Below are 60,948 nucleotides of genomic sequence, written 5' to 3' on the forward strand. Positions count from 1 at the left end.
TATGGGAAAATAAGTGTCGTCAAAATGGTTCTATACTACTAACGCATACAATCGCAATTTTTCAACAAACACAGTTTTGCGTTGCACAGAGGATCGCACAGATATTTACCTGGCAAATTAATTATTTCTAACACATAATGAAATTGGATTATCCTAATCATTTACATTCGTATATCATCGAAATTTAAATTCTATGCTCGTTTTTTATCGAGTTTTCACATTTAAATACAAAAAAATGTACGTATTTTTCAAAATAAAATCATACATAGATTCGGTTTTAGATTGACTCGTTTTCGATTTTCCTATTATAACATCCTATTTTTATTTAAGCGCATAGAGATATTTAAGTAACAACAATTTTTTCATTTTAATGGATATTTAAAATGGAATTTGGCTATCGTAATTTCATGATTTATTTTACGATGCACATACACAGGTATATATAGAATTGCGGTCACTGATTCCGAGAAAACATCCAATAATAGAGATGGTTATATTTATGTAGGTATTTAAAAGACTCTTTTGCAGGAACAAAACAAAAATAAGAAAACATCGCTTTATTTCAAGATATTCTAATAAAAAATCTAAAAATGTTATCATTTACAAGGGAATATTTTTTATACAATGAAATAGTAAAAAACTCATACTTTATTTTATTGTATTTTACTTTATTTGGGATTTTTACAGCTATTACATAAACAAAATAAGTAGAAAAATATTAACAATACTTAAGCCAATTTAAAAAATCCACTGTAAGTCTAATGACAACGTAATTGTATGTGTGTGACGTTTGTATTCATGTGTATGTTAATGTATGTATGCGTAAATGAGTGAGGGAGAGGGTGCGTGTGTGTGGGTGCGTAAGTTAAAAAAAATAATTGTTTAAAACTTATAAATATATTAAAAATGGTACAAGAAAGAGCTTGGTAAAAAGTTTGAAACCTTTTTGTTAAAATTTAATCAAGAAATGTTATAAATTGTATTTTTTAAAAGTATGTTATATTTCAAAACCGTATTCTGAAAAATTTGATAAACTTGTACAACAATCATTCATGCAAAAGAAAACAGTAGGCTTTTCTGTCACAATTTCGCTTAAACTTAATCACTCAATACCGAGAACCTGTACGATGTTTGCTCGGAGACACTTTTAGTAATATAGCTTCAAGAGTGCTTAACGTCTTGGATGAACATATTAACTTCTCCAAAACAATGTCCATTAGGGTGGGCCGATATTTTTTCCCCTGAAATTTGTAATAAAAGGGGTCTAAAAAGTTGCCTTTTGAATTACTCAGAATGCAAAAAATATTTTTTAAATATTCGATACTACTTTTGGCCCCCAATCAGATCTTGAAGTTTTCGAAAAAGTCATTTTTTTAAGTAAGAAAATCAGTCCAATTAAATTTTATAATGTGCATTAAACCTTATTAAATAAACATCTAAGGGCGTGAGTTGCATTTTGTTCTGAAATAAATAGGTAGCATTGTTTTGATGAGCCATTGTTTTCGTCAATATTAGCCAGGCGCTCAACGGAATCAGTTCCGCGGAGTGTAAGCTTTTTGCATTTCGGTAGTTTTAAAACATGTTCGAATTTGTAATGTGATTAAATTTTATGTTTACTAACAAAAAATAATTTTACACTTTAGATAATTAACAAAATATTCAGACAGTTATAAACTTCAAACCTCAGTTAAGGGCCAAAAGTAATATGGAATATTTTTTTAAATAATTTTTACGTTCAATGTGATCCAAAATGCAACTTTTTAGACGGCTTTCACTTTGATGTCTAAAAAAATAAAAAAACTTCATACGTCATCGGCCCACTCTAATGCCTATGTTAAAGATGAACATCCATAACTAGAAGGGAAGATTCCAATGGATGAGATTGTTCCGGGAATAAATTTATTGTGTCGATGCTGTCTTCATTATTGCCCTAATATGTAAATTTTGAACAAACTTAGTAGTGATGCTTAATAATTTATAAATATGTATTTGAACTATTTCTAATTGTGAAATAAAATTATTTAGTAATTTGTTAACTTATTGTACCATATCAATGTCTTACTATTATTATTTTGTTGAAACAAAATTAATTACTAAATTTAATTAAGAAACTATATAAGAATTAAATTACCATTTTTGATACATGATCATAACTTTCCTTTTTGTGATTTTTTGAGATAGTAAAAAATAGCGATAATACCTTAGAGTATATACATTTTATACTCTAAGGATGATACCCTATTGAGGACCGTGTTTTAAAAACTCGTCATTCGCTTGAAACCTAATTTTCAGGAGAGGGTTTTTTGTGAATCGCGTCAAATCGCGTGAACAATCTTTGTTTTTAAAAAAATACAGCTTAGAACTTAATCTGAAGATAATCTAATTGTGGGTTTATAACTTAATTTTGTATTTTATTAGCACCCAATATAAATTATTGAAATTAGGGATTAATTAATGTACACAATAAAATATCCTTTTTTCAAAACACGATGTTTTTTCGAATAAGAATTTATTTTTGCCCATTTTCAGCAGGATTTGGTGAGTTATTTTTTCAAACAATCGATGCGTCTTAATACTGGCTTTAAATAGATGAAAAAACAAAACGCCATGTGGGGTGAAAATTGTGTTTTAAAAAAATAATCCTCATATTATACTCGTACCTCTGACATAACAAATCCATCACCATTTTATTAATTTCAGCTTTACAATAATCCATAATCGATATCACTTTAAACGTTTTGAGGACAAATGGTTGGTTCCTATTTTCTATATGTGTATACCTTCCTTAGGGTGAATTAAAACAACAACTGTCAAAACTGGTCGCTCTAAACTTTCGCTTATCTCTATAAGCGTTCTGTTAATAATCTACTAGAGGGAAAATACTTCCGTCCTAGAACGTACATTAGTATTTCATACAAGTCAAGTAGGAAATCGATGTAGTTATGACATGTAAATTCATAACAAATAGCCAATGGACGAATCAATGTTTACTTACCACGATATTTATGACCGTCGCAGTTCATGTCAACCTTAGCCATTATTTGAGTTGAGTTTAGTCTGAAATATTATTAACATCTATATAGTCGATGTTTCTTGTATGAAAAGCATTTAAAACGTGAATCCGCGTTTGTTTGTTTGTTTTAATTTTGTAAGTACATAGATTATATTATACTCGTATAATAATTTATATCTGTATGTGAGTGGTAAACTACGGTAACTCCAAATATGATGAAATTGAGTTATTACATGGTAAATAAAATTCATTTCTATTTTTTTAAATATTTTATTTTTATTGTAAAGCCACGCCAAATTTGAGGTTAAGGACAGTTAAAAAACATACAGGACTCCCAAATATTTTTGAAATGTGTATTTTCGTAATGTGTATCGATACATTTTATTTATTATATATACGGCCAAAGCCAACTACAACAGTTACATGAAGATACAAATATACAAGAAACTGAACAAAAAGTACATCAAACTATATAGCAAAGACAAACAGGGAACTCAAATAATGGTATACGATAAATTCATTAAAACGATCAACATATAAGACCTCGAACTAAACCGTGCCAATCCATCTTCATCCCACACTGTTTTAGTAGCAAAGAGATCTATCCCAAAGAATTCCAAGTTATGTGACGAATTGACTAATCGACACATTCTGGGCATTGGGGCATAAAAATAAAAGTTGCTCTTAGAAGATTTAATAAATAGCAGATGTTGACTTTTGGTGACATGGTTGGGAACGTGAAAATATTTTTTTATAGCATCAAGTATTTTGAAAATGCATATAAGGTCGTCGTTTCTCAGTCGTTTTTTTCTTTCGTTTCTCCAATGAGACAGATTAAAAGATTGTTCTATTTCAAAATAGGCATAATTACCCCTTTGCAATCCGATTTTAGAAAACAAATTTACTTTAAAGCTTCTCATTGAAAAGTACAAGATGTTTAAAGTATGAAAACAACTGATTTGTCTCTCCTATGGTGGTATTCTGAATCTTCTCTACCCCTAGAGAGTGCTAAATTTTGGGATTTTTATTTTTTTAATGCGACGAGACTTTTCTTCATGTAATGGCCACACTGATGATTAAACGTCAAATGATTTATAAAAATGTTAAAAAATTATTTCACCAACATCCTAAACAACGCCTGAAAATATTTTGAAAAATAATATGCTTCTTGAACCAGTTTATTTAAACAACAATATTTTGTTTAAATTTGTTGCAACAGAGAGGGAAAACATTTTTGAGAAGAGAATATAGAAGTCTAGGCATTTACAGGGCGTATGACCTGTCATTGGCTGGTTTAAGTGGACATTTCACTCACTGTGTAACATTCATCAATCTGTCCATGTTTAAACATCCACATTTCCTCTACTCTTCCACCTGTTGACTTTTGTGAAGTAAAAGAACTGAAACTTTTATCATGTGGGTGAGATTCATCCGGCTGAACCAATTCACCTACTAGGCAACGCCTGAAAACAATTTTCCAATTTTTATACTTCTTCTTTTACCAGGTAGTTAATTCAACAATGTTTTAGTATGTCCAAATGCTTACAGACTGGCTGGATTTCTTACCTAGGGACTTATTCATTCTTGAATTTGTTGCAACAAAGGGGGAAAAAAGTTTAAGAAGAGAATATAGAAGTCTAGCATTTACAGGGGTTATGACCTGTCATTGACTGTTGCAACAAATTTAATAATGAAAACCTCCCCGGGGATAATCCCAATACTTTGAGTCGTAGAATTATTTGTAGTTTCCATTCTCTGAAATGTTCTCCATCTCTGTTGTAATATGTTAATCTTCCCTTGCCCAAAATACTTTTTTTATCACTATCGTTATGTAGTGACATATTACAAAAAGTAATTCATCATAACTAATACAGGACTTTATTTATTTTTATTTTATTTTATTAATAGAAACGGCAAATCTGCCTTTTCCAAAAAAAATATAATACTAACATACTTGACTTAATATTTTTTTTTCTTTTCAAAAACATAAATTTCCTTTAACTCAAGATTTATAAAAAAATTAAACCTAAAAATTATAAAAGATTTATAAAAAAAATAATCTAAAAATTATTAAACATATTCAGTAGAAAGTTTCAATAATTTAAGAGTAAATGTAAAAAACAAATTTAATAACAAAATATTTTAAAGTAATTTAACAAGAAAATTTACTTTTCATTTAAAAAAAAAACAAGTACAGTTTCATATAGCTGGGAAAAGTGAAAAAAAAGTGGTATATATTATGAAATGTGTAAATAAATAAATATAATTACCATTAACCATCCATTTCTTTTATATATTAAAAATGTAAAGTACCAAAGCATTTTTTGTCTACGACGGGAATGTCACAAGATTCGTTTCAGGAAATAAATAAGACTGGCAAAGTGTATCAACGGTATACAATATAAATTTAATCCATTTAAATTTCATTTGATTTATTCTGTGCGTTTTTTATTTTTATTTTCTTTTAATTAGGAAACATACAGTACAATTGCATTGTTTTATAGAAGGTATACAAAATAAACTTAACTCTAATGGACCAGTAGAGTTTCCATATTATATAACATGCTAAGGTTATCGAATAACATTTTTTTTTCAAATACAAAGGGAAAAAAACATAACTGAAAGTAGTTTGAAAATTAAAATCAAAGTAAAAAAGTTATGTTAAATGTATCTAGTTAGTATTTACACAAATGAAAATAGTATTCAAATAAAAAAATTAACTTACTAATTAAAAAGTATGAATTGAAATAAATAAGAATTAAAAAACATACTAAAAAAAACGAGTCGGTGGCTAGCGTTGCGGACTAACGGATCAGAGGTCCGAGGTTCGAGCCCCACTCTATACCAACTTGATTTCCATTTTCTAATAGTGAGTTATTTACAACTCGTTGAAAATGGCCACCAAAATTGAAATATTTGGGCAAATTATAAAAGCGCAAAAAGGAAAAATATATTTTACCTACATATTTTTTTAGGAATTCAAAAGAGGATAGATGAGAAGCAACTATAAAAGTTATAAAAGGCAACAAATTTAAGTTAATTTTAAAAACGTCTTTCAAAATAATTAATTTTGTGTATATTACAAAATATGTTATATTTTTATTAAAATTGACGATCCAATTTAAATCGAAAAATTGATCAAATAAAAATACAGAGTATATAGAGTAAAGGGAAGCTATCCTCTCTCAACCGTCTTTCGGTTATACGAAATATATCGGTATCCTATGTTTTTAAGTAGTTTAACCACGGGGAAAAGATAATAAAGAGGAAATGAGAAAAACAGAAAAAGTCAAATTTTATCAATATTTTTTAGATTTAATGATTCTCTGTGGCCATATGCTGTAACTAATTCGTTTCGTAAATTCATTTGAATCGTATGAGAGAGAACGAGAGCGAAACATGGTTTTGATTACGTTAGAATGAGATGGATATACGAGTATGAAGAACGAACGAACTTACGAAACGAAATTGTGATAGAATAAGCCTGCTGTTCATAACTTTTTCGTGAAAGTAAATTTTCCATGTCCCTCAAATGAATCAATTAGTTATTATGATTTTTTCTTGTCGTCATTTTTGGGTATTATTTTCACTTTTTCTATATAAAAAAGGTTAACGAAATACATTTCAGTGATTTATTTTGACCATTTATATTGGATTCTGCATCACCCACACTAAAAACAACAAATGTCAGAAATTTCACTAACCGTTTTTTTTTCATATTTAACCAAAAAACCGTGTGTCGTTTTTATAATTTTAGAGATCTATATAGTGCTTTTAAGAAATATCTATGATTTAAATTACTTATTTAATCGGCATTTACTTTGTGAAATAACATGATTATTCTTCTTATTTTTCTTCTTCCTCCTCCTGGCTGTATGTCAGTGGCGAATGGTGATTTTATTTACAGGTGAGCTATAAAAAAATATCATATATTTGTACCTACATAGAAGGTATATAATATAATGTAAGTAATATATACTATAAATTGATATTTATCTGTGGTTCTGTGCGATACAACAACTCTCATCCATGTAATCAACTCGAACGATGTAACTTCGTGATATATTATATTATAAAGATATATTATCCATTACTTTAATATATAATTCATTAAAAATAAATAAAAAATACCACTATGAATTCAGTCGATATTATGTATTCAATTGAAATGTCAACTGGCTGAATTGTTCAAGTAATTAATAGTGCTGAAAACGGCTACGTGGAGCGCTATTTGTCCTGCAATATGACGCATGAAAGTAATTATGGTTTTATGTCAAAATTACCATCTCATAGAAAAAAATCCTTAAGAAACAATGTTTGAAATACTGTTTTCCAAATCAAGAATCTTCAAATAATTTGTGTAATTTGCAAGTTTAATCTAGGAGAAAAAACCCGCACTGGGGTTAATACATTCAAAATATAGTATACTTATTTGTATGAAAAAATAAGCTGGAATAATCGGCTAGTTTCTTGGCTCACCACAGGCGCTGGGCGCGCTTTATTAAAATTTATATTTATATTAGGATAAAAATACAAACGGTGGGAATGATTTAAAATAAATGTTAATTTTTTATTTGTTTTTCTGTAAATAAAGTTACAATAAAACATTTTTATGGTTAGTCAAATATGATGGTAAGCTGTGCATAATCGCTTCTATACACGGTTCGCCCCTGCTGTATGTCCCATTTACTTGGAGTCAGCCCTCCTGGTCCCCAGTCTACACGTCTGACTAGGAGATTTGTTGCTTGGTTTTTGTTTTACGGCCGGCCGATTGCCACCTGACGCCGCGCCTAGACAGTGACCCCTTTTGCAAACTAAAACTTAGCAATAAATAACTTATAATCGCCAATAAGAGCCAAGAGAGTAATATGAAAATACTGTCGCATTCTCAGACATTAATGTTAAATGAAATTATTGAATAGAGTACCTACCGACTTATAAATTAAAGATAATATTTTTATTAAAATATTTTACACTCATGCATCTATAAATTTGTATAAACCACTTTTGAGTTATATGTCGACCGGTTTCGAGGTTACGTTCTCATAATCAGGACTTAAACCAACTTAGAATTACTCGCGTTGCTATTTATATTTTAAAATATTGAAAGAAAGGAACATAAAAAAGGGAGTCCTGATGATGAGGAAGTAACCTCGAAACGGGTTGACTAATAATAAATTGGTTTATACAAATTAATAAATAAATAAGTTTAAAATTTAAATATTTTAGATTAAATGATAATGAAAAAAAAAAAATGATTTATACCGGAAGCAATAAGAAATTAATGAAAAGAGAAAAGTCAGAAATAAGACAAAATAATTTGGCAAATTAATAAATAATATGTTGTATGTATATTCTAATAATATTTAAATAATATGTTTTTTAAGCAAAGAGGGAAAACATTTTGAGAAGGGAATGTAGTAAGTAAGTCTAGACATTTACAGGGTTTATGACCTGTCATTGGCTGTTTTAAGTGTCTGGTTAACAATTCTGCCCGTGTTTAAACATCCACATTTCTTTTTATCCATCCGTTGACTTTCGTGGTGTAAAAGAGTTGAGAGATTCTCTATGCCAACCAATTCTGAGTAAATGCATAGTTTTTTATAGTTGGAATATTATTTATTTTTAACTTTTTTTTATGTTTGTAACACTAACTTTGTGGTTAATAATTATAATTAAATAAATAAAACAACTTTCTTTTTAACTAACATTTTTTTTCCTGATTATCTGATAGAAAATAATCATAACTTCAATAAAGACACTGGATTAAAAGTACTTCATGTTGAAAACAAAATATTCAAAATATTCAAATTAGACAACTTAGAAACTTAAAAAGGCGATTCATAATAAGAAAAAAATAATTAATAACCAAATAAACAATATTTTTTCTAGTGCACTCCTGTCTAGCTTTGAAAATAATCATATAAAATTCCTATCATTTTAGGAAAAAATATGAGACTTGATATATTGGCTCCACGTGTAGTATTTAGTAAACATGATAAAAATTAAATAAGAAAGAATTCATTAGTTACGTAACCTTGACGAAGAATCTTGTTTGCTTTAAAACCGGTCGGTGGAAAAAAAAATGGTTGAAAACAAAGTTGTATCATTTATTTTTTTATTTTATTTATGGAATATACTTCAATAAAATAAGTTATTCGGCAGCATATAATAAAATGGCGGTAACTATTATAAATTAACAATAATAAAATGAACGTTTATTGTGTGTAGGTCAGACAAGATAGTAAGGGCGGTGCAAATCGGAATGCAAGTTCCGTCATCACGATATTCGAACTCTTCAACATTAGCCTTGGACATTGATAGTAAGTATTATATACAAAATACTTTAGATAGTATGTGTATTTTATATAATAGTTATATGCCTATGGGCCAGTGAAGTAGCTAGATCCACAACAAAAGAACATTGTTAAAACAGTGTATTTTTTGCTGTTGAATTTTTAAAATAAATACCCATATATATCATGTAAACCTCTTTTTACGTGGTCTCGAAACAGCACGGTGTAAAAAAACAATTAAAAAATCATTAACATGAATTTAACAATGGGTAATAGTCACTGAATAGATAGTAATAGTAATATAATCATTCTTTTTGTTTTTGGAATGCCCTACATCGCTTTTTTACTTACTGAGCGTATAATGTGCCATGCTTTTGTAATTCTTTTTAAATGACAAATAATGAAGATTATTATTACATTATTATTATTTTTTTAAATATTGTTTTTTAAATCCCGAGTTGATGCACTGAAACCTCTCTAGCATTGTTATTTTTTTACACAATACTGTGTGGGATATATCCCACGTGGAAAAAGAGGTTGCAGCGTAATTATATGTACTATATTATATAATTATATGTCTGCCTGTTGCCTGTTGCCTGTTGCCTGCTAGTATATTCGGCCCTTCGGGCCTTAGTTGATTAATAGGAATCTCGGGCACTATAAAATTTCACCCATTGGGGAAATGAAATTGACAGACAACAAAAAAGTTATGCTGCATCTTATGTTTTGTATCTCCACAGGATAAATGAAATGATTTTCTAATAGTGAGTTATTTATGGCCCCCGGAATTTAAATATTAGTGTAAATCATAAAAACATAAACTTTTCTTTTTTAAAAAATAATAATTAGTCACTCAGAATGATGCTAACAAAACCACATAAAATTAACATATATTATATATTAAATATACCGGCGGCCTCCGTGGTGTAGTGGTTAAGACGCATGACTAACGCACGGTAGGTTCCGGGTTCGATTCCCGGTGAGGACTCAAAAATTAAATGGGATTTCTCTCAAACCTGAGTGTGCAGTGTGCAAAAAAATATACCTTTTAAATTTATCGAAATTCTACTGATTATAAAACATTTCCATTTTTTCCTTAGATTTTTTTTTACCATTTATTCGTCCCCAAAATAAGCAATCTACTTTTAAGTGAACAAACCAAATACTCACTTTTTTCTGTTTGCTCAAAAAACTACTTTTTCTGCCATCTGTTTATTGTTTAATATTACACCACAATAGGTCAGGAGGCCCAACTACACTGGTGAATTATAGCACAGAATACCCAGGCTTGAGAAAAATCACATTTTGAACTTTTGTGTTCTCACCGGGAATCAAACCCAAAACCTTCCGTGCGTGAGTCAAGCGTCTTAACCACTACACCACGGAGGCCTCTTATTTTATTTATAATACGCCTTTATATATCATTATGAATACCTACTACTTATCCTTCGGTCTTACATAATAGTTGATGTCGTGAGTCAATAATGAAACTATTTTAACGTAGGTATCTTCCGTTAATTTATTTCTCTATTTCATTATAATCAAACTTAAATTACGTAAATTATTGTAATCTCTTTATCATTTAGACCAAACAATCGAAACATAACACTTACAAAGTTACTTTTACTAACCACAGTTTACAGAAAACAAACGTCAAACTAACGGAAAGTAAACTTCGATTTTATAACCTAAAAATATTTTACGTTTACCTCGAACCAGTTCGGTGATGAAAGAGAGAGCGCTCTACAAAACAATTAAGGACGCATGTGTATTCCCTTTACAAAACGACGAACGTGTTCTACCATCGCATAATTGACATTGTACTGAACAACGAAAGAACATAGGTTGGATTTATGAATATATTTTTTTAATTATTTCATTTATCAATAGGCAGGTAAAAACACTAAACAGTACATCGTGAGTTCGACTAATCTCCATTCGATTTCTTTTAGCAAAATTTTTACTCCCGAGTAGAAACTAAATAGATGGAACCAAACTGGAAAATAATACATGTGTCCACCCACCTTAATTTCACCGGAGCGAGTGAATTTGCGCGATACGTGTGAAACAGGCCCGTACACGACAGACGCAATCAGTCATTTTTGGAATAATAATATATAAGATATGTATATATATCTGTACCTCAGAGGCAGACGGATGCAAATCCAAACGTCAAATGTTCAACAATAGACAAAAATCTACCTTCTCTAAGTGATTTCTAATAATTCAGAATATTCATTTGTATGTTCAGCTTCTTAATACATTGTTTTTTTCATTATAAGACTTACATTTTTTCAAGATCAATGGACATGATCATAAACTGGATACGAAAATCGAAAATGTCATTTCATTAAATTTTGGATTTGCATCCGTCTGCCTCTGAGATACAGATATATATATGCATATAAATGTCGGCCTCGTGGTGTAGTGTTCAGCGCGTTTGCCTACCATGCAAGAGATCTCGGGTTCGATTCCCGACATGGTTGATATGAAATATTTATTTAAAAAGGTCTTTTTACACTAGAATATTTAATAGTCCCTGGACTGGTACCTGAAGCGTAAGACCGATCATCTTACATTCATGTAACCAAAAATATCAAGATACACTGCGATTTATGTACCAATGCAGTGCCCTTAGCACCATCGGGTGCGGAAAGGGATGATGATGATGACATATATATGTTTTTAATTATTTTTCTTATTTTTATGTTTTGTCTTTTAAATTTAAGCCCGATTCTATTTACATTAATTTCTAATTTGTTCACGTTAGTGACACACAAGGACCTGGTGGCAAGTCCAGAGTAAACTATCAGTATTTTTGTTTATTTGTGTTTTAGTGATTTGTGCTGAAAAGAGGTTTTTAATTAAACTTTTATTTCTATAACATTATTTTTTAATATTTTTAAATAGTTAAAAAAATATATTTATTAATAACATAATAGATACTTAATACTAGACTAAAAATTATTCCGATCTTATAATTAACATCATAAATATTTTTTTTAAATAAATTTTAAGGGAATAATTATGATGGTGATGTCATAAATAAGGTTATATTATTCAATAATAGAATTTGGAAAACCGTAAATGAAATGTTTGTACCAATTAACCTTTGTAATTTTAAAATAAAATGAAAAAGATATATTGTATTTACCCATCAATACTCACCCACGACGACAATGCCTGCATGCTGTCGCTGATTTCCCTTTTGAATTTATGATTATTCAAGTTAAATAAATCACTCGCATTAGCTCCAATAATATTATTATACCAGTTGCTAATTCTATGTATGCACGAACTTTTCGCTGCATTATTGTTTACATTGGTGCAGTAATAATTTGGTGTGACGGGTACGTTTAAAAGGTACATGGAAATTATTTAACAAAGTGAATTAGGGCAGTCAGTAATGCCATTTAAAAGCTTAAATAGAAAAATAAGGTCAGCAATATGTCGTCTATTATCCAAAGAGTTTATTTTGAAAAAATGTACTATCGCCTAATTATAATTATTGAATTCGTATATATTTCTGTACGATAGACATTTTAATATGTATGCTGATGATGCTGTTCTGTTAGCAAGCAGCAAGGCTGATTTGCAGCAAATAGTCTCTAGAATGTATGATGTATTCCTGGAGAGCGAATTGGCGATGAACGAAAGTAAGTCAAAAGTGATGGTATTTGAAAGGGATAGTGAGGTTACTGACTGCATAATAAATGTAAACAACGAATGTCTCGAGCAAGTAGAAGAATTTGTGTATCTGGGAAGCATGTTTTCAAGAGATGGAAGAGTAGAAAAAGATGTTGAAAGAAGAGTGGATGCGGGCAACAAAATGAACGGCGCACTAAGCGCAGTAATTGCTAATAAAAATATGTCAATCAAAGCTAAACTGGCAGTGCACAACGGAGTTTTAGTCCCAACACTAATGTATGGAAGTGAAGCATGGAACTGGCAGAGGAAGGATGAAAGCCGAGTGAACGCGGTTGAAATGCGATCTCTTAGACGAATGTGTGGGAAATCAATGTATGACAGGGTTACGAATGATGAAATCAGGCGAGAGTGTAAATCTGAGTCAAGTATAATTGATAAGATTAAGAAAGGGTCTCTGAGATGGTTTGGTCACGTAGAACGAATGGACGACGAAAGAATGGTAAAACAGGTATATATGGCGAAAATGAACGGCAACGTGAGACGAGGACGACCAAGGAAGACGTGGCATGATCAGATAAACCAAAATCTTAAGTCTAGTCATGTCAAAAGCAGACAGAACCGAAGGGCATGTATGACAAGATGTATGAATGTGGAAGAGGTTAGAATTGTATGCTAGGATAGACGTGCGTGGCGGTCCATTCTCTCTGCCTACCCCTACGGGGAAAGGTACTAAAATACTACTACTAGTTTTCAAAACCTAGTTTTGTCGATAAAACAGGTAGGCAAAAGTAGATTTCTGTGCTAAGGACCATGTAGGTAAAGCAGATTTAAAGTAGTATTGGTCGGTTAAAACAGGTAACACCCAAAGAGCAAAGGTGCGAGATTAAGTATTTGTCGAAAAAGGGGTTAACCCCGACAGAAATCCATGCCGATTTAACAGCGACATTAAAGGACCTTGCTGTATCGTATGACATAGTTAAGAGATGGTGTCGCGAGTTTAAGTGTGGGAGAGAATCCTGTGAAGATGAACATGCCGGAGGTCCTGAAATACAGGTTACTACTGAAGAAAACATCCAAAAAGTACACAATTTAATTTTGCAAGATCGAAGGATTACTTTGCGTCATATTGTCGAAGAAACAGGCTTTTCGTATCACTCAGTCCAAAATATAACATCTAATATTTTGGAGGTGAAAAAAATTACTGCAAGATGGGTCCCCCGAATGCTTTTGCCAGTTCAGAAGCGCGCTAGAATGGACTTTTGTCGACAATTTTTGGACACCTTTCGAAAGGATAAAAAATCTTTTTGTGATCGATATATCACTATGAATGAAACATGGGTTCATCACTACGATCCTGAGACCAAACTGCAAAGTAAAGAGTGGCGGCATCTCGGTTCCCCACCTCCTCGCAAATTTAAAGTTGTCCCTGGGAAACTTGTGCAAAAAAATGAAGATCATGTGCGAAAGGACCGCCGTGTGACGCTTGACGACCTTCACGAATACTTTCCAGGCATATCTCAAAGTCTCCTTGGTGAAATTGTGTCGGAAAAACATAGTCACAAGAAGTTGTGTGCGAGGTGGTTGTCCAGAATGCTCACACCGGAGCACCTTCAAAATCGGGTGATCACAGTGCGTGAATTTTCGGATCGCTTTGCACAGAAAGGAGAAGCTTTTCTAGACTCTATAGTGATGAAGAATGAGACGTGTGTTTGTCACTATACTCCAAAATTCAAAAGACAATCACTTCAGTGGCGTATTCATCTTCACCATCCACCAATAAGTTCAAAACGACCCATTCGGCCGGAAAACTCATGGCATCAGTTTTCTGGGACTGTAAGGGGGGTTCTTTTGGTTGATTTTATGCCTAAAGGGACAACCATTAATGCAGAACTTTACTGCAACACCTTAAAAAAACCATACAAAACCGCAGACCCGGGAGGAAGCTTCCTGCATGACAGCGCCAGGCCCCACACCGCGCGGGTTACACGGGGACATCGTTTGGATAGGATATTGTCACCCCCTCCCCACCCTATTTGCCCGACTTGGCGCCTTCAGACTATCACCGTTTTTTTTTTTTTTTTTTTTATTATTTATTTATTGGGGATATCAACAGTAATACATGTAATAAAAATAAAACAAATAACATATACAGAGAATAAAACCAATGACAGATATCCACAGAAATACATTAAATACACGTACAATACATACTAGTGTGTTTGTGTGAGTGTAAGTAAGTGAGAGGGTGGGTGTGTGGGTGTTATATTGGAAAGAGGGTGTCAGGTATCAAAAATATAAATATATATAAAATATTAAGAATTAGAGATAAAATTTAATAAAATAAAATAAAACTTTATTATTGAAACTAAGTATAAGACAAAAAAGTATGTTTTAAGACGCGCATTTTAAATGTTATTTTTTTACAAACAAATGGATTAATAAGGGGAAAGTTCAAATTATATTCACTAGCAAAACGTATAAGTGGAGAGTTCTGGGCATAGTTCGTACGAACTGCTGGCACATGAAATAGAGAGCTCGACGTGTGACGGGTGCGGTAGCCGGGGACATTTAATGATAACTCCGACAAAAGAGCCGGACTATCAAGGCGTCCACTGAGTATGTCATGAAGCACCCCCATGTCCAACAGTAGACGGCGATCTTCTAAAGTAAGCAAGTGGTGTTTTTTGCAGGAAGACATATAATTGAGATCGGTATACCTGCATCTCCAGTTAAGATGTCTAAGAAATGTCCATTGAATTTTCTCAAACTTTTCTTTATGTGTGACATATTTTCACCTTACCCTATCACTATCACTGTTCGTTAAAGAGGCACTTGTGAACTTCTGGAAATCTGTAGATAAAGTCAGGACACAGCAAAATATACAGACGCGATCAACGGGAAGGATTAATTACCTTAGCCCTACCACTCACTCAAAGCTAGCTCAAAGAAACTTTACCTCCCTCAATTTTTTTAAAAATAAACTTCCTGCAGCCATAAAGAACTCCACAAGTGCCAATGTATTTAAGAAAAACAATTGAAATTGGTCGCTGCACATCAATAGGGACGAGGTTGTCAATTTTTTTGAAGTTCGATATTAGCAATTAGCAAAAATTGTAAATTTTTAAGATATTTTTATGTTTTTTTATTATGTATTTTTGTACAATTTAATTTGGTACTCACTCTTGTTTGACCTATTATTTATTACTCCTAGTTCTAACTATAGTATAGAGTGAGTTTCTAGAAACCATATCGCATTATAAATTCAATTATGTTTATATATATATATATACATATACATATTCTTTTTCTATTGAATTCAATCATACTATTATTTTGTATCTGTGATTATGTATACATCTAAATTTGCAAAATTTTATGTTTTTATATTTATATCTGATTATCTTTTTTACACAATATTCTTTGAAATTTTATTATTTTTTACTTACACCTTGTTTTTCTGGATTGTTATTCTATTGCATCACATGTTATTATAATTCAATCTAATTCATTTTACGACGTATTGTTTATTGTTAATTATTATGGCTTGACACGGACACTTGAGCCTATTAAAAAGCCTTAATAAGTTCATTAATATTTAAACAAGTGTAATTTAAAATGAATAAATAAACAATTTTTCACTAAACTCAAAGCGATTTTTGATGGGAAACGTTTTTCCAATGATCAAGGGGTCAAAGAAGCAGCGAAGAAACAGCTGGTGGCAGGTTTCTATGACAGTGGCAAACAAAAACTAGTAAGACTGGCTGACTAGAAACATGTCTCGATCTCGACGGTGATTATGTTGAAAAATAGTTTAGTATAATTGTGAATTATCCTGTGAATTTTAATTCAATACAAACATTTTTCAGTAACTTTATTTTGTGGATGACCCTCATAGTTTCATATATTTCATAAAAACTGTATACCTACATTTTCTTGTCAGTTGGAACTTGTTTTCGAACAACTTGAATAAAATTAAATATTAAAAGCGGGTACACGTGCAAAACACTGAACTGTTATTATCGTCACGTATTAGGTGTACCTACATTTCATATGTTCTATTTAAGTCGGTTACAAGTTACAACCCCGAGGACCGCAGAACAGCGGTGCGCATAATCGTTTTTCAGGAAGAACATTCGATTACACGTTTCTCACTCTTCAATGGTTATTTCACAACCGATTGTTAAATGATGTCAATGTGAATTTCCTACATAGTTTAAGCGGTTTAAGCTTAGGTATATACATCTATACGTCTGGGTTTAAGAGTGTCTCCATTGTTCTTATTCTGCTTTATCTGTACTATATCGGTGCATTTCAAAAGTAAGAATTGACAACGATATACGAAGGAAGGCAACTGTAAGATAGAAACATAACATCAGTAAATAAAAAATAACAGTAATGATGAGAAAATCATTTATACTAAAATATAAATGTTGGGAATTACGTCAAATAAGAAACAAACCAACAAACCATCACGCCGTTTCCCCGTAGGGATAGGCAGAGAAGATAGAACGCCATACCACTCTGTCTTCGCATACAGACCTTACTTCCTTTACATTCATACATCTTCTCATGCACGCACGCTGATTATTCCTACTCTTGACATGTTCATCTTCAAGTATTTGATGGACTTGATCGTGCCATGTCTTCTCGGTCTTCCTCGTTTTCTGCATCCATCAACATTCGCAACGTAGATCCTTTTAGCCGTTCTTTCACTGTCCATTCGCTCTACATGTCCAAACCAGCGCAGCGCCCCTTTCTTGATTCTGTCGATAATGCATGTCTCAGTCTTACATAGTTCACGGATCTCGACATTTGTGCACCTATCATACATCGTTTTACCACACATTCGGCTGAGGGATCGCATTTCGATAGCATTTAACCTACTTTCATCATTATTTTTTCAATTCCATACTTCGCTCCCATACATTAGAGTTGGCACCAGAACTCCATTGTGAACTGCTAGTTTAGCCTCCTGCGATAAACATTTGTTTGCTAAAGTAGATTTCAGTGCACCGTTCACCCTGTACCCGGCACTCACTCCCTTTCAATATATTTCTCGATCTTTCCATCCCTAGTAAACATACTTCCCAGATACACAAATTCTTTACCTCGTTCAGAATATCTCCGTTCACATTGATCTCATATTTAGTCATATTTTCATCCCTTCTAAGAACTTTAACATTTGATTTATGAATATTCATAAGCAAATCGCTTTTCTTGCATACATTGTAGACTTTTGTTACCAAGAATTGCAGGTCTTCTTAGCTGCTAGCAAGAAGCACGGCATCATCCGCATACAGAAGACAATTAACAGTTATACCACTCATTTTTGCTCCCATTATTACATCTTTCAGTTCCTTCATACAGTTATCGATGTACATGTTGAACAAGCATGGTGACATTACACATCCCTGTTTGACTCCTTTAGAAATGTTTAACCACGATGTGAATGACCCATTCACCTTCACATATTTTTACAGGACCTCGACTCACATGTTTTATACGTGTATGATTCATATCATTAATTGTAGTGCTTTCACACTTATAGATTACGCAGACAGGGTATAGTCTAAGCTTATAACCGAGTTGCACAGCTTGAACCCGCGCTGTGCCAGCGGGTACCCTGCAAGACATCGGACCCTCCCATGTGTGGTAGACATTTGACGACGTGTAATTTATAAACAAATACGTTTATTTCTATTTTTTTATATCTTTAGCTTTTTAATACTTTTTTTCTATTGAATATGTTCTGTAACTTGAATGATAAAAATTAAACTTTTATTTTATTGGTTGGTTGGAAGAAATTTCCATTTGGCAATAAGCCCGCCAATGTACAAATAACATTATTTACAAAATGTGAAATAAATAAAATATCTTTAAAACATTAAATATTATTTAACATGACATAAAAATCTCCATTTTATGTAAAATAAATTTGTTTTATTTTTTAAGTTCAAAGTTTATTGATTAAATTACTCTTATTAAATGACCCTTTACTTATCTACTCTGTTTTGTCAATCAATGTTTCCGCGTGTAAAAAAAATTTTAGGTAAATTAGCAAATTGCTTTTTTATTTTAATATAATTATCTTACATTTGTGTTATGATTATATTTTTCACGATCTGGCAACATTATGCGCCGACTTCTCACATGCGCGCGGTGAAAGTGGGGTAAAGAGGGGGTTTTTGGACACAGTCAGATGCATTCGAATATGATTCTACGCTCCTTCTGGACTATTCTTAATTCTATGGATGCACATTATTGATGTTTATGTTGATGGTGATGGGAAGGAATGCAGACGCTTGGAAGAGGGCTTTATCCAGCAGTGGAAAGAACGAGGCTGAAGAAGAAGAAGAAGATTATTGATGTATATTTTTTCACTGATTTTTTTTTTATTAGTGATGAAAAATAAGTATCCTATTTTACTTCGCACCTCTCCGGCTATCCGGTTGCTCCAAAAACAAACAAACAAACGCTCTCGCATTTATAATATTAGTATGTAAGTATGGATAAAGCAATTACAAAAATATCAATGCAAAAGATCTTAGAACTCGAGAGAACTTAGAGTCAGGTGCCATAAGATGCACCCGAATACAGCCGAATGTAATTCGACATACCCCGACCGTAGGCTCGGCTGAGAGTTTTGGCCAATTTTTGTCCGCAACCGAAACCGTGGCCGAAACTCGTTTAATTGGCTGAAACTGGTCGAAACCGAAACTTCGGTCGGTCACTAGTAAACTGACTCCAGTATTTTTTGTGGTAATTGCTGATTTGACTTGATTAAACATAAGTGATAACACAGAGTATTAAAAAAATAAAGCATAATTACATAGCAATGAAATACATATTAATAGTAAAAATAGTAAACAAAAAAATCCCACAAAGGTATGGTCTGTGGGTATCCAAGAAAATGTTAATGAATTTTTGCTCCCATAATAAATAATGGACAGTTATAATATTTTTGTGTAGTCTTATAAGAAAGAAAAAATATAATATTCTGTAAAAAATAATATGGTGTTTTTTTTATAGTAATTAAAAAAGGAAATTAAAAATATTTAAAAAAATACAAAAATATTCCTTATTATTAAAGGACAACAAAATATATATATTTTTATATATAATATATCTTGATGCAATCGTTATATATTATGTATCCTTCGAACCCGATACTAAACAAATATTTATTTGTCTAGGCAAATATTTCATTGCCGGTTATCGATTATTTCATGACGAACAGTTGATGCACATCACTAGGAAAATTTAGTGGTCAGTATTCAGTCGCTAGAGGGTGGCTAGAGGCGCGCGTTAGGTGATTCTTCAGCAGATATTTTCCCGAAGTGCTAATCCCTTCTCAAGGGAAAACAAATGTCTACTATTGCTCCGCCTTTGGAATTGGCTGATAGGAACATTTCTGACGACCGAATAGACATAATCATCGAAGAAGGTTTAGCAATCAGTTCCTTAATTAATTCAAATATAATGATTTTTTTCCAATTTAAAATATCCGGCCGATACCAAATTTATCAATTTAAATACTAATTGGGATTGTTATTAATAAGAATAACTTATTCAGCTCCATTTTCGTAATATAATATAGTGCGCTTTACAAAGTGATTCTATAAATAATTCTATACATAAATGAATTCAATTTCAACTTAAAATTTGTTATTTATTTGTATTTAATTTTAAAAATTTAGTATTCAATACTAAACATGTACTACATTTCAAAACAGGACATACGAGAGCATTACAAGTACCCCTGTATTTTTGTGTCCAGGCGGATGATGAATACGGTTCTGTGTGAATAGAACCAGAACCCGGGACGAGAGTTTTTGACTCGATGGCTGCTCTCAGGCAAAAATCCTGAATAGACAATCGTAGTGGTTGCCCGTTCGCCTACCATTCTTGAAGTCCTGGGATCGATTCCTGGCAGGATGGAGGTGAAATATTGATTTCAAAGCTTTTTAAACTGCAATATTTTTTTGCTCCCGGCCTGTCACCTGAAGCGTACAACTGATCACCGTACCTTCATGTGACAGATGATCGAACTTAGTTGCATTTGGTCCACTGATGCAGTACCCTACGCACCACTGGGTGCGGAAAGAGATATGATGATGACGATCGCGAAAATTTACGCCCTTTATTAATGCATCTTTTATTTCCAGCTGATACAATGGACGATTCTAAACTATGTGGAAAAATCTTGACTGGTTTTTCGTGTTTACTGGTTTTCTTAACCATGCCGTTTTCCCTATTCGTATGTCTCAAAGTAAGTATTTTAAATTGCGATATTTATTTCCTACGTACTATGCTGATTGGATATTGCTATTTTATTATGCAAATGATAATTGCGACAAGCGATACCATAACACATACCGTACACTATGCCTGAAAATCATAAATTCATTCATGTTCATTCGTTTCATTGAAGTTGAGCACATTGAATAACCTGAAAAAATAAAAGAAAAAAAAACATCGAAATATTTTTAATTAATTTGAAAAAAACTACTAAGTAATGTTTTATGTTAGTTCTTAAGATGTTATGAACTACTTAAATAAAGCATAAATAAATAAATTATGGGTACACGGCAAGAACGGGCTCACAATTAACGAATGTTACAAGAGAGCCAAAATAAGAATAAAAACCTTAATTGGAGGAATCTGGATTCATGTATTTCATAAAATAGATTTCAATACATGTAATATAAATTAACAAATTCCAAAAGGGGCGGAGAACATTTTTGAGAAGGGAATATGGAAGTCAAGGCATTTACAGGGCGTATGACCTGTCATTGGCTGGTTGAAGTTTTTTAATTCGAGAGAAGTAGTGACGTCGTTCAAAAGAGTTTGTTTTATTATTTTTTTCACATATTTTCAAGAAACTTTGCCGTATAATATGAGGCTCTATTTTTTACAGCGCGTAAGAAAACATTTTTTATATCCAATTTCCTTTAGGGCTGAACTTCTTTATAAGAGCATTTTTAAATTACGCGCATATGTATTTTAATTATTTGGCGACAAATCTGGTATTTTATCTATAATATTTTAAATATATTGCGAACTATGAAAGTTACATAGTCTTATTTAAGACAATCATAAAAATCCACACGATGTTTTTACTGTCTTTTTATTTGAGATTGTTACATATATAACAGAAGGCAAACGCACTAACTAGTACACTATGAGGCTAATTAAACTCCACTCGATTTCTTATTGCATGATTTTTACTAAGGTTATTTTTTTACTAAGAAACTTCAAGAAGTAGTGAAAAAAAAACAAAAAATTATACAACGAAAATCAACCTACCCAATTTTTTCCGTGTCGTGTGGATTTGTATGACTGGTGTGAAATTAGCCATAGATGTAACAGCGTTTTATTTTATAATATCTTCTTCCTAGGGTACTTGGAGACCTTATCTTTATATAAATGTTTGCATCTCTTGGTTATTTCAACAATGATGAAGAACTTGTTTAAAAGGGGTAATAGAAGTTTAAATAAGTATAAAAGGCTCATGCCTAACGTTGGCAGGTTTAAATTATGATTTAACGCATTGTATAACATTTGCTATTCTACTTATATTCGAACATCCATATTTATTGAATTCTTCCACCTGATAATCAATACAGTTCTGTGTAAAATAGAATCAGTACCCTGATCGAGCTATTGTGACTCGATGGCTAATTTCAGGCAAAAATTCTGATTGGAGAAATCGAGTGGAGGTAGGTACGCCTCATAGTGTAGTGGTTGGTGAATTCACTGCCACGCTTGAGGTCCCAGGTTCGATACCTGTCAAAGCCGAATTTTAGTTTTTTTAAACAGTTTTGCACTGCGACATTTAACTGTCCCTGGATTGGCTAATGTGCGTAAAATTTATCATCGGATCATCATGAAAAATTAAGTGTACTGATGCGGAGCTTTCATAGGCCCTCTTTACACATGCCACGCCAATCCACCCGGCCCGGTAATTTTACTAGGTTCACGTAACACGTTGTGTATGCGTTTGTAGGATGAACGCGGTAATATTACCGGGCCGGATGGATTTGCGTGGCATGTGTGAAAAGGGCCACACTGTACCGTAGCTTAGTGCAGTGTTTTTCAACCTTTTTCAATAAGCGACCCCTTAGCGAGTTATGAAAATTCTGGCGATCCCCCAGGACCCTATTGCAAGTGAAGTGAACCTACTGAAAAACTCTATAAGTTTTTTGCATTTAAAAAAAATAACTAAACCGATTAGAAATTTTCAATTAACATGTGTTTTGTATGTACATAAAGTACCAGGAAAAAATATTTTTAGGTTATACTGTTTGCAGGAATGTAATATTAGCAACAAGTTTACTTCACATTTATAAAGTCAGGTAGTTCACTTCACCTGTGCCTCGATTATGAACGCTATCTTCATCTGTATATATCGAGACGGTATACTGTATCATACCTCGGTATGTTCTACCTACTCGTCACATCGACATCATATGATCGAAACAAGTTAATGGAATGACCGCAAACAATTAGTCCGCGTTCCTTACGTCATTTACATTTAAAATAGATCTCATTTTTAGTTTAAATAGGCTTCTGTAATAAAAAATGCACACTTCAAAGCGATTATAATCTCCAATAAATCCCAATTCAAGCAAAAAATGCTCGCTTGAACATGAATTTTGCATGACTTTTGGAAATCACCTGGACGGTACGCTTAACGATCGTCTGTATGTATCTACCGATCGACTACAAAGCCAGCTCCTATAACGTCTCGATACATACACTCGAAAAGATAGTAAAACAGATGGAAAAAATATAATAACTAAAAAATTTTTTTAGAGTAGAACTTTCTGACGCATATAATCTATGTCTGACGCCTAGATACTCTTATTTGTTAATAGGACAGAACCTAGCGCTATTATTTTCACATCTAGGCGTTCGTTTTATTAAAGTGATAGTTATGTCGGAATTTAATTCGACTTCAAAACTTACTTATTTCTCTCTCATATTTTGAATAGGTTTTTAAGAAAAAAAGTGCCAACCTCAAAACAATTAAAAAATTTAATAAATCATGATTAAAGGAAAAATTGCTAGGTGGAACAACATTTTTGACACTTTTAATACGTAGATAAACGTATCGAGGGGTTCTAGACCCGTCGGTATAAAATGATGAACTTACATCAATACTTGATGGTGGTATCGGTACTATACCTTTGTAGTCGGTCAGGAGACATTTATCTTCAACTATGACGTCATACTGAAGCTATGTCATTTTAGATCGTAGATATGTGTACCGTGACGTACGCTTCACCTTGATTCATATCGATGTACCTACCCAAAACTTGAAGGGGGGGGGGTCGGTAGTATATCTTTATAATCGCTAGAGGGAATTTATCTTCAACTATACCGTCAAGGTGAAGGTATGACCTCTTTATCTTCCCATCATAGTCGAGGCCCTGGTAAAGCAAGATTTGAAATTATTAGCGGCATTTGCATCATCTTACCCATGTGAACTGACGTTCTCTTCAATAGAAGACATAAAACTTCAAATAGGAATCGATTTACATAAAATAATTTGGTTATTTGGGTCTCAAAAATAAAACCACGATAATACAACTTGTTAAAAAAAAAGGCACAGCCGTCTCAATGAAATTATTGTGTATTTATTGAAGAGTAAAAAGCGCATAATGACTAACCGTATACGCGGTACGTGCGAGTTAAAGGGGCCATAGTGAATTCATCACTCGATGTCGATCGATATTCTCCGAAAGACACAACTGTATAGCGAGACATTTCAAGACTTTAATGTTAATGTTAATGTGTGATTTGACAGGTGGTGCAAGAATACGAGAGGGCGGTTATATTCCGCCTAGGAAGGTTGTTGCCTGGAGGTGCCAAGGGACCAGGTAAACTTTTCCCCCGCATATTCTGTTCCACTTAAACACAAACATACGTTATTTCAGATACTCACTTTCAGATAAAGAAGCAAAAATATACATTTCTACATATTTTATGTTTTAAATAGGTATTTTATCATAGAGCACAATTATATTTTTTTATGTCCCGACTTGTTAGAAAATTCCGTGTTAAGTCGGGACTCTTCTATATATAAATCAAAAACATTTATAAACATATTAAACAATAAACAAAATAATCAAAACAATATACAAAATAATAATAGAAAAATATAAATAGTAAAAATTTACACATGTCAAAAAATGGAATGTAGAAAAATTATATAATAATACATGGCAACATGTTATCAATAATTTATAGTAATTTTACAATTCAATTGGGTAATTAATTGATAGTAAAAATAAATACAAAATAATACAATAAAGTAATAATAGTAACACACATCTACACACAGGGTGTTCATCAAACCTTGTCACATCCGAAACCACGATGATCAGTATCAGCAAGAAGACATATTGGCACATTAAAATATTTTTTTAGAACGAAAAAAAATTTTAAAAAATAAAATATCAAAAAAAGCAAATGGTTTCCTGCTTCTGCGGGGGAGTAGCAAGGAGGGGGGGAGGGGGGAGTCTGATACAGCGCCGCGCTCTTCTCACTTCTCCCCTGCAGAAGTAAGCAACCATTTGTTTTTTTTTTTTTTTTTTTTTTTTTAATTTTTTTGTTTCAAATATTTTTTTAATATGCTAATATGTCTTCTTACCCATACTGATCATCGTGGTTTCGGATGTGACTGGGTTTTAAGAATACCCTGTATATGGTGGTATATGTAATTTAATAAACATAATAATGAATTATTTCATGTCTTTCTCGCTTACTCGTTTTTTGCATCCATCAACATTCGCGCCGTAAATCCTTTCACGCTGTCCGTTCGCTCTACATTTCCAAACCAACGCAACACTCCTTTCTTGATTTTGTCGATAATGCTTGTCTCAGCCTTATGTCATAATGCACGGATCTCGACATTTGTGTACTTTTCATACTGGTCTGTTAGGGAGATCTGGCGCGTTACACATTTAGGTATTAAGGTTTTCAGGTTAATTCAAAACACTAGTATATAAATGTACTTTCTCATTTACCTAATCTACTCATGTAGACGCGCTGTTTTTTTTCTTCTTCCATAAATATGCTATTATCTTTCAATTACATCAATATTATTACTTTGTTTATTTTTTAACCCGTTGCGCCTTTGAAATCGGGCATGTTTTTCATAAAAATGTTCAGGAGAAACAAAAAACATCACAGATTTTAATAAAATTATCGGAGAACATTTTTTTTGTGATTACTCAATTGTAGTACGTTTATGAAAAAAAATATGTTTTCATTTTAATTGTGGTAAAAAATATTTTTTTGGCAGAAAAAACGTGTTTAGTAAAATAAAATTAATGCATAAAGCCGGATTCCATGGCGCATCGACGATATTTCTGAAAACTTCTTTTATTTTTTATTTATTTTCTTTTATTTAGGAACATACAGTACAGTTACAAAGTTTAATATTTTACACAATTAAACTCAACTCTAATGGACCAATGAAGTTTTCATATTATAAAGCAATTATACGAGTATGTAAGGTTAATTATGAAAGTATAAAAAAGAGAAGGAAAAAGACAAACATAAATGAAAGTTGTTTAAAAATTAAAATTCAAGTAAAAAAAATATATTTTAAAGTTTGTAGTTTGTAGTGAGTATTTACAAATGGAAACAATATTAAAAGTTAAGAAAATTTGTAAGAGTAATTAAAAATTAAGAATTAAAATAAAGAATAAAAAACATGCTCAGATGTAAAAATAAAATAAAATAGTAAAAAAAATTTTTTTTTTTTAAAAAAAGGAAAAACATAAATATACACATATTTATTTTAAGGGATTCAAAGAAACGATGAGAAGAATCTTTAAGTGAAATATAAGACGATAAATTTAAGTCAATTTAAAAAACATCTTCAAAATTAATGGCACATTAAAGTAAGAGCAGCAATATATTGATTTTATATACATATATAATATAAGTAATTAAAAGTAGTTTAAAAGTATAAAAACATGCCAATGCAGCAGAGAAAAAAGAAAGAATAAAGAAAGAATAACAAGTACAGCAAGTAATCTTTAAAATTTGAAAAAGCAATATAAGCAGAAAATTTTAAACCAAGAGAAGTCGATAAAATTTCATTAAAGCGATTTTAGTAGTAGTACAAATTTCAAAAGAGAAATTTGATTTATAATAATAATATTAATGTATGTAATTTGAGTGACATAAGAGAAAAAGGGACCAACGGGAGTTTTATTCAAAAAGAAAATAGTACTGGCCCAACTGAGTCGCTCATGTGGCGAAAAACCGTTCTATGATTATTGACCAGAAAGTTAGCTACATATTACAACACAACTGGTCGTAGGTACTTGGGTTGAAAATTATTGCCCAGCGCTTACCGAAACCATCTGTTACACGTTTGTTGTTAAACTAAAAACCAAATTAAAACCAAACCAATTTTTTTTAACGCTTTTGTTCTATGCAATAGAGCTTAAGGGTTTCTCTAAAGAATTATTACTCTTTGTTGGTTGTAAACTTTTATTATAAAAACATATTTACACATACATAATATTATGATACCCATATTGTAAGTTTGCCAAATACCTATTTTCCAACTATTATTATGGGTTTTTTCACCCATTTAAATGAATAAAATTACATAAAACAAAATATAAAAAACAGTGTTGGTAATAGGTAAGTACAGCGGACTTATCGTTTAATTTAAACTGCATTAATTTTTATCATGATGAACACAAAACAGGCGCCGTAGCGCAGTTGGTTAGACGGCTAACTGTGAGACTGGCGTCGTGGGTTCGATTCCCGCCAGTTGCAAGAAAGAAATCCAAGAACGATTTTTTTGGGGTGTTGGTTGTGGTGTATTTTTCATTGCTTCTTTCCATATCCTCTCTTTTTTACCTGAAGCCAAACCTTTGAAATAGAGGCTGAGCGAGTTATTCCTTTTTTAATAAAAAAATAATTTAAAAATGTACCTACTCGTATAAAAATAAATAAATATATTACGTTTTCTTAGTTATTTTTTTTTATATATACAACCTTCTAATCCAGCGGAGATTAAAAAAATAGCAAATTTTGTTGAATTTAAATATCAACTATTTTAATCAACATGCTGTACATTTAAAATGCACGTGTGTGAGTTTTGCGAATGCGCCATCACTTAATAATCGACCTATACATGGTTTTACAATACCTTCCATTCGTATTTCAACACCATTCGGCCTACTTTCATCTTCGTTATTCCGATTCCATACTTCGCTCCCGTACATAAGGGTGGGAACCGGGACTCCATTGTTAACTGTAACTATGCCATAGAAAATTTCATTCCGTGTCCGGACAGATTAAGAATACAGTTCCGTGTGTGAAATAGAATCAGAATCCTGGATGAGTGGTTTCGGCTCGACGACTCCTCTCAGATAAAAATCCTGAAAAACGAAATCCAGTAGAGATAAGTCCGCCTCCTAATGGTTGGCGCGTTCGCCTACCATGTTTGAGTTCTCAGGTTCGATTTCTAGTGGACGAGAAATATTCGTTTTAAAGGTGCCGGCCCAACACTGCAATATTTCATGATTCGTGGACTGCACCTGGGCCCCGATTACAATGGGAAGTTAACGGAGTTATCTTCGACTGTCTTTAAAGAAAAACCAATATTTGTGTACGAAAATGAATATATTTGCATGCACATTTAAAGTATCTTGTCGGTGACCTATAATTGAACATGTTTAGAAGAAAAAAATGTATGCATATTCTGCTTTTCATGCAGAAAACTTAATTATACTTTGTAGATAAAATTAAGTTTTCTGTATGAAAAAATATTATGTTTACATTTTTTTGTCTAAACATGTTCAATTACCGGTTACCGACGAAGTTACTTTGAATTTTCTTACAAATATACACACTTTCGTACATAATACTATATTATATCGATGAAGATAGCGGCCCTGAAGCGAAAAACTGATAGCATTACCCTCCACGTAAGAAAAATGATCAAGATACGCTGCAATTGCAGTTCCAATCCAGTTCCCTGTGCACCACTTAGTGCGGATAAGGAAATGATGAATTATGCCATCGAATATTAATTTAATTAATAATTTATGACTGATGGAATATGACGTAGGTACTGGGTACGTAAAACGATATGGGTACCTGTTTGGTTTGAATACAAAAGTATTAAATGTATGGTTTTCTTTTTTCAAATTTGCGTGAATGGTTTATACTAACGACGGCTATTGGGGGAATTCAATAATGACCCACGACAAGCAAACACGTGTCAATAGTCAATAGTCTTACGGCCCGCAGTGCTTCGCGTAGAACTAAAGCTAGAGCTGAGCAAAAGTATTTTTAATATACGAGGGTGAATCAAATATAAACCGGAATTATTTTTTAATGGTTTATTGAAAAAGTATAGAAATACAAACACTGGAAGTTACATAATTTCCTGATTTTAAAACGCAATTTTCTCAACGGATCGGTAATTTCTTTATCCCGTTATCGTAAATTGTCGGCCTCGTGGTCGGCGCGTTTGCCTACCACGCAAAAAGGTCGCGGGTTCGATTTCCGACCTAGTTGACATGAAATATTTGAACCTGACTATGGGGAGAGTGTTCCTAGTGTAGCCCAGGACAATTCTGCCCTCACTCGGCAAAAACTTGAAGAGTTGTCATGGAACAGGATAACGTTTCCTATCAGAAAGTCGCGCCTTTTCCGACGATTTTCCTGTTTAGTCTCGGATAGCAGCTGGCTGCAGTACTCATCATTTACACTTCGACGCTTGAGAAGCAATTTTAGTTACTGTTAACCGTCGGTCGTCCTCAAGAAGTCGCCTAACAGCGCGAATGTTCTCGTCTGTCACGCTGGTCTCGGTCCACGGTGTGACTTTCATTTTCGGCAGTTTCTCGCCCTTTCGAAAATCGCTTGTATATTCTTACACTTGTATATTCTTAAGTGTCTCCTCCCCGAGCTGTGCCTCAAATCTCCTCAACATTTCGGATGGTTTCGGCCCCTCGCGGGCAAGAAACTTCGTTGCGCAACGGCCGAAGGTACCGCCGGCGCCGTCTCAGACATCGCGACAGCTAGGTATACAATGTCATTTTAGTTGTATTCCAATTAGAGCCTGCATTTATTATTAGGCGTGTCAAATTAATATAAAAAGGAATACGGAATTCTAGGCATTGGCATTGGCTGGTTTAAATGGCCACTTTACACACTGCGTAACATTCACCATGCTGCCTATGTTTGAACATCTACATTCCTTCCATTCTTACACCTGTTGATGTTTGTGAAGTTAAAGAGATGAAACCTTTATTAATGCGGGTGACATTCTCACCGAATTATTTCACCTACTAGGCAAGGTCAGATAATATTTTTCATTTTTATACTTCTTCATAGACGAGCTGGTTTTATCAGACTATTGACGTGTGTTATTACGTAAAATTAAATATGAAATGTTACCAGTCTGATGCACTCATTACTATGATAATTTAATTGTAGAGTTACAAAACCCACCCTGGAAGCTTATTCTGCTTATGAAAACCTGTAATTGGCTTATTTGTTACCTATTTGTGTTGTTTATTTATATGGTGAATGTAGCTGTTGGTTAGCCAAATAAAGAACATGAATAAAAAACCATTGTTTTACAATACACGTACATCTGACAATAAACATACCTATTAGTTGGAGCGGGTTTGGCAACTCACATAAGAAGTTTTTTATTATGATATTTTAACACGATGGAATGGGGTTTTTTACTAACGGTACCTTATCTTATTTTATAGATTTTTAAAAATTCATCCAGGGCGGGTTTTGTAATTCTACGTTTTAATTTTTACTTGGTAAATAATAATATTTTTAAAAGAAATGTTTACAATAGTATTACTTTTAAAACTTGATTTTATAAAGAAACGTTTGCATTTATATGATTATTGATTACCTAAATACTTCAATTTTAGGGCTGTAAGGAATGTAGGTATATTGTTGGTGACAACAATATATCTACAGTCATCTGCATACCCACACAGCTTGGCAAGTCATTCTAGATTTGTCTCTCCTAGTAAACAGTCGCTCTCTTACCACAGTATTATAAGCATTTAGAATAAACCACAGTCAACTACAATAAGTATTATTACTGATCTTCACATACTACCATAGGGTATAACAAGGGCCATTTGCAACGGGTTGTAAATAATTAACTATGAGAAAATGGAAATCAATCTTTGGTAAAGTGAGACTGGAACCTCAGACCTCTGATCCATGAGTCCGCGACACTAGCAACGGGTTTTCATTTAAAAGGCTGATATTTATGTTTTTGCATCATACTTAAATACATATTTATTTCAGGTTTATTTTTTATTCTTCCTTGCATCGACGCATATGCAAGGGTAGACTTGAGGACAAGAACCTATGATGTCCCCCCCCAAGAGGTGAGTATCTGAATATAAGCGGGTTTAGTATAATACGTAAATAAACACGGTACTTTTATACTTACACAAATATGCCTAAAGACGAAGAAAGGTAATTACTACAACTGGCCAACTTCAAAATCAGCATTTTCGAGTTTCTCGCTCAAAGTACATATTTGTATCTTATTCCATAAATGCTGTAAATAGACAAGTCTTGATTCTTTCAAATCATATTATAATTTGAACGCATGTCTTTTCTATTTGTAGGAGGAGACTAAAAAAAAAGTTTTTAGTTGGTAACGCACAAATGCTTATTTTGAATTTACCTAGCTGTAGTATTTGCCCCACGATATAATAAGGTCAAGTCATGTTACGTCTTGTCTAGTTAGTGTAGTCATAAAATAAATCAATAAATAATTTAAATTACTAAGTGGTGTCTTAAGTAATATACAACTCATAATTAGCAGTTTCAAAATTATGACTAAATATTATAAAATATCAATAATATTTCAAGTTTGGCCAAATTTTCGTAGGCAAGGACTGGATTCAACTCCCTGGGGAACTGTTAATATTAACATATTACAACAGAGATGAAGAACATGTTAGAGAAGGTAATATAGAAGTCTAGGCATCTACAGGGCTTATGACCTGTCATTGGCTGGTTTAAGTGGCCATTTTACACACTGTGAAACATTCACTATTCTGCCCATATTTGAACATCTATATCGCTTCAATTCTTTCATCTGTTGATGTTTGTGAAGTTAAAGAGCTGAAATCTTTATTTATCCAGCCAATGACAGGTCATAAGCTCTGTAGATGCATAGACTTCTATATTACTTTCTCTAAAATGTTCTTCATCTCTGTTGTGATATGTTGATTATGAGATACTATTGGAAAATCTTTTCCAGGTTCTGACCAAGGATAGTGTTACCGTATCAGTAGATGCAGTGGTGTACTATCGTGTCTCTAACGCTACGGTGTCCATCGCCAATGTGGAAAATGCCCACCATTCCACCAGACTGTTAGCTCAGACCACATTGAGGAATACCATGGGCACTAGACCGCTCCATGAGATCCTTAGCGAGAGGGAGACCATCTCCGGTACCATGCAAGCTGCCTTGGACGAAGCTACCGACGCTTGGGGCATAAAGGTGGAACGAGTTGAGATGTAAGTTCTTTTACAATTTCCATTTTCAATTTTTTTTGTGAAAATTCTTGGTGGAAGTTCATCGTAACTTATTACAGAAATAAAAGAGAGATAAAGTAGAACTCCGCTTATCCAAACTCCAGTCATTAGAATTGCCAAATATCCAGATCGTTATCAGGAAATAAAAAATAAAGGAGATATTATAATAACAAATAGAAAAGAGCGCTGGCAACGAGCGCGTTTTCTACTGAAAACAATAAACTTTGCCGGACATGTTTAGGCAAGTATTTATGTGATAACATCGGGCGCTCATTAATCCAGAAAGTTGGAGTTTTACTGTACTTACATCCACAAATTAAGAATAACAATCAAGTAGCTAAAGTAGCAAGTAGCCACAATAATATTATATTTTAACTTTTGTACAATGGTACTTCAGGCAAGAACAATGAAATTAAATGAGCATTACGTAAATTTGAATTCTTTATCCTTATTGATCATGTATAAATACATTTATTTTTATGTAAGGATAAAGATAAAACCGAACATCAAATTTATGGATTTAAGTACTCCTCGTCTTTTATTACCAAAATAAATAACCCTTTTCTCACTATTTTTTTAGGTATCTATCTAGTTCAGATAAACAATACAGTTTATTTATTTATTTTACAGCATTGGTGGCTTTCATACATAAACCTACTTACTAACACTTTTAAAATATTACATTTACATAAAAATAATAGTTCATAAAAAAGAACTAGATTCTTTGTCATTTTTTTTTTACTTAATGGGTACTCTCAGGTGTTATGTAGTAGTATGGGCTAAAAAGCGTTCTCTATGCACACTGTAGCGTTCAGGATACTACCCTTTGCTCACCCGACGGTTAAAAAATGCATCTGTAGATGGCTTCCTGGCCAATTGGTAACTTGGTGTAGCTATAGAAAAGTTCTGTTTTAAATTCCATAAAACATTTTAAAGGCGATTATCTCAGTTTGAGCTTTATTGAGATGGATTGCTATGCCATCAGACGGGCCCCATGGCCATGGATATTGTGTACCATCAGTTGCATATATTAACTACTGATAGTTGATAATTACTACTCCTTTCACACCGAGTAGATGGAGGATAAAACACAACATTCATCTATCTTGACATACATACATTTCTAGCTTACTCCAATTTCACACATGGCAGTTGATATAACTAAATTTGAGATGTAGTTCTTTTCACATTTTTTTATGGCCCATAATCATCCTAAGCGAGCATTTACTCTGGCCATTCATATTTTTTATCCATCCATTACACATGACCGTTTCATCTTAAGTATCTATTCTTAATCTTATCAATTATACCTACCCACGATTTGCATTTTTGTTAGATTTAGTCATCCGTAACTGTCAAACATAATTTCTAGTGCATTTACTCTGCTGCTATCTTCCTTCACTAGTTACATAATTGACTTCCATAAATGTTAAGACCGGAATACTGTAATATTACCAACTTATTCCACCATAAATATAAACATATAATTTTTACACATAATCTGCTAGGTATATAATTTAGTTTAGTTTTATTTTAATGGTGTCAAAACTAAAACACTTAAAATAAATTAAAAAAGGATTTCAGTTCGGTAATTCTTTATTTCCAAATTAAAATATGAATTATTCACATTGTTTTCAAATACAATTGTTTGATGTAAAAAAATATAATTTGAAGTCAAACTGGTAAATCACTGGTTTTATAGCAAGACAAAAATAATATTGTCTGGCGATTCGCCATGCCAAGAGCCTGATGATAGTGAGTTTTGTACAATATACGAGGTGTGTTTAGAAAATAATGGTACTTTTTAAATTTCGCAGGTTTGCTTATATTTTCAGCTGTATTCATTGTTTACTTTGTCTGTGGCAGCCGCTAAGGTTAGATGTGTTTTTATGAGCTCGGCGATTTTCGTTTGTTAAAAAAATGGATCAAAGAATTTGTATCAAATTTTGTGTAAAAATTAAATAAAGTGTAACAAAGTGTGTGAAACGTTAACAAAGGCCTATGGCGAGTCTGCTATGAGTAAAACAAGAGTTTACGAGCGGTCACTGGCGGCTCATAACTGAAAACATTGGCAGTGCATTTTTTCAACGTTAAGTTTTAAAATATTATAATAATATGAAAGGTCTGGCGAGGTCTGACGCGATAAACGAGCAATAGTATGATAGCCCGCGCATCGGAACCCAAAACGCTAAATGCGCCCAACATAATACGCACGTTATAGGTAACTAATATCATGTCATTACGCATGTTCAAGGTGACATTACAAACGTACTTCAAAATTCAAAACTGCACATGCGTTGGCAACCCGGGATATGTATATTATCTTCTACCTTTAACGCACAATTCATCAGTATGAAGCGTGTCTGTCTCGCTCAAATGACGATTTTGGGAGATATGGTATATTTCTTATAAATTCAGAGTAAAGGATTGTGCATGCATAGACAAGATGAGAAAATCGTCCGCTAGAGTCGATCTCGCTAGATCTTTTGGCGCTAGTATAGAGTATTATGATGTTTACGAGTATAATATTGCAACGAATCCCGGTTTCTTTGTACCTTTAACATAGTTTTACTATCAATAAAATTACTAATTTATTTACACAAAATTTTACTTGGCAGTGCACTGCATTTATGCACATACTAAGAAACCGCCTCTGCGAGCGGTATAAGCGTTTCCAAGATGGCCGTGAAAACATTGAAGATGACAAACGGCCTAGACGCCTCAGCACATCAACAACTGATGAAAACCTGGAAAAAGTCAATGAAATGGTTATGAACGATCGCCGAATCACAATCAGAGAAGTCGCTGATGATGTTGGCATATCGATTGGCTTATGCCATGAAATTTTTTCAAACGTTTTGGGTATGAAACGCATGGCAGCAAAATTTGTTACAAAATTTATGAATTTTGAACAAAAACGGCGGCGAGTGGAAGTCGCTCAGGTGTCATTAAATGAAGTCAACGACGATGCAGAATTACTGAAATGTGTTAAAAAGGTGATGAAAGATGGGTTTACGGATATGACGTCAAAACTAAGGCTCAATCGTCCCAGTGGAGGCATTCTGAATCGCCAAAACCGAAAAGGGCTCGACAAGTGCAGTTGAACATGAAGGTGATGCTCACTGTGTTCTTCGATTTTAATGGAATAGTTCATCATGAATTCTCGCCACAAGATCAAACAGTCAATAAAGAGTACTACCTACAAGTTCAACGGCGTTTGCGTGAACTTGTAGGTAGTACTCTTTATTGAGCAATCTAAAAAAACGCCCGGATTTGTGGCAAAACATTTCATGGCTTTTGCATCATGATAATTCACCTGCTCACATTTCATTGCTAGTTTGTGAATTTTTGGTTAAAAACAATACTGTAACGATGCCCCAGCCTCCATATTCGCAAGACATGTCTCCGTGTGACTTTTTCCAATTTCCAAAAATAAAGAGAACCTTAAAGGGCCGTCGTTTTACAAGCATAGATGACATTAAAAACGCATCACTGAAAGAGCTACAGGCTATCCCAAAGATCGAGTTTAAGAAATATTTGGAGGATTGGAAGAAGCGCTGGCACAAGTGCATAATACCTAATGGGGACTATTTTAAAGACAACAGTTTTAATGTAGATTAATAAATTATTTTTTTTCTTCAAAAAACGAAAATTCCTGTTATTTTCTGAACACACTCGTATACAGCATTTTATAAAACAAAATATAAAAATCACAGAGGTAAGATAAAATCAAATGTAAATTAATATTGTTATAGCTATTACAATTTAACAACACAATTCTTCTTCTTATCCACACTAAATGGTGCATAGCACACTTCATATATATTTTTAATATAAAAAATAAATAAATGTTTTCATATTTTTTACCCAAACATTAGTGCCATTTTCTATAGATAGCCGTGTAGAATAATGGGAAACAAGTTGTTTTATAACGGGACGACTCAAACCTCGAACAGCGTGGTTCAGAATCCCCGACATTATCACGGAACACAATTTTTTTTATTTTGAAAAATATTTTTTTTTATTTTGAAAAATATTTAAGTATATTTTGTTGAAACAAAATTGTGTAATCTTAATGAGAAATTAAAAATACTTTTAAAAAAGAAAAATCACCCAACAGATATTACTGGCGCAATGACGATAATATTGTCGGATTTCTGGCACAAGTTTGTAACTACATTTTATTAGTAAGGAGATGTTGCACTTTTAAAGTTAAAACCTCATCCCAAATCAACAATTTAAGTAAAACCACAAATTAATTATTGTAAAATATTTTTTTTATATTTGGGTATACAATATAAAACATTTTTATTTATTTTTTAAACAAAGATTATTTGATGCCATTTATGAAGACATCTAATTTTCGGAAAATTTGTAGTTAATAACTTGTGCCAGAAACCTGACGATATGTCGCTAACAACATTTATTTTACATATAATGAATGAATCAAAAGGAAACATTAAGATACATAATTTACATCAAAGAACGCCTATAACAATTGTAGAAATTATTTTTAAGAAAAACATTTATAATTTTTTTTTAATTTTTTGATGTAGTCGATATATATACCAAAATAATCAGTGAACCTCAAAACAAATTAATGTATTAAGTCTAGTAAAAAAAATTGAGTACATAACATCTACCTAACAATATTTTATGCTTAAGCTATGGTTTCCTAAGAGAGTTGTGCTGTCATCTAGCGACCGTCATGTAGCAGTGGATGACATCATTAAGACATTGCATGTACAAACCAGATAAAGCATGTTTCCTATAGAGGGCTGATTGTGAGCAGAATGTCAAACAGCGGTGCCGTCATTTGCAGGACGACTGTCATAGTAGTACAAACAGTTTGGAAATGTTTTTTTACGTGTAGCGGTGAATATTTTTGTGTCTGAAAATGAGTGCAAACTTGACTTGATCACAAATGACGAAATTTTTATTGGTATTGTAAGAAAATTGTGAACAATTTGAAATTTGCACTGAACCTTGAAATGCACACTCCGTGGCATGATTTTTAAACATCTCACTCTCCTCTAAATGATAGTCTTTTACTTGCGATGATTCCTCATCTTCAAAATATGCCTACTTATAAAGCTTAGTATGTTTTGTTCTTAGATTGTCCATTTTCTCCCTTATTCCGCCAATTAGGTAATCACGGCCACTAAATTAGGCACCGCTCCCCTTAAGTTGACATCTCTGACCACCGCCAAGGCGGCGGTCTTTTTATGCCCACCGCATCACAGCATATCATGGCCGCTAGATAACTGCACCGCTTCCTTAGGAAACCATAGCTTTCCAAATATGTTAATTATAATTAATGAATCAAAATGCAACATTAAAAGACATAATTAATCATATCAAGGAACATCTACAACAATTATGGAAATTATTTTTAAGGAAACATTTATTACATCATTATATGTGTTTCAACCACATTTTTAAAATATTCTTTTTTAATAATCTAACAAATTAAATTAAAGAAATAATCAACAATCACTTATTAAAATAAACTAATTAAATAAATGAATCGGGTTGTGATACAGTGGTTAGTGTCTCGGACTCACTAATCAAAAGTCCGTGGTTCAAATCCCACTCTACCCCAACTTAATTCTCATTTTCTAATAGTGAGTTATTTATAACTTGTTGAAAATGACCCTTAAAAATGAAATATTTACGTAAATCATAAGAACGCAAATATATATTTTTTCTAAAATAAAAAAAAACAAATTATTAGTTAATCTTAAAACAGATAAAATATATTTCTAGAAAAAAAATCGGGAACACAATATGTACCTAACAACTTTGCTTACTTATAATTTTCATAATTTCATAGTTTCATAATTTACCACATCAAAGAACATCTATAACAATTATAGAATTTATTTTTAAGGAAACATTTATAACATTTTTATATGACACATGTGTTTTAACATTTTTAAAGTATTCTTCTTCAAAAATCTAACACTTCAAATAAAATAAAACAGAAATATGAAAATTCAGTCTAGTAAAAAAATTGAGAACACAACCTAACAAAATCTGATAGATGTAAAATTAAAAGACATAATTTATCACATCTATAACAATCATAGAAATGAATTTTAAGGAAACAGATTAAGCTGGCAAACTCTTGGGCTGACAATTAGGCAAGCCACTGTATAACATATTTATGTATTACTTGTAAATACTCCTTTCTACAGTAAATAGTCATCTTCGAACTGCCAGTGAGAAACTGGTAATTTGGGATATTTATAATCTGATTTGGTAGGTTGGTCGTCTGAATTTGAAGGAGTGGGTTCTTCTTGACTATTCATCTCATCAGATTCACACATCATACATTCAAAATTTTGATCAAAGGCATTCCAAATGTCAACTTCGTTAAGCCTTGCGGATGCTTTGTCTGATTGGTCCCAACTATAGTCCTCCCATTCTTCTTCTTCATCATCTATCGGAATAACAAAAAAATAATTAAAAACATTATATTGTTTTATCAATAATTTACATGTACGCAATTTGGCCTAACTGCAAAGTCAGAACTTTACATTTAAAAAACCATACAATTTTCAGGGGCATCTTATCACAGCTTGTAATAGAACATTTTATAAAAACACAAACTACACCGTACAGCTACTAAGCCAGTGAAGACATCACAGTTAATATTAATTATGTATGATGTGTGAGAGTAAAAAGAAGTGATCATCTAGATATAATGATTGACCAGTTCAAAAGTCAGAAATTTCCAATTTATAAGTTTAGAGAAAGAAAGAAAATAACTATTTAAAGCGTTAAAATTGTGGTCAAAATTTCAATAAATGTTAATAAATATTTGTAAATAAGTAACCACTTATTAGAACCCAACACAGTACATGTTGGTGTTGGCTTCTAAAAATATGGGTCCTATCAGCATGTTGCTTTTAAATTTTTGTGCAACTACTATGGTGAAAGTGTATGTGTAATGTGTAAATTTTGCATGTTAATGAATTAGTGTCCTGATGAAACATAGACAGAAAAATCGGTGAGTGGCTATAATATGCAAATAATAACTGACATTTATTGAACTATTTAAATGATTAACTTAAATCTAATTTTGTTTATTTGTGTCTGAATTAGTGATTAAGTACATTGGCTAAATGTCTGTTTTATTTGTACGACATTTATGAATGATTTTGAAATGACCCAAGTAATACCACCATTTATTTATGTAGAAGTTTTTTACAACTATCTGAATAGTGAATCTACTACATACTGTCGGAGGCCACGTTCGTGGCGTGCGGGGTAAGAGGTGCTGGCAGGATAAAAACTCCCTGCTTCCACATCTCACACCCGAAGGGCCCTTGCCGTTAGTGGTGATATTCCCGTTTCTAGTATAATACAAATTTGGTTTTCTTCTAAATATAAAAGGCATGTGGTTATGGTATTGTATACAAATACTATAAATGAATAGTATTGAGCGGTCAGAAAACAATAAAAAAAAATACCACACAAAGGCAGCAGAAACAAATGACCGGAACAATAGGTAATATATTAAACAAAATAAAAACAATTGACTAATATAATTTACATTCATTTAAAGCACTAAATATGCGGCTAAGCATTTTTATAAATAAACTAGCGGACCCGACAGACATTGTCCTGCCCAAACGTTAGCTTGCCTGCTATTAGCTGGTTGAACAAATGTTTTTTCGTAAATGAGGACACATATTTATTTATGTCTTTTTTGAGCCATTTATATATTCGTAATAAGGGTTAATTTTTCGTTTTATTTCCTCATGTGATTGGCTAAGAGGCCTCGTCGTGCTCAAATCAATATTGTGAAAAAATCACTGTTCTAGTGCCATAATCCAAGGATAAAATACGGGAATACGTGTTATTAAAGAAAAGGCAGACCGCGTTTTACCCTGAGCCTTCCAAAATTTGGGCACTCAACTCAACTCAACGCCCAATGCGAATTTAGTCATTCTTTAACCGCCAGCCGTGTTTTAAGTTAAGCTTGACATTTAAGTCTAAAACAAAATAAATGAAAAGAAAAATGCCAGATTGTGTCGTGAAAGCGGGCAAAAAACTGTTCGGATAGAAGAAAAAATACTTTTTATTGATAAGTAGGTACTCAGTAGGTTCTTGGTCTTCCTTTATTTCTGCATCCATCAACATTTGCAATATAAATATTTTTAGCTGTTCTTTCGCTGTTTATTTTATATTTCGCCGTTTCCCGAGATTCCACGGTGTGATGGAACCCAAGCAATTATTACCTCCATTCCATCGTTCATGAGATCAAGAAGGTCTTCTTTCATAGAGCAAACAATTTGGTTGTCAAAGAATTTGGTCAGGTTTCCAGATATCAATTGAATGGAACTAAGGGAGTCCGAAAATATAATGACTTTTTTTGTACCAGATTTTTACATAACTTAAGAGCTTCATTTAGAGCATAACATTTAGCCGTAAATAGTGAAGAGGGGCTAGGAAGTAAAAATTGGTGTGAATGGCCAATTTGAGGGAGGACTATGGAACCCAAACTGAAATCCAATTCAGGGTTTTTGACCCATCAGTAAAAAATTTAAGATGATTGCCAGTAATGATTTCATTAAATAATTGATTGGTACCAGTGGGTTAATCCCAAGAATATTTCCATAGGCCTATGTTAAGGATGCAATTTGGTTTAAATGTAATGGCTTTTTATGGAATTAAATACAAGGTAAGATTTTTAACGTTTTTGATTGGGAGATTCTTGGAAATAACAGTCTAAACTTCTACAAAGGGGAGGTATTGATTTCTCAGAGAGAAAAGAAACACAATCATTTTTAAGGTTAATCAGTTTTTCAGGAAGCAAGTAATCAATTATTTTGGATCTTTTGGTAAGAAATCGATCTGACATCATTTGTCGTCTTAAATTTAATGGCATCTCGAAACATTCTGCTTGCAAAGCATATATTGGAGATGAGCCCATCGCTCCTGTGATTAATCTCAGACACTTGGACTGAATCCCTTTCAAGTTTAAGATTTAAATATTTAGGAAAAGGGTCCCATAAAAAACTGCCATAGTCTAATATGCTCCTAATTAAGATTTTATAAAACAATTTCATTGTCTTAGGGTGAGACCCCACCAAACTCTGGAAACGACTCTTGGGATGCAGTCTCTGTTTGCATTTTGAGAGTTTTCTGTCTAAAATAAGACCTAAGAACTTGGCACGGTTGGAAACAGGGATCATAACAGAGTTAGAATAAAGCTTTATATTTGGGATTTAGTGTTTTTTGGAGAAAATCACTTATTTGGCCTTTTTCAAGGGATAATTTGAGACCATTGGAGTTCAACCATTCATTCAAGATATCAATAGATAGTGTCATGGTATCCGTGAGAGAAAGGAAATTTTTTCGGCAGAATATAAAACTAAATCATCCGCATACTGCAAGATGTTACATCAAATGCCCAGAATATTTCCAAGATCAAAACAAAAAATGTTGAAAAGAATCGAACTTAAAACTGACCCTTGCGGTAAGCCCTTTCCAGATTTTTCTGGAAATGACTTGAGAATCATCAATATTTATAAGGATATATCGCTCCGATAGAATATTATGAATGACTCTGAAAATTCTATTTGGGATACCTAGTCTTATTAATTTGTTTTCTAAAATAGGACTTTGAACATTATCGAAAGCTGAGACTATGTCTAGAAATACTGCAACTGTGAATAGTTGTTTTATGAAGCCTAATCGAACATCCGTAGTGAGAATACTTAAGTTGTCAAGACATGACTTACCTCTCCTGAAACCAAACTGAGATTTGTGTAAAAGATGATTATGTTCTAAAAACCAGTCAATTCTGTTTTTTATCATATGTTCGAACAGTTTTAATAAACGAGACGATAAAGCGATCGGGCGATATGAACTACCTAAATCTGGGTTTTTCCTGGCTTAGGTATTGGGATAATAATCTGTTTCTTCCATGATTGCGGAATGAACAATAATAACACCGCAAAGATCTTATGCACAGTCATTTGTAAATATCGACACCCTATTTTTAATCGAAATTTAACCAGGCAGCATCACAACACTACCGCAATCCTTCCAAACGTCATGAACATTGACCCCAACATACTTTAATCTATAAATTTAATGCAGCAGAGAGGGAAACATTTTTGAGAAGGAAATATGGAAGTTTAAGCATTCACAGAGCTTATGACCTGTCATTGACTGGTTTAACATTTGGATATATGTACTAAAAAAATTGTTGAATTAACTGGTAAAAGAGGTATAACAATTGAAAAATTGTTTTCAGACGTTGCTTAGTAGATGAATTGGTTCAGCCAGATGAATCTCACCCACATGATAACGGTTTCAGCTCTTTCATTTCACAAAAGTAGACAGATGGAAGAGTTGAGGAAATGTGGATGTTTACAACAAACATAGGCAGAATGGTGAATGCTACACAGTGTGTAAAGTGGCCACTTAAACAAGCTAATGTCATAAGCCCTGTAAATCCCTAGTCTTCTATATTCCTTTCTCGGAAATATTTCCCTCTCTGTTGCAATAAATTTAGATCTAAATAACTCCCTAGGAAGGAAATCTAGCCTGTCTGCAAACATTTGAACATACTCAAAACATTGTACTTAAATCTCATTTGGAACTTGTCTTGACTAATGAGCTGGACAATCGATTAGTGAATAATGTGAATGTAGTGTAAGAGCAGGTGTGAGTGTATGCATGAGTAAGAAGCTTATATAATTTACCGAAGCCGGAACCAATGTTTACCGCTATAAATAACAACCGCCACCTAAGAGGTTTTAGGTATATTCGAAATGAATGTCGTATTTTAAAAGTCCAACTTTGATGGTCAGTTGAACTTTGTCTGTCGATTAGTTAAAATGTATTTTGTGAAATCTGTGGTGCACATCTTCCCGTATTCATTATATATGTTTTGCCCTTTATTTTACCATGACACCAAATGAACAATTTATAGAAAATTTTATGGAATATGAGAATTTAAAAAAAAACTCCACAACTAAAATCATGAACATATTTATGTTAAGTGATAGGTGACATGTTAGACAACTGCAATAAAAAACAATTATAACGGATTTGAACAATTGACAGACATGAGAAATTTATATCCTTGGTAGGCAATTAATTATATTTAGAATAATTTAATAAAAAACAAATGTTTTAACATGATTTTTTTGTTTTATTTAATAAAACGACATTCATTTAGTATATACCTAATAACTGAAGTAAAACTCTACCTCTTTTACATCCAACCCCGGGGAATTCTTCTTAACAAAGAGTTGTAGATCAAATAATAGCCTCCCCGAGAAAGTCAGTGCACATTTGATTATTGAGTTTAAAAACTGCCTGGACAAACACAAAAATTTATGAACCAAATGTTTCTTATTTTATTAAAGATATTTTATTTTTGTTATTTATTTGTACACATAAGCTGAAAGTTGTTAATTTACTTAATTATTATAACTAGTCATAATCAAGTATAGTCCATTGAAATCATCAAAAATAATTGTTTATGCGTGCGTTGGCCAGAAAATGAATCGAGTCTGAACCAAGATCATGATCGATTGCAGGGCGGGGCTGGAGGACGCCGACCATCCAGCCTGCCAACATTAAGCCTGTGTATTTGTGCTCCTTGTTATTGTCAGCATTCAGCTGGCAAAGAACACGATGAGTCGTCTTGACATTACAAGAGATATCAAAGTGAGGCTGGTCGAATCCCCAGTGTTAAGTGTCTTCTATTACAGAGACATGGATACTGAAGGCCAGGGAGCGGGAGACGATTGACATATTCGGAATGTGGTGTTGAAGAAGAATGCTGCGGTCAAGGCACAGAACCCACGAGTCAATACTGAGTGGATTGGCGTCTCTTCGTGTTTACCCACACATTTGTTTAGGCACATTGTGAGAGAATATTTTATAAACAATTTTTTTTTTTTTTAAAGGAATTATCCAATTATTTAAGCTTAAAATTTGTTTCTGCAATGAGCAGACCTAAAAAGAGGCCACAAGACCTCAAGAACTGATCCAGGTAACTGGAGGAGGCTTTCAATGTAGAAAAATGACAATCTCGATAAGCTCCCTAGAGGAATTAAAAAACACAGTGCTTGTCTACAAATATTTGGACAAGTTTAACTACTTGAGTACAAATGTTTGTAGACAAAAACACAACTTCATTCTCTAGGGCAGTGATGGGTGGTAACCTTTTTAGCTTGCCGTGTCAAAATTCTGAAAAACCCTGGCTTTACCCAGGTGCTGTCACATCTAGGAATATTAGTAATTTTTACAGATCTAGTAAATGAAGGTTTTGTTTTTGAGCTATTTATTTACTCTTTTATTAAAAAGCAAAAACAAATAATTATTTACGTTAGTAACTTTTTTGTTGCTGAATTGCATTTCCTAAATCTTCAATTGAAGGTTGGTAATTTGTACATTCTAAACATAAGCGAGCGTTACAAACTTTATCGTTCAGTCGGTTTAATTTGTTTGTTTTAATATTATTCAACGCCAAGAATAAGGTGTTAGAAAAGTACGTTGAGGGAAATATTGTGAGTCAAGCCGCTGGATTTTTCTGAGTGCCAATCTTTCCTCTCTCCTTCGGCGATTGGTTCCGAGTATTAAAAATAAAGGTAGTGGCACTCTTCTTTATTCTCTTAACGATATCTTTCTAGATTGTGAGCTTCGGCCTCAAGATGACAAAATCTTAAACCTAGATGCTGTCTTAAAATTCTGAAGGTTGAAACTCCAAATCATCACATCGTATCCATTTGAGACCGTTTCATTTCAAATTACTGTAGACTATATTGAATCTTTTACTGAACTGGTCATGTAACGAATTCAAAATGTACTAGTATTTTATATTTAAGGCCTCCATTTCCTATCATGAAAAATGTCTTGGTGTGCGTAACATAGGTTACCCCAAGGGTGTTATCGAGACTGACATATATTTCAAGGCATATGATCTTTCATTGGCTGGTTTCAGAGATCACTTCACTCACTAAAAACTTAACAATTAGATTTCTGTGAAAAATAAGTGCCTAAAAATTGAATAAGTGAATGACTAAATATATACCGCTAAAAGAAAACAAGTTAAAATGAGATTTGAGAAACGAACTCGGGAGAAACACTTCCAGCAAGTGGAAATTATTAGCCCGAACGAGGCTCGGGCTCATCACTATAGAAAGGACTCCACGTTCGGGCAAACTATAAAGTGGTAAAAATATTGTTAAAAAATTAGTAACAGTATTGCACTTACCAACCGATGATCCAGATTCAACTGATGTTTCTATTGAGGAAATGATCGCTTTCCTGCAAATAAAAACAAACAAAAAACATCAAGCGATTATAATGAAGAATAAATCGTTTTTATGTTTATACAAAATCTCAAAGGCGCTATCAATCTAGTTTTTCATAAAATATTGGAATTAGTACAAAACAGTATCCAAAAATAAAAATATCGTATATATATTTTCATATCCCTATCTAATGGTGCATAGGGCACTGCATTGGTACTCCAAATGCAGAGAATCAGCGATAATTTGTAATTATTTTTTTCTTCTGATGTTTCAAACTCATACGCTGCTATTCTGAATGCTATCGCGGCCGTAGAGAATGTTTAGCGCATATTTAATACATAAATAAATTATACTGTATTGTTTCGTAGCAAACAGTAGTATCTCCATCTATATTCATTTCAATCCTCAGCGGCCTCTACTTAACTGGCTATACATTGTTCATATGGTATTTAATTAAATGTAGAGGTTTACATATTGGCAAGAAAAATCCTAAAATTAAATATTACCTGGATAACACTCTATTAACTCCAGTTGATGAACAAAAAGATTTGGGGGTGTTGGATTTAAATGGCGTGACAATAGCTAAGAGAGCAAACACACCGATGTTCCTGATTAGAAAAGCCTTCATCGTAATTAATTCTGGTCTATTGCTACAAATTTATATAAAGCCTTTAATTGAATACGCTTTCCAGGTATGGAATCCGTGTTTAAGAAAAGACATCGACATGCTAGAGTGAGCGTGAAGACGTTTCACCAAGATACCACATGCTTTGTGTAGACTTTCATATAAGGCTTCGAAAACTTGACCTGACTACACTATAACATTGAAAGCAGTCAACAGTGATAGAAAATGGTAGTATCTACTCTCTGAAATCCCTTTACGCCCCCAGGTGACCGTCAAGGCCGGTCACCGGAACGCACCCAATAACAACAGACTTCTGCAAATCAACTTTTGCCACTAATCATACCTACCAAAGCTGTAATTGTCGAAGAATATAACCTCATCAGGCGAAAGCCATAAGGGAGACTACCCTGCACTGAGGGAAGTCCTCAGCATAAGATGTCCACTGACAAGGACACTCAAATCCATCAAAAACTTCAGCCATCAAAAACTTCAGGTCCCAGACATGCCCGGCGACTCCTGTTTAGTGAACGATTCATTTCCCCCACCATCCCTTATATCAGGATAAAAATGGGTCCATTCCTCTTCTATATCTGCTATCTACAGGTACAGTAGGTCGGGGGTTGCCTCGGTTGAGATCGGGGGGCCCCCAACCAGTCCCACCTTTCTACCCACCCATTGACAAACAAAGAAAAAACCCTCAAGTACACAAAACAGGTCTCAGCACTCATCACTCAGACTACAAACCATTATGCCCCTCTCCATGTCCAGGAGTGGGCAGTCCCACAGAATATGGGACGTTGTTTGACAGAGTTCACCGCAGGCACACACAGGACAATGTACTAGTCCCAAATCAAAAAGTTTCCGCCAAACTCGCCATGTCCTGTTGGCATCTAAACAATGTGTTCCATGCAACTTGTACCCATCTTTAGTCTCATCGAGATGTCTGGGAAGAAAAAGTATATTCACCTTCCCGTGATCACAGCGTCCCATCTATTCTGCCAGACCTTTACATCATCTCTATTCGTCGAATCAAGGGAGTTAGTTTTTCTTTTTTTCGGAACTGTAACATTGTGTAAAAGTAATCCACCACCTCACTCATTTATAGTAATTTCACCACCATAGATTCCATCACCTCAAGATCTGCGGGAAGTTCTCCAGCTAAAACAGGTAGGACAGCCAGTGTCCTGTAGGCACCAGTCATAGCTAACAAAGGTAGCCTTTGCCAACTGGGTTCTATGCACATTCCCCAAAGATAGCCTGTGCACCCGCACTGCTGCAGTGTATGTCAGCTGCGCTATGTAAGTCCCCCTATAGAGCGTAGACTCCGGCACATTTAATATCACATTTTGCTCTGCTTATCCTTCTCACTTTCATAAAGAGGGACTAGGCTTTCCTAGAAATCGATTTTGCATGCACCAGAAACGAATCTGTTGTATCCAGCTGAACGCCGAGGTATCTTACCTCCCTAAAGAACCAAACTTCCTGGCCCCCCATCCTGATGCATGGATACCTTGTTCTGTCTAGACTACTCTTTACGGTGAAAGGGTTAGTTTATTTCTAAAACCCCATTCCAACACCATAAACAATGCCCCTGTGCCCTTGGTCATAAGCCCTTTCTACTGTAGGGCGTCATCTGCATAAGCAATACAGTCACATCCATCAGGGAAGGGCAGTAGCAGCAAGTCATCAAATATCACGTTCAAGAGGGATAGCCTCAGGACAGAACCCTGTAGGCATCCGTTCAATATTGATTTCTTGACCTTAACAGACCCAAGGACTATCATCGTGGAGCAATTTTCAAGGTAACTTTAAAGTTTCCCGAAAAGCTCTCTTGGACAAACCCTAGCCTTTAATTTAACCAAAACATTGGACACCAGGCGTTGTCAGACACCAGAAATGTACAGAAATAGTAGACAGGCATATTTCACCCAAGCATTCCTATCCCAGTTACAAGTCAGGCAGATGGTATCCTCTGTAAAGCCAAATTGTCCCACACACGGAAACGAAATGCATCTCTCAATCCAGTTTCTGATTAGTTTTTTTTTACCATTTAGCCGGAATACGCAACTGAGAGGACATTTTATGAAATTAGAGAAGCCGAAGTTCAACTTCAATCCAGCTAAACATTTTATCAACAGAAGATCTGTGGATGCGTGGAATGGTTCGCCTTAAAAAATAGTTACAGAACCATCTGTTAATATATTTAAAAACAAATATTTATATAGGTAGTGAAATAGGGGTCATATCAGCTGATAGCTGCCAGCCCCTAATTTGATAATAATAATTTTATGAAGGTGTTCTAACGGTGGTCGTCTCCCATAAGGGACAATGCCAAATCATAGTTCATGTCCTCTCCATTCCTTCCAAAATAATACGCGGGAATTTTTTTTTCATGCAAGGTTGGTCCAAGGACTATAAAATATTGGAGTGGAAAACCATTCATTAAACAGATATTCCATGCAGATCATGCAAAATCAAACCCAGGACCTTGGGCATGGGAGCCAAACGTGCCAACCACTAAACCACGAGGCGGACTAATCTCCACTCAACTTTCTTTTTCACAATTAAACCTGCCATTAAGCAAAAACACCTGGTTGTATTTTGAACACATTACATTTGGACTCAAAAATAAGTCATGAAGAATATAAAGTCAACTTCTTATTTTATGAACACAGGGTTTTTTTCTTCTTCTTTATTTAGGCTTTTTACCAAAACATGGTAATATTGGCCGAAAACAAGTTACATGTATTTACAAATTATTAGAATGATTACGTTTGACGTTTTCAATTGTTGGAAAGGTCCCAACAAGACAACGCGTTGTGTATTATATTTTTAGAAAATAAATCAATATATCTACTGTTTTTAATTTTGGATACGTCTTATTAGCAAAAATTCAATTCTACCATATAAACACAACACTATAAACTGTTGTTTTGGTTGCAGGAAGTTGTTCCTAAAAACAATTCATTTTAGTTATAATACATCATATCATATTACATTAAACATTGGTTATAATTTTTTTATTCTTTATTTAGATAACCAACAGCTACATTATATATAAATAAAAAATAAAAAAACAAATAAACCAACCACAGGTTTTCACAGGTAGCACCACAGTAAAATAATATATTCTCAAAAATAATAGTAAAAGCAGTAAGCTAAATCTAAAAGAAAAAAAAGTCATATTACTCAGAAAGTAAATGCCGCATGTTATCATGATTATTCGCATACAAATTAATATAAATATGTATAAATAGATTCTGTAATTGTATTACAATCAATATTAGTTCGCCATAAATACGATTTTCGAAATAATAGGAGTATGAAAAAGAGGGTTAGTTCTGAGAACTTTTAGAGGAAAATTAATGGAGAGTTTGGACAGGAATTCAGGAGTCTACTGAACCAGAGACTATTTTAAACAAAAAAAATAGATCAGTTTTTTTACAAATATTTTTTTGCAGAGCCAGAAGATAACGTTTTATAGATATTGGAAGATGTTGATCAGATTTAAAGTCAATTTTTGAACGGAAACACATATACACAACAGTACCGTTTAACCGAATTTAATGGGACCGATGAGGTTTCGATTAAACAAAAATTTGTTTAAACCGGAAAATATGTACATAGCACAAATGTATGGCATAGAATGAATAAAAATATGTAATATCTAAAAACACATTCCTGCATGATTGAATACAAAACTAAATCGAGGAAGTAAAAAAATGTAATATTTTCTTTTTCTTCATATGAAGCAAATGAGAAGAACGCTGCTTTCCAGCTCGATCTCTGAGGCCTTTAATGAGAAGCAGCTCAGCTCAGTTGAAGGTACACCATGAGGTCTTCAAACATCCGAGTCAACGCTACGAGTTCTCACACGGCACCGTCCGAATGCTAGTGTGCAGTCCATGCACCAGCGGCGGTTACTGTATGAAAGCAGTATAGAATATGGAAGATTTTGGTGGTTCGATTGATCCGGAAATTTGGCTCAACGGGACTGTTGCGTACATGACAATTTTTTTGTATATTTTCATTTGTAATATCTGCACTTTGTATGTAGTATTCCATAATTAAGATGTATATTCTCAATTGCTTCGCATAAATGCATAGTAAAAAAATTAAGTCTTTGCCATGGTGAATGAGGTAAGAGATATGCATCACAAAGCCAAGCGCACATGAAGCCTTTTTTATGGCGTTATCAAAATGGGTGTGGAAAAATAAATTACAACACGTGGATCCCATACACATGATGTCATCTTTAATATCATTGGCGGAAATTTTAAATGCTATAAGAGTCAAAGCGTAAATTGTTTAAGCGAGAGAAAAGAAGTTGAAAATAAATCATATTCTAGTACTTCTTTGTCTTAAACGATATGCACTTTGTCCCTAAAGCAAAGGTTATTAAAGATTTGAATGGACCATACAGTGCGCTCAAATGTTTAATAAACCTATGTTAACGTGTTTGAGCTTGTCGGTGGACCAAGTAAACATACATATTTCGTAGGCATACTAGAGTTGTATTTTGTCCGTCTCTTCAGCGGGAATTACACCTGCAGAGTACTCGGCCAAATCACCCGCTTTGTTAGTCGGCCGAGTAACTTATAGGAGAGGTGATCGTGTGCAGAAGAGACGGTGAGCGAGTCAGTTTATAGAAACTGTTCACGGATCATCCTGCCTTCTTGTAACAAAAAAATATAGAGATTCACTTTGATTGATGCAGTACCCTATGCACCATTAGGTGCAGAAAAGAAAATGATGATGATGATACCAACCCATAGCAAATCCTCTCCTCGTATCCACGCTTATTTCTCAAGTTATCCATTTTCATAAAGTAATCATCATCATCTGGAAGCTCTCTCAAATTTTGAGCAATATCCAAAAACTTGACACTTGATGGGAGGCGCGGAAAATTTTTCAACTCATTATCATACAAATCTAATTCTTGGAGTTGACTCATTTTCATCATGGATGGCATATTTGTTATTTGGTTACTATTTAGATGCAAGATGGTCAGCCGTTCGAAGTTTTCAAAAGTGCATGGCAAGGTTACGAAACGATTAAACGATAAATAACATTCTTTCAATGTCACTAGACAACCAAACTCGATGGGAAGCAGAAGTAATCCATTGCTGGAAAGGTTTATTGTGTGCAAGTTACTAAAAACATTGCCTGTCAAATTGTAATGGCTAAACAATGAATATTTCTCGAAATGTTCCTGGTCGTCCTGATGTGACGGATCACTCGAAGATGAAACATCCGATGTATTACGCTCATGGTCAAATGGCCATTTGGAATTTTCACGACAGAGTATTTGTCCGGAAATCATTTTGAACAAAATAAACACTCGCACAATCAAACAATACTGTCTTCTACTCGCTTCTACTGTAACAAAAATGAGTAATGAACACTTTAATCGCCAGATTTGATAAAATCAACTTGCCAATAACAGGTATACGGCAAAAAAGGCTGGCACAAAATCATATATATGACATTGTGATATATTATAATTTATAATGGCATTGCGATTGTGCACTGGAGCCACTGCTGCAAATTGCAAAAGCAAGATTTTCGATTTTCGGATTTACCGGATTTTCTATTGAAAATTGAAAACGACGTTTCGTCAGTGTTGCCAGCTGAAAATCAATAAATTATTTGAAATTTGTGTGAAATGTAACAATTTTGTAATGCAAATATTATTCAATAAACCCTTAGTCATCAAAAAGCAATGGATTACTTCAGAAAGGATAGACAGCTTTCTAATAAAATAACATACTTTTTTATAAAATTAAGTTTTTTTTCATACCACGCTTTTCCCTCATTTTATATGAACACAACATTTTTTCAATTTTAAACTATATGTTTAGTTGACCTAGTGGCGTAATGGTCAGTGCGTTTGTCTACCATGCAAGAGGTCTCGGGTTTGATTCGCGACATGGTTGACATGAAGTTTTTACTTTAAAGGGTACACTACAATATTTTATAGTCCCTAGACTGGTACCTGAAGCGTGAAACTGATCATCTTACCTTAATGTAACAAAAAATTATCAAGATGCGCTACGATTGGTGTACCAAAGCAGTGCTCTATGCACCATTACGTGCGGAAAGGGAATGATGATGATGAAACTGTATGTAATATTTTCAACGAATCCAAAGCAGAATAAATGTTTATATCATCTTTGTTGCAATATTGATAGTAGTATGAACAATATTTAAACCATTTGCGTGCTTACTCGATAAAAATTTCAATTTACCTTTTTTTTAAGTAGGTACATAGGTAGGTATTACAAAAAAAAATACGTATCCCTGACTTTTTAAGCTAAGAGCCCTGTGTTGAGTTGAAATACAACATCTCGCATTTTTTAAATATTTCTAATAATGAACACTTTTTTCTCAACTATTAAAACACAAATTAAGGTCGCTGAATAAACACCCTACATTATTTTATGCTTATAACTCAGTATATTTAAAAACAGTTTTACTTTTAAATTATTTATTTTAATAAAAATAAAAACTGAATGAATTGTTCGCTGACATTTTCAATGTAAATTAATTCTTATTTATTATAAAAATAAAAGTTACAGTTGCTTTGAATGTCTAACTAAAATTATTTACCCCATTCTAGTAGTCAAAAGATAAAAACAGTAATCAATTCATAGAAAAAAATAAATAAAGGTAGTAGGCAGAATGAAAATATAGTTTTTTTTTTTAGCACAAATTCAAAATATAGTAAAAAAAAAAAAAAAATATTTGCTTAAGAAAACAACTGTACTTTGATGTATAATAATTTACAGAATTTATGATGGCATTGGTTACTCTGCGTATTATATTCAAGAACACATTTATTTTGATTAAATTATGTCCTCAATATGTTTATTTTTTGAGTGATAACGTGTGTGTTGGATTTGTTCCGACGTTTTGGCTACCATTGCAGGAGCCAACTTATGGGTAAACTGAGCGATATATCTTTCTGTTTATTTTTGGAAGGTAAAACCTACAGCTGAAACTTTTATTAGTAAATGCTTAAACTTTATTCCTGGCTCTAATATGCTGCTATTCCAAATTCTCTCGCTTTTAAACTTTTATCTCACTTGTTTACTACAAAATATGCTAAATAAAAGTGTTTTTTACGGCCGCGAGAGCGTTCGGAATAGCAGCGCAGGTATCCAGTAAAATATTGTTATTTCAAGGGAGTGTAGGAATATCAACCAAAACATTTAAGCGGATAATATACCTAATATGGACTACCTGATCAGTTACCTACCATTTTAAAATTTACATAAAAAAGGTGTTATTGTATATTTTATTGAAAATAAACACTCATTCATTGTTAATATTTTTATTACAGCCGTGATCACAGTTTGGAAATATTACAATACAAATAAATATATGTGACCCGAAATTCGTACTTATTTAATCTTTTTTGTGTTTGTTCTAGGATTTTAGAAAAAAATCTTATTACCTTTATTGATTCAAGAGGGCAATTAAAATTTAAAACCTTCGGGTTAGCAAGCCTTACGAATATTTAACACCAAAAAACTCATTTTTCAAAAAAAAAAAAAAACAATTAAAGAATATCGAAAAATGATCACGTCTTTGTGTGTGTAGGTAAATATATTAGTATTGAACACGTGAACGTTATACAAATTTCATCATCATTATTCCCTTACCAGTGGGTCTTACCCACATTTGATGGTGCATAGGGCACTGCATTGATACTCTAATTTCAGCGTACCGGTGATAATTTGTATTTGTGATAAGAAGGTACGATGATAAGTCTTACGCTTCAGAAACAATGGAATGACGCAGAGGAAAAAATACCTTGTACTTAAATTTTAAAACCATGCAAAAAGTATTATTTCGTAAAAAATATACCAATCTTACCCTGTCCAAGTGTGATAAAACCGGTTATTTGTCTATCAAACTAGGTGGATTAAAGTGTCACCCTTTCATTCATAAAGACATGCATGTAAATATACAAAGTCATTATTCTCCCTGTAATTGTTTATGCAGCCGGCAGCCCTTATTTGGGGAAACACTTACAAGAATAAAATCAGATGGATGAAAGATAAAAACCCAGACTGACACAAGAGCTTTCTTATATGATCCAACAATTCATTACTATACGTTGAGATTCCATCTTACCCGACAAATCTATTCACGTCATCGAAAACAAGTCATCCGTGATGTTCCAACCAATTTTGATCTGCATATCTCCACACCCGTCGACACAATTCCATCATTTTATATTTTATAATATGGAGTTGCATTGAGAAACTGGCAACACTGTTTCCAGCTGTCAGCTGTCACTTGTCACTCGTGTTTTCTGTCTTCTGCCGCCGCTATTTAAATGTATCTACCTACCTACTTGACATAATTCCTGTAAATGCATATACTTCTATATTTCCTATTCGTAGAGGTTCGCATCTCTCAAATTAGTACAACAAATGAATTTGTTTTTATTGGCTGCGGTAAATCATTAAATTATATGTTTACCTTGTCCAATATCGCTTCTCAAAAAGGTTTTCATCTCTGTTGAAATATTTTTTAATTAATTTCGGCATGCTCAAAAATATTTTTGTTTTATTAATCTTTGCTTGACTGCTAAAAAATCCTTTTAGAGTAGGTTCTGTAACAATACAGTATATTAAGCAATAGATGATATATTTTGAAATACCGGTATTTGAAAACAAAAAAATAATACATACTGTTTTATAATTTATTTTATATAATTTGTAGAAATAATCATATAATTTAAGCCTGTTCAGCTTCATCAATCAATTTCAAAGGGGTTTCATTATTTCAGAAAGGATGTTAGGCTTCCTGTACAGCTCCAACGTGCCATGGCTGCAGAGGCAGAAGCTGCGAGAGAGGCTCGGGCTAAGGTCATCGCCGCTGAAGGGGAACAGAAGGCTTCGCGGGCTCTGCGGGAAGCTTCAGAAGTCATTGGAGACTCACCAGCAGCTCTTCAACTAAGATATTTACAGGTAATCAATAACTTTATTTAACTTTTTGCAAACTTTATTTTTACGACCGACTCGTGGTGTAGTGGTCAGCGCATTTGCCTACCATGCAAGATGTCTCGGGTTCGATTCCGGACATGGTCGACATGAAATATTTATTTAAAAATTGTGTTTTACAATATAATATCTCATAATCCCTGGACTGGCACCTGAAGTGTAAGACTGATTGATTACCTTGCCTTCATGTAACAAAAACGATCAATATTTGCTGCGATTGGTGTATTGATGCAGTACCCTATGCACCATTAGGTGCGGAAAGGGGAATGATGATGATATATTTATGTACATTGGTAGCCTTATTGCTTTAAGCAATATTTTCCAATTAAACAAAAGCAGACTGGTATAACATATCATTACTACAGAGATGCAGAACATTTAAGGTAAGATTATATGGAATTCTAGGCATTTACAGGGCTTATGACCTTATGCTATGATTGGCTGGTTTAAGTGGCCACTTCATTATCATTTTATCTATGTTTGAAAATCCATTTTCTTTAAATTTTCCATCTGTTGATTTTTGGGAAGTTAAAGAGCTAAAATCTTAAAAGAGATTCAGAGATTCAAGAGATTCATTTGACTGAATTATTTCACCGACTGGGCAATGCCCGAAAATAAACTTAAATTTTTACACTTTCTGGACCAGTTGATTTGATCATCAATATTTTGAGTTTGTCCAAAAGTATGATATAAGATGATCAGGGTTTGTACTTACTGATTTTACAACTTGTACAAATAAAATTAGAGAAAACGTATTACAAATTATTGAAGTTATAGTAGACACTTATTAGTCTTACACGATGAGGTAAGGAATGCACTAGAAGTGGAATCAGATAAGATCAAATTTGGAACAAATTTAAATGTGAACAACTCCCTAAAGCGAAAATTCAGCCAGTCTGCAAGCATTTGGACATACTCAAAACATTGTTGAATTAACTACCTGGTAAAAGAAGAAGTATAAAAAAATGGAAAATTGTTTTCAGGCGTTGCCATGTAGGTGAATTGGTTCAGCCGGATGAAGGTTTTAGCTCTTTTACTTCACAAAAGTCAACAGATGGAAGAGTTGAGGAAATGTGGATGTCAAAACATAGGCAGAATGATGAATGTTACACAGTGTGTAAAGTGGCCACTTAAACCAGCCAATGACAGGTCATAAGCCCTGTGAATGCCTAGACTTCCATATTCCCTTCTCAATAATGTTTTCCCTCTCTGTTGCAATAATGTTAAATTCATTAGTCAAAAGAGCCAACGATAATTAAGATTTTTTTTACAGCCAAATTTCTTTTAGTTTTTAAAAGTTTTCTCTTGAAAACCAACATACCTTATTATGCAGCAGAAGATCTGTGTATTTTGACTGAAAATTCTTTAAATTGGCGATGATGAAGAGCTTTAGTGGAGTTGTGCTGACAATTTTGATCTCTAATTTCATAACTTTGTAAATTTCCTCTGGAAATTTCTGTGCAAAGCGCTTCTAGATGAATGATGCAATGGTCAACAAGTATTTCATGATTAATTTTTGCCTTCGAAATGGAAACCAAACCCTTTCTCTTCTTCTTTTTTCCACATCCACTCCCAAGAGGAACATGTGGACCACCAGTTGCCTCCAGGAGATCCTATCGCCAGCCAGCACTCTCACCTCCTCCCATGTCAATCCCGCGTCCCTTAGTTCTGCCAGATAAAGACGGAAGATCGTCATTGATAGCCTACCAGGACACCGGAACCGAAGCAAAAGGGCAGGGGGGGGAACCACCTTATGCCCAATATTCTCCTCAACCACTTGCTCTCAAAACCCAGAAGTTTGATGTTTAAAGCTTTGGTTACGTGCCAAGATTCGTACCCATATAGAAGTACTGGTATTATATAATACAAAAGTTGAATAATCTGTATTTATTATTATCATTTACATAATCAGCACCGAGTATAGACTAGAGTACCAGACAACACGCAGTATGTTGAAAGTTGCTCCAGAAATTCCTAGACGGGTTGCGAGCTCTTTGTGCATGCTTCTATCCTCAGTTATGTGAACTCCTAAGCATTTAAAGCTGTCAACTTTCTCGATCTTCTGCTCATTATTAGAGGCTGATCAGGGTCAAGAAAGAATTTGTTGCACATAATCTGAGTCTTTTAGGTATTAGTATTAAGACCCAGGTGAGGAGAGTTTTCCTGCAGTTCAACACCAACGGACTTTTCAAGAAGAACCGCATTGTCTGTGTACTCCAAGTCGCACAACTTTAGGGCGGAGTTCATTTATATGCCTCAATCAGGTGGTATTGATTTGCATAAGATAAAATCCATCAATATGATAAATAAGAACGGCGCAAGGACAAACCTTTTCTCACTCCTGTCATACTTTTAGCCCAATCTGTTGAAATTGAAACAATGTTATCAGGTTTAATATCATGTTTCTCCATGCATTTAATGACAGCAGTTGCAATATTCTCAATAATCCAAAAGGCAATAACCCTAAAAGTTCTTTTTTATGACATGTTGTTAACGAAAAGCCAACTGTAGTGTAAAAACAAATTTCATTCAAATTTTGTAAAAGGTTGGAAATATATGAAGGTAGGATAGGAACATGGATATGTACCTACCTTTGATACGATGAGGATGTTCTTCAATTTTGGGCAGTGGTTGATGAAATGCACTATGAAATGTAACAATGTTTACAACAACGCGTGACGAATCCAAGAATGTTTATGCAATCTAATGAAATGTCAAAATATTGTTTAGTTTTGTTCCAAATCCAAATCTTCTAATTTTGAATATCTTCTATCTTGATGTAAAGTAGGTACCATAAGGATGGGTCAAGGGAAGGATGGGAAAGAAAAGTAATCGACCAGGAATAATATCGATAAATGCTGTTATATACTAGATGAAATAAATCAAATAAAAAGTAAAACTTGCACTGTGTAGCCACACTCACGTTGCTATAGAGCTGCGGTTTACCGACCACTGGTTTAAGGGATTAATTACTTTACACACATTGTTAAAATCGGAGTTTGTAAAAATATTTTTTCCCTTTTCTCAATATAAGAATTAACTTTTTTATTGTTAAAAGACCTAATACACTTGAATTATTTCAGCATTTGTCATTACTGCCTTTCCAAGCACGAAGGCAGTATCTAGCAAAAATTAAAACATTTGTTTTTTTATGACACCTGTTCAATATTTGGAATCATTCTAAACAACTTGCTCTAATAAATACTTCTAAAATGTAAAAAAAAAGAGTTGATATAAAAATACGGCATAAATACCAAATACATAAAACCTCAATTTCCTCAAAACTTTGATCATGTTTATTCTGGCTTCTTGCTTGGAAGGGCAGACATTATTAATGTTGTTTTTAACCAAAGAATGAATAAAGCATGTTCCAGTTGGTTATACGTAATATACAAAATAATAATCTATGATTTTTACAGACACTCAACACCATATCCGCAGAAAAGAACTCCACTATCATATTTCCGCTGCCTATTGATATAATCACTTACTTCATGAAGGCCAAAGAAGCAGCTTCAACGAGTCAGTAGGAACAAATATAACAGGAAGAGTCTTATCCCTATTATCATTTTTTTAATTATTTCTGGAAAGAAAAATTGTGCAATCTTCAATTTATTGTTTTTTTTTAAAATTAGATTGTGGTATTGTGGTAGTGCCGTAAACTCCAAATCTGTAGTCAGGGGTTTGCCCTTGTTCTACCACAACTTGATTCTGATTATTTAGCTTCTTCTTTTTAACAATATTGATAAAAATGGTAATAAACACAAAATCTTCTAGTTTTAAGTCATCTTTAATTTTTTGGCACCTAATTTGAAATTACTTTGGAGTATTCCTTTAAATAAGGTTTTATTTTTAATGTTTTTGGTATAGCTATCGCAACTTAAGTTGAGGAGAATAGACACATGGAAAAAAAATCGTATTAGTGTGTGTATTTATAGGCTTCTGAAGAATACAAAAGTGTGTCGTAGCAAGATGTTCATTCATTGGACATGTACATCCAGAAATTATGATATTAGAATGTCCCTAATGCAGTTATGGGATGATCTTTTAACTAGTTATTAAATCGACTTTTTTGGTGCTTTGTCATTTCATTTACTGAGAGATGCAATAACTTTTTTTAAAAAAATGGTAAATGGTTATGCGGCAGTAAATTCAGGTAAATCCAGGTAAATTCCGATGCCGAGTTATGGCAAATAATATTTTTTGTGTATGCATTTAAAAAAATCATAAATATAAAATTTAATGGGATTAATAAGACAAAATAATAATTATAGCTAAATTTGATTGTAAATAGTGGCGCGCAACGACCGGACGGGCCATTTCGCTTACAACCGCGGCACACAAAACTCAAAATACTTTTTTTTTTTTTTTTTTTAAGGATTAACCCGCTAAGTCTCTATTTAGAGCCTTGTCAGCAGGTGAAAAAGAGGGCATATGGAAGGAGGTTATGAAAAGTACACTCAGACCAATTGAGAAAAAAAAAATTCTTAAATTTTTTTCTTGCAACTGGCGGGAGTCGAACCCGCGACACGAGTTTCACAGTTGGCCGTCTAACCAACTGCGCCACGGCGCTTATCAAATTTATTGAATATTACAGCATTACATTTCTTCTTAGGACCGCAACACAAAGTCTTTAGCCTGAACTTTCTACTCCCGCGCGTCCGGAACAAAGATTATTAGTTATTTGTTTACAGTTTTGATGATTTTAAATTTAATTAGGAGTGTACTTTGTCATAATTTATGTGTGTATTTTCTCACTTGTAAATGTTTTTAAATAAATTCAGAATGATAAATCATAAATATTTGAATAATAGATGTGGTTTTTTAATGCCTTACTGTACGGCCCTTATCATTGTAAGTGAAATTTTAAATAAATTATAAAAATTGTAGTCTGCTTTCTGTTGAAAAATGCTAGCGCAATATTTTGGATTTATCAATAATTATTATTTGTTTAAACAAACAGTAATATGCCAACTAAAAAATGGTTATATTGTATATCATTTAGTAGATGCATACATTCATACGATTTTATAATATATTGTTTTAGTATCCCTACGCACATGCTGTGGCATGCACATAGATTTTCGTCAGGATGAGCAGTTGACAACTATTTTAATTTTTTTTTTAAATTTTATTTATTGGGGATATCAACAGTAATACATGTAATACAAATATAACAAATAACATATACAGAGAATAAAACCAATGACAGATATCCACAGAAATACATTAAATACACGTACAATACATACTAGTGTGTTTGTGTGAGTGTAAGTGAGTGAGAGGGTGGGTGTGTGGGTGTTATATTGGAAAGAGGGTGTCAGGTATCGAAAATATAAATATATATAAAATATTAAGAAATAGAGATAAAATTTAATAAAATAAAATAAAACTTTATTATAGAAACTAAGTATAAGACAAAAAAGAATGTTTTAAGACGCGCATTTTAAATGTTATTTTTTTACAATCAAATGGATCAATAAGGGGAAAGTTC

At 33.2% G+C, this 60,948-nt stretch overlaps 2 protein-coding genes across 5 annotated transcripts; one reads left to right on the plus strand and one right to left on the minus strand.

Moving 5' to 3' along the window:
* The first annotated feature begins 20,390 nt into the window (after positions 1-20,390).
* Positions 20,391-59,807, plus strand: LOC148281527 (band 7 protein AGAP004871). Its single transcript, XM_088226585.1, has 7 exons — positions 20,391-20,401; positions 21,123-21,226; positions 24,767-24,839; positions 31,282-31,364; positions 32,252-32,511; positions 55,241-55,421; positions 58,874-59,807. Exons 2-7 carry the CDS (start codon positions 21,131-21,133, stop codon positions 58,982-58,984), a joined length of 804 nt encoding a protein of 267 aa, XP_088082711.1. The 5' UTR covers positions 20,391-20,401; positions 21,123-21,130; the 3' UTR covers positions 58,985-59,807.
* LOC148281528 (uncharacterized) lies at positions 34,108-52,010 on the minus strand. 4 transcript variants are annotated; one of them, XR_015822334.1, is made up of 4 exons: positions 51,210-52,010; positions 45,776-45,828; positions 43,761-43,865; positions 34,108-38,971 (listed from the first exon to the last, which is right to left on the minus strand). XR_015822334.1 is itself a non-coding variant. In XM_088226579.1 (3 exons), exons 1-3 carry the CDS (start codon positions 51,761-51,763, stop codon positions 38,721-38,723), a joined length of 858 nt encoding a protein of 285 aa, XP_088082705.1. In that variant the 5' UTR covers positions 51,764-52,010; the 3' UTR covers positions 34,108-38,720. The 4 variants fall into 4 exon arrangements, 1 of the variants encoding a protein (XP_088082705.1); XR_015822332.1 differs by having other exon boundaries at positions 43,761-43,869; XR_015822333.1 differs by lacking the exon at positions 51,210-52,010 and adding an exon at positions 47,407-51,097 and having other exon boundaries at positions 43,761-43,869.
* Positions 59,808-60,948: the final 1,141 nt, after the last annotated feature.

Source organism: Micrasema longulum, unplaced genomic scaffold, assembly GCF_059751315.1.
Source record: "Micrasema longulum isolate JH-2025_06_02 unplaced genomic scaffold, ASM5975131v1 h1tg000443l, whole genome shotgun sequence".
Taxonomy (NCBI): domain Eukaryota; kingdom Metazoa; phylum Arthropoda; class Insecta; order Trichoptera; family Brachycentridae; genus Micrasema; species Micrasema longulum.

Excerpts from the sequence above, each read along its gene's own strand:
- LOC148281527 (XM_088226585.1), top strand. The coding sequence starts at position 21,131 with ATGGACGATTCTAAACTATGTGGAAAAATCTTGACTGGTTTTTCGTGT. Across the intron at positions 21,227-24,766 it reads CCCTATTCGTATGTCTCAAA|GTGGTGCAAGAATACGAGAG; the intron begins GTAAGTATTTTA and ends GTGATTTGACAG. Across the intron at positions 32,512-55,240 it reads AAGGTGGAACGAGTTGAGAT|AAAGGATGTTAGGCTTCCTG; the intron begins GTAAGTTCTTTT and ends TCATTATTTCAG.
- LOC148281528 (XM_088226579.1), bottom strand. The coding sequence starts at position 51,763 with ATGATTTCCGGACAAATACTCTGTCGTGAAAATTCCAAATGGCCATTT. Across the intron at positions 45,829-51,209 it reads GAGGAGAGGATTTGCTATGG|GAAAGCGATCATTTCCTCAA; the intron begins GTTGGTATCATC and ends TTTTATTTGCAG. Across the intron at positions 38,972-45,775 it reads TGAATCTGGATCATCGGTTG|ATGATGAAGAAGAAGAATGG; the intron begins GTAAGTGCAATA and ends TTATTCCGATAG.